Source organism: Hordeum vulgare, chromosome 6H (assembly GCF_904849725.1).
Source record: "Hordeum vulgare subsp. vulgare chromosome 6H, MorexV3_pseudomolecules_assembly, whole genome shotgun sequence".
Classification (NCBI taxonomy): Eukaryota; Viridiplantae; Streptophyta; class Magnoliopsida; order Poales; family Poaceae; genus Hordeum; species Hordeum vulgare.
Window position 1 is genome coordinate 481289649 of NC_058523.1, and position 72089 is coordinate 481361737.

Below are 72089 nucleotides of genomic sequence, written 5' to 3' on the forward strand. Positions count from 1 at the left end.
TGCGCTAGCCCCACGGTGGGCGCCAACTGTCGTGGTTTTGTCATGACAGATGTCCTCGTGAAAGGACATAGTGATGGAGCCATCGCACCCTAGTGGCGACTCAAAGGGGGTAAGCGAAAGCCAGACTCAGATTTACCTAGGTTCGGCCCCTCGTGTGGAGGTAAAAGCCTATGTCCTGCCTTGTGTAGATTGATGATGGTTTCGATTACAAGGAGGGCGTAACTCACCTGACCTAGCTCTTGATGATTTCTAACTTGTCCTATCTTCCCCAGGGACTCGCCTTTATATATAGGTCGAGGCCCTAGGGTTTACAAGAGTCTTAGCCACGCTACAAATCGTAGGTTTCCATATCTCTAAATCGCCGTGCTCCCCAAGACTGGAAACTTCCTTGACGGCCTATCCTCCATATAGTTTCTGAACTGCCATTCGGCTCCGGGGCCCCCTGGGCCAAGGCTTGTATGTCCAAAGGACTAGTCGCCCCTTCAGTGACCCAGCCCAGTTAGGGCGGGTTACACCGCAGGTAATATCCCCAATAGAACCAACAGAAACTGTCAATGAAGAACGAGAAGATGAAGCTTGCAGACATCAAAATCACATAATCTCCTCCTTAGTCAGGGGTGCAACTGAAGATGTTGGTGTAAATGCACGCGACAGCAAAGAGTCAGAGGCAATCAGCAGGGCGCGAAGTCGTGCAATCTCCTCCTCGGTGAAGTACACAGCGGAAGTAGGCAACGTAGTGGCACCGAGAGAGAACCGACCACCACCACCTGTGAAAGACGCTAAGTGTGGCGATGTAGCATGACCAATATCATCTGCAAAGGCCGGTGGAGAAGACGAGGTTGTATGCAGACAAGCACCAAGCGGCAAGGGAAAACGTGTGTGCGAAGCATAGTCTATGGAGTAGTATGCACCAGTACAACCGTTGAAGGTCGCGAGTGGTGTCGGTACAGAGGAACAATCATCATGCATGGAGCTCGCAGGAGGAGGAGCAGTAGAGCGACCAGCACAGCCTACGAAAGACGCCAAACGGGATGGTGGTACGGACGAACGGGCATCAAACACCGAGGAACGACCCAGATGTGAGACAGGAGTAGGAAGGAAAACACCGTCAGGCAAACCTCCAAGCAATGCTCTCGTGAAGTTGAACCCGAGGTCAGCTCGAGTCAACATGGTGAATGCGGCTGAGGCAGAAAACTCGTCATATGTGATCATGGGTAACCTCCTCGTTAATGATATTCCTGCTAAAGTGTTATTTGATACTGGTGCATCGCATTCGTTTATCTCAAGGCCATTCTCATTTAAGCATGGGTTCTCTAATCGTGATTTGCCTAAGCCTCTATTAATTGTGTCTCCTGGCAAGATCATGAATTCCCACATGGTGGTTCCGAATGTTTCTGTCAAGATGGGTAGCTATTCTTTTCTGGCATCTCCTATTGTCTTGCACTACAGGAATCACCTTCTTTGCCGTCTGCCATCACAAACGGCAAAGACAAATACCCGGACGGCAAAGACAGTACCACAGACGGCAAAGATTGTCACGGCCGGCAAATTTTCTGCGTCAGCCTACGACGGCATAGGACATTCTTTGCCGTCTGCCCCCCAAAGCGGACGGCAAAGCTCTTTGCCGTCAGCTTCCCTGAGGAGTAGTCGGAAAAGAGCTTGAGACGGCAGCCGAGAGGCGTTGCCTCCGTTAGGGGTTAACGGAGGCTCTTTGCCGTCTGCCTGCTGGTCAATCTTTGCCGTCTGCCCTATTGCATATCTTTGCCGTCTGCCGTGTCCTCCCCTCCCCCTCTCTCCACTCCTGCCCCTCCTCTGTGCCCTCTTCTTTGCCGTCTGCCCCCCCAGCAGGCAGACGGAAAAGAGCCTATATGGCCAGCTGCTACTGCCCAGGAAGCACACCTGGGTGCCATGTGGCACCTTTGCCGTCTGCTGGCTGATGGCAAAGGCCTTTGCCATCATCTGGCATACGGCAAAGAGCCCATATTGTCACTGTTTTTTTTATTTTATGTTATTTCACAGCAATAATATATATAATTCATAGCACATATATGATATATAGTTCACAACACATATATGATATACATATAAAGTTCACCAATGTCATTTGTTCATCAATGGACATCCATATATCGAAAGAAACCAACATATACAAAGTTTCATCCATATATATATACATATAGTTCCACATATATTGTTCATCAACACATACAAAGAACCAACACATTGTTCATCAACTCAAATAAAAAAGGAAACTAAAGCACTCCAACGCCAACTTCCATGCATGTAGTACATCCAATCTGCAAAATGGGAATAAGAAAGTAAGTAGAAGAAGAACAACAACATATATGACAAATAAGCTAAATTGAAGAAGAAATAGAAGAAGCAATAAGAGAACAAGGAGAAGAAAAACAAGAAGGAGGAGGAGAAGAAGAAAAAAGAAGAGAAGAAGGAGGAGAAGAAGGAGAGAAGAAGAAGGAGAAGAAGGAGGGCTCCTTCTCCTTCTCCTTCTTCTTCTCCTCCTTCCTTCTCCTCCTTCCTTCTCCTTCTTCTCTTCTTCTCCTCCTCCTTCTTCTTCTTCTCCTCCTCCTCCTTCTTCTTCTCCTTCTCCTTCTATTCTTCTTCTCTTCTTCCTCTTCTTCTTCCTTCTCCTTCTTTTTGAGCTAAATATTCCAATTATGTCATTTTAGAGGAAAAGAAGCTAAGTATATAATATTCATGAGATAACCAAGGTTCTTATGCCATTTTGAGCTTATTACGGTATTTTGGAGCCAAATGGGCTAACTATGTCATTGTTGGGTTAATTAAAGCAAGGATAATATGAAAGAGGAGAATAAAGAGGAGGAGGAGGAGAAGAAGAAGAAATCAAGAAGAAGGAGGAGGAGGAGGAGAAGGAGGAGGAGGAGAAGGATAGAAGGTCCTTGGCCTTCTCCTCCTCCTCCTCCTCCTCCTCCCTTCTCGTCCTCCTCCTCCTCCTCCTCCTCCTCCTCCTCCTTCTCCTTCTTCTCTTCTTCTTCATCTCTTCTTCTTCTTTCTTTTCATTTTGAGCTTATTATGGTAGAAGAAGAAGAAGAAAGAGGAGGAGAAGAAGAAGAAAGAGGAGGAAGAGGAGAAGAAGAAGAAATCAAGAAGGAGGAGGAGGAGGAGGAGGAGGAGGAGAAGGCCAGGGGCCTTCTCCTCCTCCTCCTCCTCCTCCTCCTCCTCCTTCTTCTCTTCTTCTTCATCTCTTCTTCTTCTTTCTTTTCATTTTGCCTATTTCTTCTCCTCTTCTACTCTTGTTGGAGCTAAATTACCTAATTATGTCTTTTTTGAGCTAAATATTCCAATTATGTCATTTTAGAGGAAAAGAAGCTAAGTATATAATATTCATGAGCTAACCAAGGTTCTTATGCCATTTTGAGCTTATTACGGTATTTTGGAGCTAAATGCGCTAACTATGTCATTGTTGGGTTAATTAAAGAAAGGATAATATGAAAGAGGAGAAGAAAGAGGAGGAGGAGGAGAAGAAGAAGAAATCAAGAAGAAGGAGGAGGAGGAGGAGAAGGAGGAGGAGGAGGAGAAGGATAGAAGGTCCTTGGCCTTCTCCTCCTCCTCCTCCTCCTCCTCCTCCCTTCTCCTCCTCCTCCTCCTCCTCCTCCTCCTTCTCCGTCTTCTCTTCTTCTTCATCTCTTCTTCTTCTTTCTTTTCATTTTGAGCTTATTATGGTAGAAGAAGAAGAAGAAAGAGGAGGAGAAGAAGAAGAAAGAGGAGGAAGAGGAGAAGAAGAAGAAATCAAGAAGAAGGAGGAGGAGGAGGAGGAGGAGGAGGAGAAGGCCAGGGGCCTTCTCCTCCTCCTCCTCCTCCTCCTCCTCCTTCTTCTTCTCTTCTTCTTCATCTCTTCTTCTTCTTTCTTTTCATTTTGCCTATTTCTTCTCCTCTTCTCCTCTTGTTGGAGCTAAATTACCTAATAATGTCTTTTTTGAGCTAAATATTCCAATTATGTCATTTTAGAGGAAAAGAAGCTAAGTATATAATATTCATGAGCTAACCAAGGTTCTTATGCCATTTTGAGCTTATCACGGTATTTTGGAGCTAAATGGGCTAACTATGTCACTGTTGGGTTAATTAAAGCAAGGATAATATGAAAGAGGAGAAGAAAGAGGAGGAGGAGGAGAAGAAGAAGAAATCAAGAAGAATGAGGAGGAGGAGGAGAAGGAGGAGGAGGAGAAGGATAGAAGGTCCTTGGCCTTCTCCTCCTCCTCCTCCTCCTCCTCCTCCTTCTCCTTCTTCTCTTCTTCTTCATCTCTTCTTCTTCTTTCTTTTCATTTTGAGCTTATTATGGTAGAAGAAGAAGAAGAAAGAGGAGGAGAAGAAGAAGAAAGAGGGGGAAGAGGAGAAGAAGAAGAAAGAGGAGGAAGAGGAGAAGAAGAAATAGGAGGAGGAGAAAGAGGAGGAGAAGAAGAAGAAAGAGGAGGAGGAGGAGAAAGAGGAGGAAGAGAAGAAGAAGAAAGAGGAGGAGAAGAAAGAGGAGGAAGAGAAGAAGAAGAAAGAGGAGGAGGAGGAGAAAGAGGAGGAGGAGAAGAAGAAGAAAGAGGAGGAAGAGGAGAAGAAGAAGAAATCAAGAAGAAGGAGGAGGAGGAGGAGGAGGAGGAGGAGAAGGATAGGCCTTCTCCTCCTCGTCCTTCTCCTCCTCCTCCTCCTCCTCCTTCTTCTCTTCTTCTTCATCTCTTCTTCTTCTTTCTTTTTATTTTGCCTATTTCTTCTCCTCTTGTTGGAGCTAAATTACCTAATTATGTCTTTTTTGAGCTAAATGGGCTAATTATGTGATTGTTGGGTTAATTAAAGCAAGGATAATATGAAAGAGGAGAAGAAAGAGGAGGAGGAGGAGAAGAAGAAGAAATCAAGAAGGAGGAGGAGGAGGAGGAGGAGGCCAAGGACCTTGGTCCTTGGCCTCCTCCTCCTCCTCCTCCTCCTTCTTCTCTTCTTCTTCTTCTTTCTTTTAATTTTTCCTATTTCTTCTCCTCTTGTTGGAGCTAAATTACCTAATTATGTCTTCTTGGAGCTAAATTGGCTAATTATCTCGTTTTAGAGGAAAACAAGCTAAGTTTGGAGGAGAAACTTACCGTAGTGGTCATCAAGGAGGAGAAACACCACGGTTGCTCGCGCCGGCTTCGTCTGGAGACGGTTGCCCTGGAGAAGGGTCGTGCGATGCCGCTCGGGAGTTATTCTGCAGAAAAGATATTTTGCAATGTCTCAGTTAGCATGATGACACTCAATTATTAATACTAGTTTATAATGAAACTCACCGTGCCAATCGAAGAGAAGACGGGCATCGGCGGAGGGACTTGACCGCTCTTCTCGCACAGACCCTAAAGAGTGGGTCGTATTAGTTAGTATTGAAACAGACATTACACACATGATGAACGCTAATGTGAAAAAAAACATACCACAAGAAGCTCGTACAGGGCCCGTTGACCCGCCTCATTCCGGGCCCTCTCCTCCTCAAGCAATCGTGCCGTGCTCTGGTCCCTCTCATCAAGAGCAGCCGGAAGAGCAGCCTGGCTTGCCAATCTCTCTTTCTCAAGAGCAGCCTGGTTTGCCGCTCTCTCTTTCTGAAGAGCAGCCTGAAAAACCATTCCTCGTTACCACAGTAATGATCTATGGTGACACACATAATGAAATGGATGAAAGTGTTCTTAGTCCGTACAACTAACCTCGATGGCAAGTTCGACTGGCCGTGGACGACGCGTTATCTCAGGACAGTTGCTCGACTGGCGCGCCTTGATCTCCAGAAGAGTGAGTGGACAACGTATTATCCCATCTCCAATGGCTATCGAGCCATGGGGCCTCCCGCCACCAGATATCATCACCAGCTGTGGATCCAAAGGTTCCTGGCTAGGGTTAAAGTCATCCCCTTTCGTAGCCTTCCCCGCGTCCCTGTATGCCACGAGCTTCTGGTGGGATGATATGTTGGTGAAGTTACTGGGATCATCCAGGTCAGACTCAGAGAATGCCTTCGCCTTCTTGTACGAGGCAGTATGGGCCATGCCATAAAGGTCGTACAAGTGTGGCATCTCAGTCTTATTGTGATGCGCCTAAAAGAGAGGAACAAAATATTAGCCTAAGAATGAATTGCATGAATCATGAAGCAAATCACATACCCAGTTTCGTCCAAACTGAAGTAAGTTGGCGCTGCCTTGATGGTGTGGCACACCAACCATTTGGCTACGCCGATCCTTCGCATTATCGTGGACGGCTCGCCAGGTGTCTGTGCACCACTCATCAACCAACGCCTCCCAACAATCCAGCTTATCCGCACACCATCTCGGGGGCACCTGTAAGTTATTAGAAAGAATTTTCAACGCTACGCCTATGAATGAAATCAAGAAAACTACGTAGAAGGACTTAAGAATAGGTAATTACCTTCATGTATTGCTCCTTCTTCAGAAACTTTCCGCGGCAATCCTTCTTCTGCTTCTTAATACCACGCGTGGCGTAGTAATCTCGAATACCCTGCGGCCGAGCCTCGTGGCACAAGTTCTGTAGTAACCGCCTACACTCGACCTCGAGAACCCTGGCCGCCGCCTCCTCATATCCATCCTCACACCTATAGAAGGTCTGCAATCAAACGTGAAAACACCGATTAGTACAATAATTAGGTATATTGTTAATTTTAGATTTTGTAAAAGGATAATTTACCCAAAAGCTGTTGATCACCATCTCAGCCCTCGTGTGGCACAAGACACCATCTATAATCTCCTCCGGCGGGGCCTGCGCAGCCTGGTAGTGCTCTCAGGTAAATCCTAGTGTAGGAACCTGACCCTCACCAGGCAACGTGACAAACCCCGGGAAATTTGTCCGGCAAAGCACACCAAGGACGGAGTTCGGCCTGCGGACTCCAAGAGGTTGTACCCATCCCCTGCAGTATGATAAGGTCAGCGCATTAGATATTTGAACAAACTTGAAGGCAAAAGCTAAAAAAAGGGTAAATGTACTTACCTATCTCCTTCAGGTTTAATCACCGGCCTCTGCTCGCGGGTAGCCGGGGCGACCGGGAGACGTGTACTACCACGCTTGTACACGGTAGCCGGGGCCCCGTCCACCTGCACATCGCCCTCGCTATCCGTAAGCTCATCCACGCCATCCCCGCCCCCTGAGCCACCCGGACCCTCGGTCCAATCCGGCAACTCGGTACGATCCGGCCAAGGCTCCCATCCGGACCTCTCCACATCGGGTGAAGCCTCCGGAACCGTAGTCTCCTCCGGTTGCTCCTGGGCCGAGTGCACCTCGACCCGAGGCTGCTCCTGGACCGGAGTCTCATGGGACGAATGCCCGTGAACACCAGGCTCCTGGACCTGAGTCCCCGTAGCCTCCTCCGCAAACGGGTCGACCATACTAGTCCTATGCTCGGGTGAATGAGCTGGTGGTGGTGGCGAGGACGGCTCAACAGTCCTCCTGGATCTTCCGCGGCCACCACCTCTCCCTGTACCCTTCCCCTTCTTCCCTACCCGACCAGCACCTCTACCAGCGGGCAATGCCGCCGACAAAGAAGAACCCCCGGCTGGTGTCGAAAGACTGTCTGCCAAGGATCTACGGAGAGATAGGGGTGGAAGGGAAGTACCACCCCTCGTGCGGGGCGCGTGGGAAGAACCCGTCGAGCGCTCTGGACCCGCGCCCACCATCTTTCAACACCTGCCATGATAAAGATTAAAAGAAATTAGTACAACATAAAAAAATTGAATGACTGACATGAATAATAATATGTACATGAATAATAAATATTAAAATATATATAATTTAAGTTGTGAATCTTACAAACTAATAATCATCATCAATAAATGCATCATCATCATCACTATCACGCATGTCTTCATGAATGACGTGCTCATCGGGTTCAACGGCGTGAAGTTGTGAAAGGCCTTCCTTTAATCGTTGAAGCATTGACAGGTCATCCGCATCAGTAACCTCTACGAGTTCCAGGTCTTCTGGTTCCGGCTCAGGGCTGGAGTCGGATTCATTGTCGCTGTCTACTTCCATGTTCTTGGATGAAGCACGGCGGTTCTTGAAACGTTTCTTGGAAAGACGTGCTTCTTGGAAGAATTCTCCATCATATGTGTCTGGGTTAATGTGAGGTTCATAATCCTGTTCATTTGGGAGAGGTGGTCTGACATGTGGCGGCACTTCATAAACAACATACCAACCTTCCAGATTCTTATCCGTTTGGCATGCCCACGGTAGGTAGAAAACTTGGGTCGCCTGTTGAGCCGTAATATAGACATCGGGAACATCTAAATGGGTGTTTGGATTGATTTCGACTAGTCCTATATGTTCATGAGTCCTTCTATTCTCCTTCGGCTGGAACCAATAACATTTGAAGACTACGACGTTCGGTGGGTTTTCACCATAGAATTGAAGTTCATAAATTGCTTCAACTCTTCCATAATACTCGATAACACCTTCTCCGATAGCAGAGACACCACAATTTGTAGATTTCCGGTCGGGCATAGATAGCTCTTTGCCAAAGGTACGAAAGAGATACCCGTTGATGTTGTATTTCTCAAATGAACGGACCTTATAGTCAAAACCATTAGCGACTTGTCTCAATTCGGCGTCCATAGACTCTGAATTAGCCTACAAGTTTAATACGAAACGGTTGTTGCATTAGCCGCAAGTTAGACCAAGAATGAAATGGTCCATTATTGATAATTACCGTTTGTTTGAACCAAGAGATGAAACCGGGATAGCCGCCTCCTGTCTTTGACAGAAGCTCATACTCTTCGACGGAATCATTTTCGATCACCGCTCCATCCGAGAATTTGACGATGTAACGGCCGTTTGAAATATCCGGGAATAAGAGCAGTTCAAATGAATTAGAAGTTACGGGAAAATGTGTTGAGAACTCACTCGATGTACGGCCGCACTTCTGTTAGGTTGTTGAAGATATACAAAGAAATGTTCCGCCATTCTTCGATATCCAACGTTATTGGTTTCGAAGCACCGGCTGGTGCGAGCTTCCCTTTGAATAGGATGAGGTTGGACCCACCTTTTTTAGGGTCTCCATCATTGTGCCGAGGCTTCGGATTATGCAAATGATGATTTTTGGCTTCATAGTGTGTTTTCACAAAGTTTGCCACCTCCTCAGTAATGAATGCCTCAGCCATCGATGCTTCAATTCTACGCTTATTTTTACATTTAGCTCGAAGGGTCTTCTGCATCCTCTCAGTTGCATAGCACCAACGATCTTGCACCGGCCCACCCAATCTTGCCTCGGTCGGTAGATGTAAAATCAAATGCTGCATTGGATTAAAGAAGCCCGGTGGAAAGATCTTCTCTAACTTGCACAACAACTCCGGTGCAAACTCCTCCATGTCTTCTACCACGCCAGGCGACAATTCTTTCGCACAAAGAACACGGAAGAAATAGCTCAGCTCCGCCAGTACTAGCCATTCATCCTCAGGAATAAAGCCACGTAACATCACCGGCATTACCCGCTCTAGCCATATGTGCCAATCATGACTCTTGAGACCAAAGATTTTTAATTTTTCAAGACTTGCTCCCCTCTTTAGATTCGCTGCATACCCATCGGGGAACATCAAGTGCATTTTGACCCACAAGATAATTTCCCTCATAGCTGGCCTTCCAAGATTGAACCAGGCCTTTGGCTTCGACCACTTCTGCTTTCCTTTGCCTTCTCGCATGTTTTGTAACGGTCTATGACATAGTGTCTCTTTATCGACTCTAGCCTTAATATTATCCTTTGTCTTCCCATCTATGTCGAACAACATACCAAAAATAGCCTCTCTGATATTCTTTTCAGTGTGCATCATGTCGATATTGTGCGGAAGAAGGAGGTCTTTGAAGTACGCCAGATCCCAGAAGCATGGCTTGTGAGTCCAGGCGTGTTTTGAATTATACCCCTTGAAATACCCTGGACGCTCTGGATCAGGCTCGAGGGCGTTTAACTGATCCAGGATCTGTTGGCCTGTGAACGCATGTGGTGCCAAGTTTTTGACAACTTTACCTTTGGTAAAGTTCTTCTTGTCTTTTCTGAACTGATGGTCAGGATCCAGGAACTATCTATGCAAGTCAAAGCAAGAATACTTCCGACCCTCCTTCAACCAATGAAACTGAAGAGCTGCCTTGCATTGGGGGCACGGGAACCTTCCATGCACACACCATCCAGAGAATAGTGCATACGCTGGCAAGTCATGCATAGAGTACATGTACCACACATGCATTTTGAAGTTTTCTTTTCTAGCGGCATCGTATGTCTTGACCCCATTTTCCCAAGCTTCTTCCAATTCATCCTTAAGCGGTTGCAGGTACACATTCATATTCTTCCCCGGATAATTGGGCCCTGGAATTATCAACGTCAGAAATATGTTCTTTCTTTGCATAATCTGCCCGGGGGGGGGAGATTTAGTGGAATGACAAATACAGGCCAACAACTGTATTGGGTTGCCGTCACGCCGAAGGGATTAAAACCATCCGTGGCGGCGCAGACTCAAGGATTCCTTGGATCTGCCGCTTTATCCTGATGCAATCCATCGAAATGTTTCCACGCTTCCCCATCCGATGTGTGTACCATCATCTTATTCCCATCCGCATCTAGTTCGGTTCTTTTGCCCAATTTGTGCCATGTCATCTGTCTGGCTGTCTCTTCGACCATGAAAAGACGTTGAAGTCTTGGTACGATTGGCATATACCAAAGAACACTAACTGCGATTTTGGTCTGCCTCTTCTCACCCATACCGTTGTCTACCACAAGATACCTGCAAGACTCGCAATTGGGACAATAGTCCAAGTGTGCATACTCCGTCCTAAATAAGACACATCCTTTCTCACATGCATCTATCTTCTCATAGGGCATCTTAAGTACACGAAGTATTTTGTCCGACTGGTACAGGTTTGCAGGCATGACAGGGCATCTTAAGTACACGAAGTACAGGAAACGTCCAAATAGTGTCATCATCGCGTCGTAGCATTCTCTTCCCAAGTTGAACTGAGCCTTCAGAGCCATTACTTGTGCAATTGCATCCAGGTGACAGAGCTCGGTGTGCTCATGGAGAGGACGTTTTGAAGATTCCAACATTTCATAACAGGCCTTTGCAGATTCCTCCATCTCATCTTCCGAATCCCGAGCATCATCAAAGTCTTGCACCATGTCTTCGATCCCAGTACCATGCTCGTCCGTGCGATGACGGACTACCTCAGCTCTTGTGCGTTGTATAGACTCACCATGAAATGTCCACACCGTATAATTAGGCTTAAAACCCCTCCTCTGCAGGTGTTTAATCATTACAGCCTCTGTCGTCTTTTTATAGTTGTCGCATCCAGGACAGGGGCAATAGTTTCTTTCCTCGCCATTTGCGAATGCGGCTTTCACAAATTCCTTTGTTTTTAAAAACCATTCTTTCGTCATCTCTTTCTGACTAGGGTGACCGGTATACATCCACGCACGATCACTCATCTTGCGTAGCTACTAAAGACAGAAGAAATATATTTATATATAATTCATCATCTATATTCATCGGTTAATCAGGTTCGCCATTTTTATTACGTCCAGGCAACCTACACGCTAATAGGTAAAGATAGGTCCTAATCCCACCCGAGTATGTGTAGACTGGGTTCATTTTCCCATGCTTTGCTCCGGATCCAACGCAAAATTTCGGCAGCACCTCCCCGCTGTTCTCTTGATACACGTCTCCGCAATAAACAGAGAGGATGTGCATCCGGAGAACAACAGGGAGGCACTGGCGAAATTCCGCATCGGATCCAGAGCACAACATACGGGAAAACGAACCCAGTCTACACATACTCGGGCTGTCCATGGATAATGTTGGACAATTCGAAAGGATGGCGGTTATAAATATTCAAAGACATGCATATTTATAGATGTCGCCCTTTCGAATGGGAGACGCATACTGGTCACGCATACTCATGATTGAAGAAACCTATAGCTAGCAAGTTTCATCGGCACGAAGACCGGGACAGAGCAAATTAAGGGGGTAGGAGGAGAAGTCATTTGTGCTCACCAACAAACGCAAGGGCGGAGCTCGTCCAACGCACGTGGAGGTCGTCGAACAACTGCACATTGAAATTCAGCCGATCAACACAAATATGATGTTTTTATAATTAACATAACTATATGACCTAACTCATAACTATGTGGGTCAGTGTCATCGGGGGTCGAATGTCACTGGCGTCGGGGATTGGGGTCTTTTCGGTCAACAAGAGGCCGAAGAGGTGTCGGGGCTCGGGGGTTGGGGGTCAGTGGCGTCGGGGGTCGGGGTAGGGGTCGGGGGTCGAGGGTGAGTGTTGTCGGGGGTCGGGGGTCGGGGGTCGAGGGTCAGTGGCGTCGGGCGTCGGGGGTCGGGGGTCAGTGGCGTCGGGGGTCGGGGTAGGGGTCGGGGGTCGGGGGTCGGGGGTCGGGTGTCGTCGAGATGTCGTGTCGGGGCGTCGTGTCGGGGTTTCGGGGCATCGTGTCGGGTGTCAGGGGTGTCGTCGAGATGTCGTGTCGAGGCGTCGTGTCGGGGTTTCGGGGCATCGTGATGGGTGTCAGGGGTGTCGTCGAGATGTCGTGTCGGTGCGACAACTACTATTGCGAGCTGTTGTAATATCCTCGGTGTTGAAGTGGAATATTACCGGTGCCTGAAGGGGGTGGTCCCAACAGTAATGTTTCTGCACCGACCTGCATGGGGGTGGTTGCAGCAGCATCGTTGTTGCAGCACGTGAGCTCGATGGCATCGTAGCCATGGCAGGTGCGTGACAAGCTCACCGACGTTCCCCAACGTTGTGGCTAGTGCAAGCATAGGCGGCGACCGGAGGGCTCTACACGGGCAACTACTAACCTAACAACTAACCTAACACACAGTAGGTAATTAACAACTAACCTAACACACAGTAGGTAATTAACAACTAACCTAGCTCGAGGGGTAATACCACTAACAACTAACCTAATTACCACTAACAACTAACAAGTAACCTAACTAACCTAATTACCAGTACGTAACCACTAACAACTAACCTAACTAACCTAACTAACAATAGGTAATTAACAACTAACCTAACTAACCTAATTAATGAATTAAACGGAAAAAGGAAAAAAGGACTCACCGAGCTCCGGCGGTGGAGGAGAGGGCGGTGGAGGAGAGGGCGGTGGTGGCGGAGGGGCGGTGGTGGAGAAGGGGCGAGCTCCGGCGGCGGTGGTGGAGGAGGAGGTCCCGGGGAGGAGGAGGGGGCGTGGTGGAGGAGGGGGCGCAGGGAGGAGGAGGGTGCGGTGGTGGCGCCGGGAGGAGGAGGGCGCGGCAGCGCAGGGAGGAGGAGGGCGTGGCGGCGGCGCAGGGTGCGGTGGTGGCGTGGCGGCGCGGCGGCGGTGCTGGTTTCGGGAGGGGGCGGGGGCAGGGAGGAGGAGGGTGCGGTGGTGGCGCCGGGAGGAGGAGGGCGCGGCAGCGGCGCAGGGAGGAGGAGGGCGTGGCGGCGGCGCAGGGTGCGGTGGTGGCGTGGCGGCGCGGCGGCGGTGCTGGTTTCGGGAGGGGGCGGGGGCAGGGAGGAGGAGGGTGCGGTGGTGGCGCCGGGAGGAGGAGGGCGCGTCAGCGCAGGGAGGAGGAGCGCGTGGCGGCGGCGCAGGGTGCGGTGGTGGCGTGGCGGCGGTGCTGGTCCCGGGTGAGAGAGAGAGGGGTGGGCGCGACCGTTAGCGGAGACGAGAGGCGCCTGGGGGTGGGGGTGACGGCCGTTAGGGCGCACCCTCTTTGCCGTTTGCCGCCCGACGGCACAGATGAGAAAAGCAGACGGCAAAGAGGGAGGCCGTTAGGGGGGAGAGAGGGGTTGCAGGGTGGGCCACCCGAACTCTTTGCCGTCTGCCTGAATGAGATTTGCCGTCAGCCAGCTGACGGCAAAGAGCTGGCTGATGGCAAAGGTACTATTTGCCATCAGCCAGCTCTTTGCCGTGTGGCTTCTGGTAGCTGATGGCAAAGAGTGTCTTTGCCATCAGCCAGCAGACGGCAAAGAAGCAGCAGACGGCAAAATCTCTGATTCCAGTAGTGTTGGGTAATTCCGACATTGACTTGATCCTTGGTATGGACTGGCTGGCCATGAAGAAGGCATCGATTGACTGTGAAGCTACAGAAGTGAAGCTTACCCACTCTTAGGAGGACGTGATTATATTCGCGGCGCGCGATAATACAATCCTTCTGTTCTCTTTGAATGGAAAGGGTGAGATTAATCCTATTTTGCAAGTCCCAGTGGTCTGCGAATATGAAGATGTGTTTCCAGAAGAGCTGCCAGGCATGCCTCCGCACCGAGAAGTTGAATTTGTGATTGAGCTTGAACCTGGTACTGAGCCTGTGTGCAAACGGCCGTACAAACTGGGTCCAGAAGAGTTGGAGGAACTTAAGTGGCAACTCGATGAGCAGGAGTGTTTGGGTCTGATCAGACCGAGCTCGTCTCCGTGGGGCTCTGGAGTTCTGTTTGTCAAGAAGAAGGATGGCACGGACCGGTTGTGTGTCGATTACCGTCCATTGAACAAGAAGACAATCAGGAACAAGTATCCACTTCCGAACATAACTGAGTTGTTCGAACAGTTGAAAGGGGCTAAGATCTTCTCCAAGCTCGATCTCAGAATGGGCTATCATCAAATTCGCATTCGCGAAGAAGATATTCCGAAGACTGCTTTCAGGACTAGTTTTGGCTCGTATGAGTATACGGTCATGTCTTTTGGTCTGGCAAATGCTGCTCCGACATTTTGTCGATTGATGAACTACATATTCTTTCCGTTGAAGAATGACTTCATCTTGCTCTATCTCGACGACATTCTGGTCTTTTCTGAAACTGAGGAAGAACATGAAGAACATCTCAGATTGGTGCTTGATAAGCTGAGAGAGTACAAATTGTATGCCAAGTTTTCTAAGTGTGAGTTCTGGTTGAAAGAAGTCGTCTATCTTGGTCACATTATCTCTACCGAGGGCATCAAAGTTGATCCGTCGAAGGTGCATGCCATTGTTGAATGGGAGCCTCCGCAGAATGTGAAGGATCTTCGAAGCTTTCTCGGGCTCGCAAGCTATTGCAGAAGGTTCGTTGAGAACTTCTCCAAGATTGCTAAGCCGCTCTCAAGTCTTCTTCAAAAAGGTGTGAAATATGCTTGGTCTCCAGAGTGTTAGTTGTCCTTCGACACACTCAAAGAGAAGCTCACCTCTACTCCAGTCTTGGTTCCTCCGGATGATTCCAAGCCTTACCAGGTTTTCTGCGACGCTTCTCTCCAGGGTCTTGGTGCAGTTCTAATGCAAGAGAAGAAAGTGGTTGCTTATACCTCCAGGCAGTTGAAGCCAGCGGAGAAGAATTATCCTGTGCATGATCTTGACCTAGCAGCTCTGGTACATGCTCTGATCACTTGGAGACACCTCTTCTTGGAACGAAAGGTTGAAGTGTTCACCGATCACAAGAGTCTCAAGTACATCTTCACTCAGCCTAACCTGAATCTCCGGCAAACTCGTTGGGTGGAAATGCTCCAAGATTTTAATCCGAGTGTTGAGTACACGCCAGGCAAAGCTATTGTCGTGGCAGATGCCTTGAGCAGGAAGGCGTAGTGCAACAGTCTCATTCTGAAACCTCTCCAGCCTGACCTTTGTGAGTCTTTCAGGAATCTCAACCTTCGGTTAGTACCTCAGGGATTTCTTGGAAACCTTCAGATCTCTCCTACCTTGGAAGATCAGGTCCGAGCAGCACAACTTCTTGATGCAATGGTGAAGAAAGTCAAGATTGGCGTGGCAAAGGGTCTTCCCAAATACAAGTGCTTCAGTGTTGATGCCAGAGACACGTTGTTCTATGAGGATCGTCTTGTCGTTCCGAAAGGTGATCTCAGAAAGGTAATCATGGAAGAAGCTCATAACTCCTTGCTCTCAATACATCCAGGAAGCTCCAAGATGTATCAGGACTTGAAACAGACCTTCTGGTGGACATGTATGAAGCGTCAGATTGCTCAGTTCATAAATGAATGTGATGTATGTCGAATGGTGAAAGCAGAGCATCAATGTCCCGCAGGTCTGTTGCATCCTTTGCCCATTCCCGAGTGGAAGTTCGATCATATTGAGATGGATTTCGTCACCAGGTTTCCGAAGTCCAAGAAGGGTAATGATGCCATCTTCGTCGTCATCGAAAAGTTGAGTAAAGTGGCTCATTTTCTTCCAGTCAAGGAATCCATTTCGGCAGCTCAGTTTGCAGAGTTGTACACTTCCAGGATTGTGTCTTTGCACGGCATGCCTATGATGATCTCTTCGGATCGCGGAAGTTTCTTCACTTCCAAGTTCTGGGACTCTTTTCAGTCAGCGATGGGCACGAAGATACGCTTCAGCACAACTTTTCATACTCAGACTAGTGGTCACGTGGAGCGAGTCAATCAAGTTCTTGAGGACATGCTGAGAGCCTGTGTTATCTCTTTTGGCATGAAGTGGGAGGATTGCCTGCCTTTTGCAAAGTTCTCGTATAACAACAGTTATCAAGCTAGTTCTCGCAAGGCTCCGTTTGAAATTCTCTATGGCAGGAAGTGTCGTACCCGGCTCAACTGGTCCGAGACCGGCGAGCGTCAGATTCTTGGGAATGACTTGACAGAAGAAGCTGAGGAGATGTGTCCGGTCACTCGCGATAACCTCAGAGCAGCTCAGTCCCGTCAAAAGATCTATTATGATAGCAAGCATCATGACATGTCTTATGAGCTTGATGACTTCGTCTATCTCAAGGTGTCCCCTATGAAGGGTACGCATCGCTTTGGCATCAAAGGCAAGCTTGCGCCTCGTTTCATTGGTCCGTTCAGAGTGGTTGGGAAGAGAGGCGACCTTGCGTATCAGCTTGAGCTCAAGTCAAACTTTGCAAATGTGCATGATGTGTTCCATGTCTCTCAGTTCCGGAGGTGCTTCAAGACCCCCGAGCGCACTGTTCATCTTCAAGACATCGACCTTCAACCTGACCTATCTTATCGTGAGCATCCAGTTGCAATTCTCGAGGCGACTGAGCGCAAGACCCGCAACAAGACTGTCAAATTTCTCAAAGTGCAGTGGTCACACCATTCCGATAAAGAGGCTACTTGGGAACGTGAGGATCACCTCTGTTTTGAATTTCTGGAGTTCTTTCAGGCTTAGATCTTGGGGCGAGATCTTTTTGTAGTGTGGGAGAGTTTGTAATGCCCCAAGAGTGTACCTTTCCCTTTTTGTAACCTTCTCTATGTGGGTCCACCTTGTCATTGATATGAGATTTCAATATATATGATTTCATGTGTGTCACCTTGTATTGTTTTCCCTTTGCATGCATGCATCCCATCCATCCCATGTTGTGTTTGTTGCCTTGTGATCTTATGTGTTGGTGTGCATGTGATGTGGTGGTGTGATGTTGGAGGTGTGATATGAAGTGGGTGTTGCTTGTAGTAGTAAGTATCTAAGTTGGATTGCCTAGGGTTTCAAAACCATCTCCCTCTCTTTTATCTCAAACCCAAATATTCTATTGCTCCTTCCCTGTTTTAAAAATGTCCAGGATTTAGCATATTTTGTGGTACTTGTGAGCAAGTGAAGTTGCTATTTTGAACCAAGTTTTAAAGGTGCAAAATATTCACAAAACAGCCCAACATATTCTGTTTTGTAAATATTTAGAGGCTCCTAAAATTCTTTTTCTATTTTTCTTAAATAGGTTACATTTTCTTATGACCAGGGGTGCGCTAGTTTTATTTTTAGCATCTATAGTTTAGCCTGTGCTTTATTTGCTTTCTCTGGTCATTTGAAATTGGATAAAACTCCAGGAGTTTTATTTCTCTTATCTGGCGCTACTAGTGGGCTCCCTCCCACTACCAGGCTCATCTCCGTCTATATCTGTCGCAGCAGCCCACCTTGCGCGTCCCTCCTCCTACGTGACGCCGTTCCTCCCCAGTGCGTGCTTTCTGTTTGAGCTTCACAGAGAACGAGTCACCGTGAGGGCTCACGGACATCGAGGCTCCCTCATATAGCCTCGGCGTGCGTGCCCCCTTCCCTTAGGGTTCCTCCTTTCCCCTCCTTGTGGCGTGCGTGAGGTTGCGGAAGCGGCTAAGTATATATTTGGTGGCTAAACTTACGAGTACAAGAAATAAGAGGGGGAAGATCTACGCATAACGGACGTGAACTACTGATGATCAAATGGATGATTCTGAACACCTACCTACGTCAGACATAACCCCACCGTGTCCTCGGTCGGAGAAGGAACTCACGAAAGAGACAGTCACGGTTACGCACACAGTTGGCATGTTTTAATTAAGTTAACTTCAAGTTATCTAGAACCAGTGTTAAACAAAGTTTCCACGTTGCCACATAACCGCGGGCATGGCTTTCCAAAAGATTTAACCCTACAGGGGTGATCCAACTAGTCCATCACAAATTACCACAAGCCGCATAGAAATCCTCAATCACGAAGCTCGCGATCTCGTCAGATTCCCTAGTGGAAAACCTCAACTCTCAGATTACCCAAAGCATCACCGGAATCCCGATGCACAAGATATCTCGTCAAAGGTAAAACTAATCCAACAAGGCCGCCCGACGTGTCGACGAACCCGATAGGAGCCGCGTATCTCGTTCTCAGGACACGACGGATGGAAAAGCCTACAGGTGCCAAACCTCGAGTTGCCACGTGGTGGCCCCGCAGTCTGTCCTTTTGGGACCAACACCATCAGCACTAGCCCCCCTGTTTATGTAAAATTACTCCTCAGGTAGCGCTAACTCCCTATGCATTTCAATTTATCAAAATTATTATGTTGGGCAAAAGTAGAACGAAAGTTGGGCCTTGCCAGACCAGCTTGAATCTAAAATGAATTATCAAGGGGATCCCCATAACAACCCCGATCGTGTTAGGAGCGCTCAATTATGGAACATAACACCAGTAGCCAAAACTAAGGGGGCAAAGGTGGAACAAAACACCAGGCTGGAAAGACCGAGCCTTCCACCTTTTACCAAGTATATAGGTGCATTAAATAAATAACATTAATATGGTGCTATATCAAGGACCCCCATGTTATCACATGGAAGCAACTGCACCTGCAACTAGCAACGCTAACACAGGTTAAGAAAGCGGTAACATAGCCAAACAGTGGTTTGCTAGGTCGTACAGGTTGAAGGTGATCATGGCATTGTTGAGAGGCTGATGTTTAACATGTGGTAGGCAACGAGACATAATCGATAGAGGCGATGAAATAGCATGGCAATGATAGTAATGGTATCTCGGGAAATGATCATCTTGCCTGAGATCCCGCTTGGAAGAAGAATGTCTCCGTGAAGCAGACGAACCGACGTAGTCGAACGGGTCCTCACAATCCGGCACGCTGCGGAACTCTATCGAGACGAAGCAAACCGGGAACACAAATCATCACACGGAATTCACCACACAATGCACAACACAAATGATGCATGAGCAGCTGAATACATGCAAATCACGGCATGACAATTTCACACAATCAAAACTACACATTAAGTGAAGTTCAATATGCAACGAGTTTGCATATTGACGAAACTCCACGTTTAATTATTTAGTTCACTTCCGGTTATTTACACGGCAACATTAATGTTGTCAAACATGCAAGAGGTGAAGCGGAAATTAAACTACCTATCTAGACATTTTAAATGAGGTCGGAAATGTCATATAGCACCTCTGAGGCGACCTCACATGTTAATTTACAATTCTGTCCAGATCTGAACTATCACATATAATTGGTTGTTAAACAGCAAAAAAAAAATAGGTTCACGTGATTCTACGCGTCATTTCAAGCAATCTATACATAAAGAACATCTCCAACGGAGCTACGGTTCAAAAGATACAAGCACCGCAAGATATGATGGCATAAATGCAATATGTGTGCAACGGCGGTCACAAGCACTTATAATCATACAAACAGCAATAGAAAATGAAACTACACGAGATTCTAAGCAAGTTTCATATAGGACACAATCAAATCGGAGCTACGGTTCAACAACTACGAGCAAAACAAGAAATGACTACAATCTGCCAAATTCAGCCACATAGCATTTTCTACGCCCCACAACTACGAGCTACACAACTCCGATATGCTCAAGCAAGGCATGGCATGGAAGAGGGCAAGAAGCACTACTACAAACAACTCACATCATCTAGCATGGCAGCAAGGAACACTAGGAAAAGTAGTCACAAAATGGCATCCCACACACTATTTCAGACTTAGTGAAAATTTCACCTCATGAAAGTGCAGTTTTCGATCTAAAGCCATATTGGCAGCAGCAAAACCATAAGCTACAGGACTCCAAATGGAATGAAAATTTACAGCATGCTAGAGAAACACAAGGAGTATAACTAACTCCATTGGACCAACCTCAAAAGAGTTACAGATCAAAAGATACGAGCAAGACAAGGCAGCAACAGAATATAACAGATTCCAGAAATATAAATATTTCAGCTCCTCTAAAACAACACTATTTCTAGCAACTTTAGAGCAAGAAAAACACACCTAAACATGTATTTCCATTGCAACTAAAAACACCAGAGGCTAGACAAAACATCCAAGATCAAATCTCTAGTTGACAACTTAATCAAACGGAGCACGGAATAAATCCTACGAATTAAACAAAAGGGCATCACAGCAAAATATCGCGCGAACTAACTTACTCAAAAGCTAAAACTAATTGCACATAAAAATCCCATGGATTTTTCTACACCGGAAACATATAAAATATTTGCGGTTGCACAACAATATAATGCCACACGAAAAATGCAGGAAAATAACCTATACACGGGAAAATAAACTACCGGCAATCCCTACGTGCAAAAATACCAATGACCGCTCTAAATTACATGGAGAAATGGTCCCTAAAACATGGACATTTAATCTACGGCATCCGAGCAATTCGAACTCGCGTGGAAAATAAATACGGGCACTATTCTAATGGGACAGCACGTTCCTCTAGGCAAACAGTGGGACAATCCTCATCAAACATTTATGCAAGTTGCAAAAACGGATACTACGTGAAATTCTATACCAAATCCATATATTACACGTCTCGATCCGACTTACGAATAATAATCTACGGGCGTTTGAAATATAGTATTTATCTGAAAATAGTAATTCCCAGAAAAATCCTAAAATGCTACGAGCCAAAACTGGGCATGCACAACTTAAAATCAGCCGCCTAGGGCGGGGAATAGTGGGCTCGGGGGCCGCTTACCTCGCGGGCTAAATCTGGCCCAGGAGCTGGGCCGGCCTAGAGCAGTGGAGCTCGGGGTGGGGCTGGCCGAGGAGCTGGGCCGGTCGGGGCCTCGGCCTGGCGCTGGGGAGGCCGAGCTGGGCGTCGGCGCTCGGCCCAGGCGCGCTGGGAGGGGCGAGGCCTGCGCCCACACCGCGGTTGGTGCGAGCGGCTCGTCGTCCTCCTCGTGCACAGGCTGCACGCGGCCATGGAGGCGGCGGCCGGAGGCGAGGGCGGCAGCCAAGGCACGGAGGCGGCAGATCCGGGCGGATCCGGGTCCTCCGGTCCCATTCCGGCCGGTGGCGGCTCGAACCGGTGCCGGGGCAAGGAGATCGCCGGCGTCTCCCATGGCGGTTTCCTGCGAACAGAGAGAGGGAGAGAAGAAACGTGAGAGGGAGACCGAGATGAGAGGAGGGGATGGGGAGGAAGAGGGCAGAGCTCCGGCCTGGTCACGGCTGCTCCGGCGGTGCTTCCGGCGAGCGGTGGCTGGAGGCGGGGCCGACGGGGAGGGCGGCAGCGCGGGATGGAGGTGCTGGCTCACTGGGGCAGCGCGATCCGGGCCCGGGCGGGCCTCGGATGGGCTCGGTGGGCCCACGGTGGCTGGGGAGAGAGAGGCTGCGGGAGACAGCATGGGGATTAGGGTTTGAGGGGCGCAGATCCCGAGGTGGAAGGAGGGGTTGTCTAAAAATAATACCCGGGGTCTATTTATAGACAAATGGGGGACTAGGTTAACCAGAATCCCGTTCCGGATCCAACCGCGGGGTCGAATTCGAACGATTCCGCACGCGGGAACGGGTACGCGGCTGTGTAGAGGGGATATCCGAAGACGAGAGCGAGAACGGGCGGCGCGGCAACGAGTTTTTAAAACACTCACAAACGTCCGACGGTAGGCCGAATACGGTGCCGCTACGGTCGACCGTTCGGGTACCAGACGGTCTCCGATCGCGACGAAATTCGACAGGCGGCCTGGCTATAACTAATTACGACCACATGCCAAGTTTCACCCTGATCAGAGAAAGTTTTAAACACACTTTTGAAAACAAGATTTAAACGTTGCCGCGGGCGCGTGCGAGTGCGGTCGGGCTCAGAACGGACAACGACGAACGCGAAGAGAAGCGGCAACTAATAACGGATGCAAGTTTTGAAAACTGGCGGCAACGGAGATGCCGATGCAATGCAGATGATGCGAATGATGCGATGACGACGCAACAAAAGAAAAATAGACACACGACGAAAACGGAAAGAAGGGGGAATCTTCTGGAACGCCGGCATCGGGCTGTCACAACTCTCCTACACTACAAGAAGATCTCGCCCTGAGATCCAAGAATGAAAGGGGGAGAGGATGAGAAAGCAAGAGGTAAAAATTTAGTCGCTTCCTTGACAAACGAGTGAATCAATGATCCCTGAAGGTTGCAAAGCGATGAGGAGTGATATGAGAAAGAAGCAAGAATTCACGGAAAATTTCGGCAGCACTTCGGTAGGAAAATGGGACAAAAAATTCGAAAAGGTAGGAGAATTAGACAATGTTCATAACAAACAACTAAATAGAGCAAGGGAACACCAAAATCTTGATAGAACAACAAGATTGACCCAAAAGAGCAATATCACAAAGCCTCCAGAACAATAGAATAGGAACTAGCTCATACGGAAGAAGAGAATGAAGAAAGAAATGACAACTATCATCACGATAGAATTGAAGAGCCTCCGGATAGAGAATAGACACAGTAGTTGGAAAACCAACGACGAAAAGAACAAGATAGTAGTGGGCTTATGAAAATCATCTCAACAAATATGAGGTGACAACCAATCACTAAAAGAAACAAGGATAGTTGAAAGCAAAGATAAGAAAACTTCATACACCAAGAGGGTACATTGAGAACTAGGATTAATGGGAAGGACCATGATAACAACATCCATAGGAAAAGCTTTAGGTGAATCCAAACCAAAAATAGCTCAATGAAGAAATCATGGGTTGAAATACCTCATGATCAAAGAATTGATGGATTTAATTGTATCATTCTTGAAACAAAAACTCTTCGAGGCTCCTACACTAACAAGAATGCTATAATACCACCTCAAAGGATGAAGGAAGAACAACTGCACATATAAATACAAGAGAAAGGATAGTTGAGGTTCTCCAACAAGAATCTTGAAGAACACTTGAGAATGGATAGAAACCTTGATGAACCACCATGAAGGACCTCCGTATACAAATGAATGGTGCAACGATATGAAGGTAGAAAGAATAAGATTATGACCTTACCAAGATTTAGATGAAGCAACACGAAGAGATAATTGACAAAACTTGGAACTCCGGAAAAGAAAAGATAAGAACACTTGAGAAAAGAATTGATATCATGAGCCCTCCGGAATAGGAATACAAAATACTACGAACAAGAATAAGAATTATGTTATGCTTATCCTTCATCAAGTTAAATTGATGACAAGCAACAGATCTAGCATACCACTTATTATTCTTGAAAGAAACTTGAAGAGAGAGATAGGTAAGCACCACTTGAGGCATAATTGAAGGAAGCACCGGTAAGAATTGAAATGAACGAGGCAACCATGAATGAATGGAGATACATGAGAATAAAGAGATCATGATCCACGTGAAATAAAACTAGAACAAGGCACAGGATAAACGGGAGACGAACGAAGAGACAACAATTGAGAAGAATTGAGGATGAAAGCTGAAAGCTGAGAACGAAGAATCTTCTGAAATGATGGCCTTCGGAGGATCGGGAAAGAAAACAACTCAGAAATGCACCGGATAGCAAGAAATGAATCACTCATGAAAGAAACAATTGAGAGGATAACACGAAGCTGAGATGACAATCTTTACAAGAATGGAACAAGACTGAGGGAACACTCCTTCGAATAGCAAGCTGAGAATGATGACGAGGAACACAACAAGAATAACCGAGACACTCCGGAATAATGAGGAATGAAAGGTTGAGCCAAAGACGGGAATAAATTCCAATAGATCTTGGAGAAGGGATATGACTGATGAAATTCATACTTACGTCATAGTTGAAATAATTAGAGAACTCCGGGAAAAGATTAAAAGAGCCAGGAAAGATCCTGGGAAGAACCTGTGGGTTATGGGCCCACTCAAAGAAACCACCGTTGACAAGATTGCTAGAAAGAGGGATATTGCACCAGTATGAATAGAACTAGATGAGGTTGAGAACCTCAAAATAATCGAAAATGGAACTACTGAGATACTTCAGCACTCCGAATGGAAAAGAGAGGAATGAATAACAAGATAGGCTCATAAGAATTCCCCACATAGGAAAGAATTGCAAGGATGAATGGATTAGATGACACGGACAACTAAATTGAATTCACCGAAAAAATAACAAGACTGAATAAGGATGAACATGAAGCTCCTGAGAATCTTCACAATGAATCACCGGGTACAAAAAGGGAGAAGAGATAGCGGAAGCATCACTGAATATGAAGGCACTAGAATGATGACTGAAACATTGAAGAAAAGGGCGGGAGGGCGGGAAAACAAAGACAAATTGGGACAGATGAGATGAACTCCGGAATAAATGAGAGAAAGATCTGCAAGAATTGGAGAGGATTGAATCCACTTGGAGAGAAACACACCGGTTAAAAAGGAATTAACATGACGACTCCGGTCGACAAGAATTGATAAGACAATTGATTAAGCAAAAGGATTAGCACTCTCATATGAATATGAGAACACTGCTCAGAAAAGATCTAAAATCACCACTTGACATCGAAGCAACTGAATTACCATATTCAGCAAAACAAAGGGATGAGGCTTATGAAACAAGCCAGATAAACTCATGAGAAAGATTTCGTCCGATATTTTCATGGACAGGATCGCACGGGCTCGATTTTACAGTAGCCATCAAGTGCAAGGCAGTGCACCCGACATACGAAGCGTCCCCGAGTCGTAGCCAGCTACAAGGACTCTTTAAGACACAACGTGTACCGCTGTAAGTCGACCGTGAACAAACGAATCCACTAGATGTCGAACCCCAACCTAACATCATGCGTTTGTTGGAAGATTGTCCTATAAGTAACTACTTGAATTCCCACCTATGAATTCCCGAAATATATGATCATGCAATGTGGTACACGGATACAAGGACTAATATCACACAACTCCTATACTAACCCGTCACCTGTATCACATCCGTCAACACACGGCCACAATCTCGGACCTTCATCTACAATAGACCCTCGTGATCACAACGATACAAAGTATGGCAGTACTCCCGAACAATCTGCACCAGTACTGGGGACATCGGGGTTATCTCGCCACTACTAGTATTGAAGCAATTATGAACATCCTTCGTTCTGAGATACTAAGAAATCTGAATGATAACGATGTGCTCAAGAATCCCCTGGAGTTCAACTGCCCTGAAATTTAAAGCAGATAGGAGGCACCAAGACAGAACTCCGTCACATCGGCATCATATAGATTCCAAAAATATCCGCGTGATCCTCAAAAAATTTTGAGTGGGAAGAGGAGTAGAGTAAATTATTACGTCAAGATTCCTCACCAGAGCATAGAAGAGGAGAAAAAAGAATCCTACTCTCCGATATATAACTAGACTCAAAGCAGTTTTTCACTAGACTCGACTCGGCCAAGTTCGATCAATCAAGGGGGCTCCTAAGTCGGTACTGCTCTGATACCAACTTGTCATGCCCAAGATGCGACCCTATCCTCAATTTAGCACGAGGGCCTCTTCAGGGATAGAAGCGCATCTCGTCGTGTCGCAAGAATGGATATCTTTACAAGTACATGTACTGAAAAGAAGAGATATATAAAGAGTTGGCTTACACTCGCCACAAGCTACATCAGAGTCACATCAGAACATTACATAATCATCAAGAGTAAGAGCACGGTCCGACTACGGACGAAAATAAACGACAAAAGAAGAACGACGTCCATCCTTGCTATCCCAGGCTGCCGGCCTGGAACCCATCCTAGATCGATGAAGAAGAAGAAGAAGAAGCAACTCCAAATGAACAATCAACGCGCTCATGTCAAGTGACCTTTACCTATACCTGCAACTGGTGTTGTACTAATCTGTGAGCCATAGGGGACTCAGCAATCTCATTTCCAAAGGTATCAAGACTAGCAAAGCTTAATGGGTGAGGTAAGGTTAAGTGGTGAGGTTGCGGCAGCGGCTAAGTATATATTTGGTGGCTAAACTTACGAGTACAAGAAATAAGAGGGGGAAGATCTACGCATAACGGACGTGAACTACTGATGATCAAATGGATGATCCTGAACACCTACCTACGTCAGACATAACCCCACCGTGTCCTCGATCGGAGAAGGAACTCACGAAAGAGACAGTCACGGTTACGCACACAATTGGCATGTTTTAATTAAGTTAACTTCAAGTTATCTAGAACCAGTGTTAAACAAAGTTTCCACGTTGCCACATAACCGCGGGCATGGCTTTCCGAAAGATTTAACCATGCAGGGGTGCTCCAACTAGTCCATCACAAATTACCACAAGCCGCATAGAAATCCTCAATCACGAAGCTCGCGATCTCGTCAGATTCCCTAGTGGAAAACCTCAACTCTGAGATTACCCAAAGCATCACCGGAATCCCGATGCACAAGATATCTCGTCAAAGGTAAAACTAATCCAGCAAGGCCGCCCGACGTGTCGACGAACCCGATAGGAGCCGCGCATCTCGTTCTCAGGACACGACGGATGGAAAAGCCTACAGGTGCCAAACCTCGAGTTGCCCCGTGGTGGCCCCGCAGTCTGTCCTTTTGGGACCAACACCATCAGCACTGCCCCCCTGTTTATGTAAAATTACTCCTGGGGTAGCGCTAACTCCCTATGCATTTCAATTTATCAAAATTATTATGTTGGGCAAAAGTAGAACCAAAGTTGGGCCTTGCCAAACCAGCTTTAATCTAAAACGAATTATCAAGGGGGTCCCCATAACAACCCCGATCGTGTTAGGAGCGCTCAATTATGGAACATAACACCAGTAGCCGAAACTAAGGGGGCAAAGGTGGAACAAAACACCAGGCTAGAAAGGCCGAGCCTTCCACCTTTTACCAAGTATATAGGTGCATTAAATAAATAATATTAATATGGTGATATATCAAGGACCCCATGTTATCACATGGAAGCAACTGCACCTGCAACTAGCAACGCTAACACAGGGTTAAGCAAGCGGTAACATAGCCAAACAGTGGTTTGCTAGGTCGTACAGGTTGAAGGTGATCATGGCATTGTTGAGAGGCTGATGTTTAACATGTGGTAGGCAACGAGACATAATCAATAGAGGCGATGAAACTAGCGTGGCAATGATAGTAATGGTATCTGGGGAAATGATCATCTTGCTTTAGATCCCGCTTGGAAGAAGAATGTATCCGTGAAGCAGACGAACCGACGTAGTCGAACGGGTCCTCACAATCCGGCACGCTGCGGAACTCTATCGAGACGAAGCAAACCGGGAACAAAAATCATCACACGGAATTCACCACACAATGCACAACACAAATGATGCATGAGCAGCTGAATACGTGCAAGTCACGGCATGACAATTTCACACAATCAAAACTACACATTAAGTGAAGTTCAATATGCAACGAGTTTGCATATTGACGAAACTCCACGTTTAATTATTTAGTTCACTCCCAGTTATTTACACGACAACATTAATGTTGTCAAACATGCAAGAGGTGAAGCAGAAATTAAACTACCTATCTAGACATTTTAAATGAGGTCGGAAATGTCATATAGCACCTCCGAGATGACCTCACATGTTAATTTACAATTCTGTCCAGATCTGAACTATCACATATAATTGGTTGTTAAACAGCAAAACAAATAGGTTCACGTGATTCTATGCGTCATTTCAAGCAATCTTTAAATAAAGAACATCTCCAACGGAGCTACGGTTCAAAAGATACAACCACCGCAAGATATGATGGCATGAATGCAATATGTGTGCAACGGCGGTCAGGAGCACTTCTAATCATACAAACAGCAAGAGAAAATGAAACTAGACGAGATTCTAAGCAAGTTTCATATAGGACACGATCAAATCGGAGCTATGGTTCAACAACTACGAGCAAAACAAGAAATGACTACAATCTGCCAAATTCAGCCACATAGCATTTTCTACGCCCCACAACTACGAGCTACACAACTCCGATATGCTCAAGCAAGGCATGGAACGGAAGAGGGCAAGAAGCACTACTACAAACAACTAACATCATCTAGCATGGCAGCAAGGAACACTAGGAAAATAAGTCACAAAATGGCATCCCACACACTATTTCAGACTTAGTGAAAATTACACCTCATGAAAGTGCAGTTTTCGATCTGAAGCCATATTGACAACAGCCAAACCATAAGCTACAGGACTCCAAATGGAATGAAAATCTACGGCATGCTTGAGAAACACAAGGGGTACAACTAACTCCATTGGACCAACCTCAAAAGAGTTACAGATCAAAAGATACAAGCAAGACAAGGCAGCAACAAAATATAACAGATTCCAGACTTAGAAATATTTCAGCTCCTCTAAAACAGCACTATTTCTAGCAACTTGAGAGCAAGAAAAACACACCTAAACATGCATTTCTATTGCGACTAAAAATACCAGAGGCTAGACAAAACATCCAAGATCAAATCTCTAGTTGACAACTTAGTCAAACGGAGCACAGAATAAATCCTAAGAATTAAACAAAAGGGCATCACGGCAAAATATCGCGCGAACTAACTTACTCAAAAGCTAAAACTAATTGCACAGAAAAATCCCATGGATTTTTGTACCCCGGAAACATATAAAATATTTGGGGTTGCACAACAATATAATGCCACACGAAAAATGCGGGAAAATAACCTATACACGGGAAAATAAACTACCGGCAATCCCTACGCGCAAAAATACCAATGACCGCTCTAAATTACATGGAGAAATGGTCCCTAAAACATGGACATTTAATCTACGGCATCCGAGCAATTCGAACTCGCGCGGAAAATAAATACGGGCACTATTCTAATGGGACAACACGTTCCTCTAGGCAAACAGTGGGACAAACCTCATCAAACATTTATGCAAGTTGCAAAAACGGATACTATGCGAAATTCTACACCAAATCTATATATTACACGTCTCGATCCGACTTACGGATAATAATCTACGGGCGTTTGAAATATAGTATTTATCTGAAAATAGTAATTCCCAGAAAAATCCTAAAATGCTACGGGCCAAAACTGGGCATGCACAACTTAAAATCAGCCGCCTAGGGCGGGGAATAGTGGGCTCGGGGGCGCTTACCTCGCGGGCTAAATCTGGCCCAGGAGCTGGGCCGGCCTGGAGCAGTGGAACTCGGGGTGGGGCTGGCCGAGGAGCTGGGCCGGTCGGGGCCTCGGCCTGGCGCTGGGGAGGCCGAGCTGGGCGTCGGCGCTCGGCCCAGGCGCGCTGGGAGGGGCGAGGCCTGCGCCCACACGGCGGTTGGTGCGAGCAGCTCGTCGTCCTCCTCGTGCACAGGCTGCACGCGGCCATGGAGGCGGCGGCCGGAGGCGAGGGCGGCAGCCAAGGCACGGAGGCGGCCGGGAGGCGGCAGATCCGGGTTGATCCGGGGCCTCCGGTCCCATTCCGACCGGTGGCGGCTCGAACCGGTGCCGGGGCGAGGAGATCGCCGGCGTCTCCCATGGCGGCTTCTTGGGAACAGAGAGAGGGAGAGAAGAAGCATGAGAGGGAGACCAAGATGAGAGGAGGGGATGGGGAGGAAGAGGGCGGAGCTCCGGCCTGGTAACGGCTGCTCCGGCGGTGCTTCCGGCGAGCGGCGGCTGGAGGCGGGGCCGACGGGGAGGGCGGCAGCGCGGTATGGAGGTGCTGGCTCGCTGGGGGCGGCGCGATCCGGGCCCGGGCGGGCCTCGGATGGGCTCGGCGGGCCCACGGTGGCTAGGGAGAGAGAGGCTGCGGGAGAGAGCGTGGGGATTAGGGTTTGAGGGGCGTAGATCCCGAGGTGGAAGGAGGGGTTGTCTAAAAATAATACCCGGGGGGTCTATTTATAGACAAATGGGGGACTAGGTTAACCGGAATCGCGTTCCGGATCCTACCGCGGGGTCGGATTCGAACGATTCCGCACGCGGGAACGGGTACGCGGCTGTGTAGAGGGGATATCCGGAGACGAGAGGGAGAATGGGCGGCGCGGCAACGATTTTTTAAAACACCGACAGACGTCCGACGGTAGACCGAATACGGTGCCGCTACGGTCGACCGTTCGGGTACCAAACGGTCTCCGATCGCGATGAAATTCGACAGGCGGCCTGGCTATAAGTAACTACGATCGCATGCCAAGTTTCACCCTGATCAGAGAAAGTTTTAAACACACTTTTGAAAACAAGATTTAAACGTTGCTGCGGGCGCGTGCGAGTGCGGTTGGGCTCAGAACGGACAATGACGAACGCGAAGAGAAGCGGCAACTAATAACGGATGCAAGTTTTGAAAACTGGCGGCAACGGAGATGCCGATGCAATGCAGATGATGCGAATGATGGAATGACGACGCGACAAAAGAAAAATAGACACACGACGAAAACGGAAAGAAGGGGGAATCTTCTGGAACGTCGGCATCGGGCTGTCATAGTGAGTGTGTGAGCGCTTTGTGTGTGTGTTTAACACATGCCAAGGCATGCTTGTGACTTCGTAGCACATGTGCAAGATTATACTTGTGGGTGTAGAGGTGCTTATGTGAGTGCAAGATTAGTAGTGAATTCTATATAACATGTGTAGATGACTTTTATGCTTGTGCTTGTTGTATGTGTGTGGGAATGGTGATGTGCTAAAGGCACATGAACATGAGGTCAACCCCTCATGTCACCATTGGGCTTGTGAGAGTGTGCAAGTGCTTGTGTAGGTGTTGTTCTAGTGAATAGCACATGTGATGATGCACTATTCACTATATGTCATTCCATGTAGATTTTCTTTTCTATTTGTGCCCATTTGTTCTATGCAAGCACATAGGTTTTATATATTTTTTGGGGTAGAATCATCCCAGGAATCCATTGGTGAAGTTAGTTTTGCCTTTGGAACACTTTCTGGAGATGACATATTTTCAGATTGTTCTATGTTTGGAGCTTGGTACCATGAGATGTGGTGAGCCCAAGAGGTTGATTCCTTGTCGTGGCATTAGAGGGTGACCCCCTCTATGGCATGTTGGCTTTGTTTCATGCTTAGTAGATCATATGTGCAAGTGGTGCTTAGTCAAAGTAGGAATGTGGCTGAAATTCCAGTTTACTGAAAATCTCAAGTCTAAGAATGTGCTTATATTTTCTTCTCCTGTTGTTGTGCTTGTAGAGGTCCATGTGTTGTGAATCAACCTTAGCTATCAACTGGGAAATTGTAGCTTTTGTGTTTGTATAGCTCTCTATAAATTTCCATTCCCTTTGAAGTCTTGTGGAAATTGTTTTGGGTGCTGTCAAAATGCTTCAGAGCACAAACAACTAGTGAGAATCTGGAATTTTCACTAAGTCCCTGAAAACTGTTGTTTTGTCCAAGTTAGCAGCTGTGTAACTCTGTGTGTGAAAATCCTTTGCATTAGCTTGTTGCTCATGCTTGTAGTACTTTTGAATAGCTTCTGCCACATATCTTATTTGGCATGTTTGGGAGGCTGTAGGTGCTTTGCATGTAGCTCTCAAAAGACTATGGTGCTATTTATGGCAGATTGTATAGTTTTGAAGTTTTGATGCTTGTGAGTGCATAGATGATGGTGTGGTGATATTCTTTGCACCACCCCATCCATGTTGGTTTGTTTTATGCCTTGGCAACCTAGAAATACCAGAAGTATGCCATTGGTGTGTGTTGTGATGATTTCGATACGTAGGACGTCATTTCTTGTTTCGTTGTTTCCCGTTGATCCGTAGCTCCATTTGTAACGTTCTTTGTATGGTTTTGCATCGTTTTCACGTGACGCATCGGTTCATGTCATCCTCATGCATGTCAAGATAGCTTAGAGTGCAGTTATGTCCAGGAACTTATATTTACTTCTCATGCTTGTGCCAGTGATAGAAATAGAGATGCATGTTCATTTTCATGTCATGCATCATGTGCTTCTTGCATCTTGAGGTGCTGTTGTTCATTAGATGCTACTTTTATGTTGGGTAGTACCGGGATCGGAGAACGAGTATGTGGATCCGGGAGAGTATGGGCAGGACGAACAAGAGCAGTTCCAAGCTGAGGACATCACAGGCAAGATGATATGACGTTGATTCCATCTCTAGACTTGTTATGCTAGATTACGTTTCTTCCGTCATATGCTTGTTGCCTACCACTGAAATAATTGTCTCCTGATATTGCCATGAAACCCAAACACTTATCCCTTCCTAGCAACCTTGAATGGCTAAGTAGGCTTTGCTGAGCTAGTAATGTTAGCGTTTCTAGTTGCAGGTGCTTTGTCTCATGTGATAACATGAGTTTGATATCATTATGTTAAATTTGTTATTTATTTAACGCACCTATATACTTGGTAAATAACGGAAGGCCTAGCCTTTTGCCGGGTGTTTTGTTCCTTTATTGCCGCCATAGTTACCGGCTACCGATGTTTGATTCCATAACTAATCGCTCCTAACACGTTCGGGGTTGTTATGGGGACCCCCTTGATAAATCGTGTAGCGTTAAGACTTGTCCGACAGGACCCAACATTGGTTTTAATCTTCTAATCACTTAATAATAATCTGCATAGGGAATAGCTACCCCGAGGAATTTAATCAACAACCCGGACCAGTGCTCCTCATGAGTGTTCGTCCACCCACCTAGCAGTCGGCAATACCACCTCGGGGAAACTTGAGGTTTGGTCATTGTCTACTATGCATAGACGGTGTTGTCCTGAGACTGAGATACGCGGCTCTTATCAGGGTCGTCGACACACCGGGAGGTCCTGCTAGTCTTGTTTTACCTTAGCGATATATCTTGCGTATAGGAATCCCGGTGAAGCTTTGGTTCTCCCAGAGTTGAGGTTTTCCTCTAAGGAATCCGACGAGATCACGAGATTCGTGATAGAGGATTACTTTGCGGCCCCTGACCGTTTGTGATGGAGTAGTTGGAGCACCTCTGCAGGGTTTAATCTTTCGGAAAGCCGTGCCCGCGGTTATGTGGCAACTTGTAATATTTGTTAACATCCGGTTATAGATAACTTAAACATAACGCTAATAAAATTGCCAACTGTGTGCGTAACCGTGACTGTCCCCTTCGAACCTCTCTTCGAACGGGAACACGGTGGGGTTATGACTGACGTAAGTAGGTGTTCAGGATCACTTAGTGATCAGCTAATCATCGACCGCTAGTATAGACCACCTTCATACATGTTCTACGTAAGTTAGCCACTAAAAAGCTTAGGATGCTGCAACCTAAATGCCCCACCTTACTTACCTAATAACTTGACTAGTTCTGGCACCAAGGTCATAGATTGTTGAGTCCCCGTGGCTCACAGATTCCTTCAAAACCCCAACAGGTGCACGTACCCCCGAGACAGGTGATCCCGACGTCATGCAGCTGGCGTGGCAGTACGATTAGGAGAACGACCGCATGTACGTGAACTATCCAGAAGACTTAGGCGTGGTCGTGATCTTGCGCAAGCATGCAGGGTAGCATAGTCATTTCTCATGTTTCGTAGTCCGTAGCGGAACTACCTTGTTTGGATGCGTGATCTAACTCTGATATATTTATGAGATGATAGTTGAAACCCTTATTGTCATTCTACTATTATTATGTATGTGCTATGTTACCGTGCTTGCGAAACGCTTAGATGCGCTTCTTTCCAATTCGGGGCCTCGTTCCCTAAATCGGAAAGGATCGTATCTTAGTCGTTACACATACTCACTATGGATGAGCCACTCTTCAACATATCTTCACAAGTCTATTGCCACCACAATGGACGGCAAGCTTCAAGCATGATATATTCGTGTTGATCCACTTGAACTTGCACACCGCAGTCTTGATGATGATCACCACTTGACGTCATCCTTCATGGGTTGTATGAGATCTTCCTTTTGACGCAAGCCCATGGAAACACACCTAACCCCCACATAGAACTCTCACAAAGACCATGAGTTAGTACACAAATATGTAATGGACAATGCTTACCATACCATGGGATCACTTGATCCCTCTCGGTACACCTTGTACGCTTTGTGTGTTGATCATCTTGATTTACTCTTTTTCTAAGATCTTGATCATCCTTGTGTCTCTATGACCATTCTTTGGATAATACCTTGAATACCATCTTGGTCATCATATAAACTCCTTGAACCCAACAGATGGACTTCAAGAAGTGCCTATGGACAAATCCTATAAATATAACTTAAGGCAACCATTAGTCCATAGGAATTGTCATCAATTACCAAAACCACATATGGAGATATATGCTCTAACAACACGCAAGAGGGTTGTCAATCCCCTTGGACTCGTTATTTGCAAGGCTTGTAAATAGTGTGGTTGGTAGTAGATAATTGTAAATTTAAAAATAAAATAAAAAGTAAATAAGAATAGTGAGGTATTGTAGCATTTGTAAACATATAAGTGAATAGACCCGGGGCCATAGTTTTCCCTAGTGGCATATCTCATGAAAGTAAGCATATGGTGGGTAAACAAATTACTATTGGGTAATTGATAGAAAAACACATAGTTATGTGATATTCACGACAATGATCATGTGTATATAGGCATCACATCCATAAGCAAATAGGTCGATTCCTGCGTGCACCTATTAATGTTACTCCACCCATCGACCGCTATCCAACATGCACCTAGAGTACTAAGTAAAACAGAGTAATGCTTGGAGAACGATGACATGGTGTAGACAAAGAGAATTCAATTAATATGAACTAACTCCATCGTTTAATCCTTAGTGGCAAAAATACAAAGACGTATCTTTTCCCTTTCTGTCACTGGGATATAGAAATTCATCATACTGAACCCACTACAACGCACCCCTCCCACTAAAGAAATATCAATCTACTTGGCCAAAGCAAATAAATAGATCAAAGATATTTACAAAGATATAATGATCATGCATATGAGAATCATATTAGAATTCAGAGAAGACTCAAATATTTATCATGAATAACCTAAACTTAAACCCATAATTCATCGGATCCCAGCAAATGCACCACACAAAATAATTACATCGGATAGATCAAAGCATAGATGCGATGTTCATTGTATTGAAGATGAAGATCAAGAGAGAGATAGCCATATAGGTACTAACTACAGACCCGTAGGTCAGTAGTGAACTAGTCACACATCACCATGGGAGTAGCAAGGATGATGTACAAACCCTCCATGATCGACCCCCTTCGGCAAGGCACCGAAACAGGACTCCAAACAGGCACACGGCGGAACAGAGACTTGTAGTGGCAGAAAAAGTGTTTCAGGTGGCTCTCTAGGGTTTTTGCAATATATGTGAATTTATAGGCCAGAGAGTGGCACCAGGAGGCAGCCGAGGGGAGCACAAGGCAACAGGGCGCGGCCTACCCCCTGGTCGCACCCTGTTGGCTCGTGCCTCCCTTGTGAGGCCTCTTATCTCCTCCTAAAGCTTCCACATCTTCTTTTGATCCAGAAAAATCACCAGAGCAATTGGACTTCATTTGGTACTGTAAATCTGAAAAGCCAAAATCATGCACAAAACAACAATTGGTACCGGGCACTGGGTTAATAGGTTAGTGCTAAAAACTAATATTAATTGGTAAATAAACTCCCAAAACTATCCTAGAATGATAATATAATAGCATGGAACAATAATACATTATAGATATGTTGGAGACGTATCACCATCCCCAAGCTTAATTCCGGCTCGTCCCCGAGTAGGTAAATGATAAAAGCAGTATTTTTGATGTGACATGCTACCCAACATGTATCTATTGCAGGTTTGATCATTGAGAAGTGATGAATTAATAAACATTAACATAGTAATGCTTATAAATATATTCAACATAATCATTAAGTTTCAAAGCATACGATCCTTAAAGAATGTTCACCCCCTATTCATTTTGTCATATAAATATATTATGGCTCCATCCTCACCACGTAAATACAAATGTAAGCACCACGGTGTCAATTCAAGCAATTGGATCGTACTTTTTAACATGCTTCATCTTTTTAATACTTGCACAATATATGAGCGTGAACCATGGATATAGCATAAATTTGAAATAGAATATGGAGGTAGGTTTCAAAGGGGTGAAAGTGGAGAATAAAGCCTTGCATCAACTAGGCGAATCAATGGGCTATGGAGATGTCCATCAATAGATATCAATGCGAGGAGTAGGGATTGGCATGCAATCGATGGACTAGAGCTATAAGTGTATGAAAGCTCAAGTGAAGTTAAGTGGGTGTGCATCCAACTTGCTTGCTTATGAAGACCTCAGACATTTGAGGAAGCCCATCAACGGAATATACAAGCCAAGTTCTATAATAAAAAATACCCACTAGCATATGGAAGTGACAAAACAAGAGACTTTGTATATGAAGAACCTCGTGCCACTTTGAGGCACAAGTTTGGAATAAGAGGTAGTAGCACTGTCTCTTCTCTCTTTTCTCTCATTTATTTATTTTCCTTTTTTTGTTTTCTTTCTTTTCCCCTTTATTTTTATTTTTTCCGTCCGGAGTCTCATCCGAACTTGTGGGGGAATCATTATCTCCATCATCCTTTCCTCACTGAGATAGTGCCTAATAATGATGATCATCACATTTTTATTTACTTTCAACTCAATATGAAAGACTAATAGGATATAGCTCTATATGAATGCCTTTGATAGTGTACGAGGATGTGCAATGATCAAGTGTAACATGTATAAAAAATGTTGAACGCTGGCTTTGCCACAAATACTATGTCAGCTTATATGATCATGCAAAGCAATATGACAATGGAAGTACAAGTCATATGCATTGACAGTGAAAGTTGCATGACAATATATCTCGTAATGGCTATGGAAATGCCATGATAGGTATGTATGGTGGCTCTTTTGAACAAGACTAGTTGATGCTCCGTGCGTTGGTGCGGAAATTTGTTATGGATTTTTAAATAACATACTCATAGCGACGAGGTTAACAATTGAAATGGATGTCTTCTTGCAGTACTATGACATGGATGTATGGTCTCTCACTTTATACTCAACAATATATCTCACAGATGAGAAGGATGCTCGCAGAATGGGGGGATGTGTTGCTTCGACTAATAGATAGTAGAGAAAAGTAATACAATGCAAGCAACTTATATAATTTATTCACTTGGATAGATATTTGGTTCTGTATCGTTGAAAGCGCATAGAAATATGAGAACATTTCTTAGTTACAATATATGGCGATGAATGATGTGATTACTGATGGAGGCAATACGACATATGTAATTGGCATGGAAGGCATTGGATCTTGTATCTTCTTTGTAGTATAATTTGATGTTGCCATATTTACCGTACATGCTGTAAAATGTTGATAGATGGTGAGTTTGGTTAATCCATAAGAGTTGGTTCGATTTGTTCGATCCATGTGATCCATGATACCTCTATATATAATTCTTCCTAGTGACAGTACTCCGCTTTTTCATGATACCAGCTCAATAACCCTCGCGTCGCCTCCTCCCTGGCGACTCGCGGGAAACCCTAGCACCGCCGCCGCCGTATTTCCCCCCTCTCTCCCTCTCCTCCGCCGCTGCCAGAGGGAGCCACGGCACTGGCTTGTGGCCTTGATGAAGGTGGCTGCGGGGACCCTGCGTCTGGGCGACGACGGTTCCCGGGGCGGCGGGGATCTTGCGCCTGACGGCGGCGGTTCCCGGGGCGGCGGTTCCCAGAGCGACAACTTTGTTCCAGGGGCGGCGGCTACCGGTGGCGGCGGGGATCTTAGGCCTGTACGACGGCCCACGGGACGACGGTGGCTTCGGCTGGCGGCTCCTGGTGGCGGCGGGGTTCCAGAGCCTGGATGGCGGCGCCCGGGGTGGCGGCGGCTTCGGCTCCCGGGGCCGGGTCGCCTGGTAATCCAGCCTGATCCACCGCGCCAGCCTGGTTTCGGGTGCCTTCTCCTGGTGCTTGCTGGCCGGATCTAATCCGGTCTTGGCGGTGCCGACGGCGACGGCTTACCTGGGACCATGGTGGTGGCGGCGTCCCCTCCGCCGGGGATGACGGGTCTGATGGTGGGGAGACATGGTTGCGAGTGAAAACCGTGCCGACGGCGAACGATGACGGCATTCTGATCCGTTACCTTGATGAAGGCTTCGTTCTGTAACTACTGTTGATCCACTCGTCCTGCTCCGGGGGAAACCCTAGGATCTGGTTTTCCAGATCGAACGATGGCGGCATTGCGGTGTCGTTCCTCTCTAGGGAGCATCGTTTGTGGAGCAGTGCTGGAAGACGGTGGCAGGAGGTGGAGCGTCTTCGTCCTGCACGAAGCTTCAGTGGTGATGTCAGGTCATGCCTGGCCGACAGGTGCTACGCTTTGTCATGCCTGGTCGGCAGGTGCTACGCACGACAGATCTTACTGAGCCTTCGCGTTTGGATGGACGAGCGCGGGGAGGTGGTACCGTTGGGCGCCGTGGTGGCGTCGACGGATGGCTGGACTGACAAGGATTATGCGGATCTCTCTCCTGAAGATGGTTCAACGGTTCGAGGATGATGGCGGCTTCTAAAACGTGTGCATGTGGTGTACGCTTTAGGTCTGCTGCACCGGGTGCGCGTTCCGATACGTTATGTGGATGGATCGGAGACGACATCGGATTTAGATATGGGGAGTGAGAGCACTCCACATTATCACGGTATACCCCTAAAGTTTGCATAAATTATCCACCATGCCACCGGTAAGTAATAAAAAACGTTTCACAAAGCAAAAAATCTTGGACTTGGCCGGCCCATGTAAAAACCTCCTATATTACGCTCTGCACGCTGGGAGAATATCCAGCACACCGTATGGGCCGGCCCATGCACAGGCGCCTGCTTTTAGTTCCGTTTATTTATTTATTTTCAGTTCTGTTTTCTTTTTTTATTTTAAATAATTTAGAACTTCAAATAATCTTTAAAATTTGAATAAACTGAAAATTATAAATCAACATATTTAAAAAAAAAATGTTTGTGACTTCAAAAACTGCTCGGAGTTTTGTATAAAATGCTCGCATATACAATAAAATGTTGCAATTTTAGAAAAATATTTTTACAATAAGAAAAGTCCATGATTTCAAATACAACTCCATGTATTCAAAATTATTAAAGGCATTTAACAAAATGCTTTCTAATTGGAAATATGTTAGTGCATTTAAGAAATGTCCTAAAATTTTAAAAATAGCTAATGCCTGTTTTGATAGTTTCTTTTTTTTATTTAAAATTTTCCATTCCATTTTTGTTTATTTCTAATTTAAATAATTTAGAATTACATAAACTTTTGCATATTAAAAAATAGGAATTTTGAAATAAAATGCTGACGAAAACATAATGTCCATGAATTTAATAAATATATTACTGATTTATAACAATGTCCATGAATTTACTAAATATGTTAATGATTTATAAAAATGTTTGTTTATTTAGAAAAACTTCATGCGTTTCAAAAAATGTTTGTGAATTTAAAATCAAATCCTCCAACATAAAAAATTATGTTCGCCTTTTCTTGAATTGGTCGCCAATTCAAAAGAAGTTACTTAAACCCGTTTGAAATATAAAAAATATTCACGATTTTTAGTAAATGTTTGTAAATTGTAAAAAATGTTCTCGATTTTAAAATTGTTCCCATATTTGTAAAATTGTTCACGAAAGATGTAATGTATGTAGTTAAACATTAATGTTTCTAAGTCTTTGTGACAATATAACTGTGTGAATTTTGTATAATTAACTGTTGGATGGATCGAATTATTATTGTATTTTTTCTATATTTTTTTATTGAAATTCAGAATAAATATTTGACTTACCAAGATTTTTGACAGCCATGATATATATTTTTTGAAAATGTAAAGATTGCTTCAACTTGTGAATAAATTTTAAAAAAGAAACATTTTCTTGCATTTGTGCATAAAATTTTAAAATCAAGCGATGATATGTGAACATAATGTGGTAACCATCATGTTTTTTTCTGTGGCAACGCACGGGCCATTTTGCTAGTTTAGATATAGTAGATATAATGAGGCTTACGTGAAACAGACCATATCATGTCACGGGGTTTGGATGCACCGGCAAAAGTTGCACCGATCCTCAAGGTGAGAATGGCAATGCACGGTACCGAAAAGGCTAGGAAATACGTGGAGGTGATAGTTCGTATATCTATGGATTCACATTGGTCATAAAGAACTCACATACCTATTGCAAGATTTTATTTGCTCTCTCAAAGCAAAGCTCTATTCGCATGTCCCGAGGGAGGAGGTTGGTAGTAGTTAACAATCGCGTGCCCCCAATTTAAACAACACTAGGATTTCAACGAGGAATAAGTATGGTCACACGTCATTCCCATGCCATAAAAAATATTTGTATGAACAACAAGTTAACACCTTGAATTCACGATACCTATATTAACCAATGATCATGCACTCATGCCTTTTCACATTACCATATAAATATCATTAACCATGATTTATCGTTTATGTGCTACATGTGGTTTTGATTATGCACTCATTGAATACCTATTATTTTTGAACCAGTCTTATAACCCATGCAGATTACCATCCTTGTTTATTAACTCTCTAACAAATATAAGTGAAGAATGATAGTGCAATAATTTCTATAAATCTAAACGCCACCGTGCTCTAAAATATATAAGTGAAGTACCACAACATCTGCTAAGCTCAAATGATATAAGTGAAGCACAAAAAGTATACTAATAAATCATAATGATAGTGTGTCTCTCTCAAGTGGGTGTATTCAGAGAACGATTATTGCGGAAAACTAAAAGAAAAAAAAGCAAACTAAAGCAAACGACGCTCCAAGCAAAACTCGTATTATGTGATGAATAAAAATATAGTTCCAAGTGACATACTGATAGATTGAGACGAAAGAGGGATGCCTTCTGGAGCATCCCCAAGCTTAGCCGCTTGAGTCTTCCTAGATTATTACCTTGGGGTGCCTTGGGCATCCCCAAGCTTAGGCTCTTGCCACTCCTTATTCCTTTGTCCTTCACCATAACACCCAAAACTTGAAAACTTCACCACGCAAAACTCAACAAAAACTTCGTGAGATCCGTTAGTATAATAAACACATCAAATCCGAAGTGCACAGAGAGGGCACCACGTGTGGCCCGCTGTGGGCCGTGGCCTGACACACCACGCGGGTGACAAGACTGACCGTGAGGTGGGGCCCACTTGACCGTAGCCTCATCCCACATGCGCGGATCTTTTGCGGGTCAAGGCTGTCGGTTGGCATTCTCGACGTGCAATAACGCCGCCCGTGTGGTGTGGGGATAGTGGGGGATCGTGTGCATCAGATCCCCTCCCCCACTACCCCACGCGGGGTTTTAAATGGGCAGGAGGAGGGGCAGAGAAAGCCATTGCCTTCGCTGCCCCATCCCTTGTCTTCCCCATCGCCCCTCCCGCACAGAGAGAGAGAGAGAAAGAGAGAGAGATAAATAGAGAGAGACGCCATCCACATGCCCGCCCCGCCTCCGTACACCGCCAACCCCCGTCGAGATCTATCGGCCTCTCCTGCTTTCGGCCCTGTGTGCCGAGCCGCCACCGAGCCCGATGACAACCAAAGGCGCCTGGGATGGCAGCGACGTGGACGAGGCGTACATCGAGTGCCTCCGCCACCGTCGCAAGCTTCCACCGGCAGGGCTCGTGGCAGCACGAATCATGGGGGCAGAATACGCCCCGACCTCGCTGGTGGTCTTTGCAGAGCACTTCGCGGGGGGTTCGAGCTGTCGGTGAGCAACTTCTTCCGCCGGTTCCTCACGCACTTTGGCCTGCAACCCCACCACTTCGCCGCCAATGTCATTTTGCAGGTGGCCGCCTTTGTGTCCTTGTGCGAGGTCTACTTGGGGATCGAGCCGCACCTGGACCTTTGCCACTGGCTCTTCTTCTTCAAGCAGATGACGATGGTGAATAAAACCACCAAGCTGAAGGAGATGACCTCCTATGGGGCACACTCGTCTACCACCGCATGGGAGCCGGCTTCCTGAAGCGTCCTCTATAGGACTAGGTGAAGATCTGGCAGAAGGGGTTCTTCTACGTGAAGAACGTCGATCTGGCCCTCGGCCTCATCAACCCACCCAACTTCATCAACACACCCCCAGTCGCCATGCAGAACTTGAAGTCATCCCTGCCGCATCCGATCGAGGAGGTGGACCAGCTTTGCACCTGGCTGGCTCAGCTGACCGACTCAGAGGGCCTGAACGGTGTGGACCTCCTCACCACTGATGACGAGTTGATGGATAATACTTCTCGCCCCTTGTTGGTTACCCCAAGTGGAAAGTTGAGACGTAGTCAGCAACAGATTTCCCTTACAGGGGACTGTAAGGTTTATCGAACCAGGAGGACTCCAAGGATCAACAAGTAGGTGTCCACTGCTCTGGCGCTAGCAGAAGACGTGGACCTGCACACACAACAAATAACTTTGCTCCCAACAAGTTCAGAGAGGTTGTCAATCTCTCCGGCCTTGTAGTTTGAAAAGGATCGAACACAAGCGGGAATAGTGATGGTGATTGCAACTGAAAAGTAAATAAAAACAGTAAATGGTGGAGGTTTAAACAATGGTGGAAATATGGACCAGAGTCTCATGATGTTCACTAGTGATGTCTCTCTCCCAAAAGACGATAAACAACTATGCTGGGTAAACAAATTACAGCTCGGCAATTGACAGAATTATAAACGCACCGCAATGCTAATCATGCTACAAGAAAGTTAGAGGCTCAAAAGTAATGGGTAGTACACCAAGACAAGTAGACCGTTTATCCATCACCATGTACTCACTAATGATGATGATGATGATGATGATGCTGAGCGTGAGCATCACACTATGTATCTGCCATGAAGGATCCAGAGGCCATGGAGGATGATGCCAGCGTGCCGGAGGCAAGGCGGACGCAAGAGGGCGAGGGAAGCACTCGACGAGCTCCCGCCCGGCTCCCAAGCGAGTAACTGGCGCGCATCCGACTGGTGGCTGCGGAGGCGGCGGGAAGAAAGAACGGGTCGTGTCGGTGGGATCCACCAAGCGAGCAGTCCCTGTCAGCACCAGGTAAGTCCTTCGACTGATCTTTTCCCCTTATTCTTGTTTTCTTTGTTGTAGTTTATGTCCATAAAAAAGCGACGACCAGGGCCTCGGGCACCCTGGGGAAGATAACCCCGATGGCAGCGACGGAGGCCGGTGGGAGCGTCGAGAAGGAGCGCACCATGTGGGCCGAGCTGGAGTTGGTGAAGAAGGCGCTGGTCTAGCGGAGCATCGCCCGTCGGATGAGGTTGCCCAAAAGATGGTGGCCGAAGAGGCCCGCATAGAGTCGGCGGATTGGGTGCTAGTCTGACGGTTCGGTTCCAGATCCACCGACCAAGGAGAAACGTTCCAAGGGGACAAATGACCATGCGCAGCGGGCGAAGGTGGACGCGCGGGCCAATAAGGAGGCACGCACAGATGCGAGCGCGACGGATGCCGCCAAGGGGCCAGAGCACGGCCCAACGACGCGCTAGAAGGACCCGACGTCGCTCTGCTTGAGGCCATGGCCCCGACGCCGGGGATGAAGGCTCTAGACGGCAAAGGAGACGCCGCCAGCAACCAGGCCACAAAGGGGGATACGGAGCGCCGGAGGTCGAAGCCCCTATATTGAAGGACCCTACGGGGCAGACTCGTTGAAGGAGCTGGCTGGGGGCGCACCTTCAGGAACCGGGGCCATCATCATGTCGGCGTGTGGCCCGGGCATAGCCGAAGCCGGCACCGGCGCGAGGACACGGCTGCTAGAGAGCTGGGTCATAGCCGGTGGGAATTCGGGGGAGGGGTTCCTGACTTACCAGGAGGCAGGGGTCCCCATGCTCATTGTGGACTTTGCCGAGTGCCGCGACGAGGTGCAACGAGCAGCCCACGTGACTCGGAGCGGTGCTCCATCTTGAGCAATCTATTGGGGTAAGTGTTCTGCCCCTTCATTCTTTTTCTTCTGTATTTTTTCAATGGGGGCGCGCCAGCGCACCCACTGGGTGTCGCCCCTAAGAGTCGGGCCAGCTGGGAGGCAGCCGGGTCGAGTCTTACCTGTGGCAACCTTTTCCTTTGTCCTTTTCAGGCCCACCACAATGGCCAGGTGATTGCCTACAACACAATGTTGGGTTGGTACCGAGAGACCGAAAACCAGTCCACTGATCTCCAGGGTCGGCTGAACCTAGCTGGCTAGCAGCGGGATCTCCTGCATGAGGAATGCGTCGACTGCGACAAGAGGCAGACCTCCTTCAGGCAGAGAAGAAGGAGCACGAGGTGTCCCATCGTGTGGTGCTGGAGCAACGGGATGCGAGCCATCACGTGGACCTAGAGCAGCGGGGGCAGCCCATTGCGAGGCCTTCAAGGGCAAGGACGACTGGCTGGTGAAGGCAGTCGAGACGGCACGGGCGGTGCAGGAGGAGCACACCCGCTGGATCCAGGCCTGGTCGGTGAGAGAGAAGGAGCTACAGGAGGAGGCACACGATGTGGACCGGCTTCTAAGCGGTAAGTTTTCTTCATCCTCATTTTTCCTTCTTGTGCCTCATTGGGCTTAGCTTTTTCTTGCCTTATGCCACGTGTTCATTGACCTTCCACAGAATTCTTCCCGGATACATCTGAGGAGGCGGAGGTGGCTGTGGAGGCCCACGGTGAGGAGCAACGGGCGTTGGACATCAATTTTGGGGCGTATTCCATCTGGATGGTGGACGAGGTGGGGATCGCCGCTAAGGTTCGCCTAACCGAGGTGGTCCGTGCCATGGGGCGGCTCCAGAAGGCCGGGTTGGCCCTGGTTCGCACCCTGTGGCCGGATGTGGTGGAGCCGGCTGTTGCGATGGCTGGAGGCTAGGAGTGGGTGGGTGTTGGAATTATGCCCTAGAGGCAATAACAAATATAGTTATTATTATGATTCCTGTATCAAGATAATCGTTTATTATCCAGGCTATAATTGTATTGAATAAAGACTTATATACATGTGTGGATACATAGACAAAACACTGTCCCTAGCAAGCCTCTAGTTGGCTAGCCAGTTGATCAAAGATAGTCAGTGTCTTCTGATTATGAACAAGGTGTTGTTGCTTGATACCTGGATCACATCATTCGGAGAATCACGTGATGGACTAGACCCAAACTAATAGACGTAGCATGTTGATCGTGTCATTTTATTGCTACTGTTTTCTGCGTGTCAAGTATTTGTTCCTATGACCATGAGATCATATAACTTACTAACACCGGAGGAATACTTTGTGTGTATCAAACGTCGCAACGTAACTAGGTGACTATAAAGATGCTCTACAGGTATCTCCGAAGGTGTTCTTTAAGTTAGTATGGATCGAGACTGGGATTTGTCACTCCGTGTGACGGAGAGGTATCTCGGGGCCCACTCGGTAATACAACATCACACACAAGCCCTGCAAGCAATGTGACTTAGTGTAAGTTGCGGGATCTTGTATTACGGAACGAGTAAAGATACTTTCCGGTAAACGAGATTGAAATAGGTATACGGATACTAAAGATCGAATCTCGGGCAAGTAACATACCGAAGGACAAAGGGAATGACATACGGGACTATATGAATCCTTGGCACTGAGGTTCAAACGATAAGATCTTCGTAGAATATGTAGGATCCAATATGGGCATCTAGGTCCCGCTATTGGATATTGACCGAGGAGTCTCTCGGGTCATGTCTACATAGTTCTCGAACCCGCAGGGTCTGCACACTTAAGGTTCGACGTTTTTTTATGCGTATTTGAGTTATATGGTTGGTTACCGAATGTTGTTCGGAGTCCCAGATGAGATCACGGACGTCACGAGGGTTTCTGAAATGGTTCGGAAACGAAGATTGATATATAGGTTGACCTCATTTGATTACCGGAAGGTTTTCGGAGTTACCGGGAATGACGAATGGGTTCCGGGAGTTCACCGGGGGGGGGGGGGGCAACCCACCCCGGGGAAGCCCATAGGCATTGGGGTTGGTGCACAAGCCCTTAGTGGGATGGTGGGACAGCCCAAAAGAGCCCTATGCGCCATAGGAAGAAAAACCAAAGAGAAAAAAAAGAGGAGGTGGGAAAAGGGGGAAGGACTCCTCCTTCCAAACCTAGTTGGACTCGGTTTGGAAGGGGAGATCTCCCCCCCTTGGCTCGGCCGAAGTCCTTAGGGGTCCTTGGACCCCAAGGCAAGGCTCCCTCTCTTCCCCCTATATATACGGAGGTTTTAGGGCTGATTTGACACAACTTTGCCACGGCAGCCCGACCACATATCTCCTTGGTTTTACCTCTAGATCGCGTTTCTGCGGAGCTCGGGCGGAGCCCTGCCGAGACAAGATCATCACCAACCTCCGGAGCGCCGTCACGCTGCCGAAGAACTCTTCTACCTCTCCGTCTCTCTTGCTGGATCAAGAAGGCCGAGATCATCGTCGAGCTGTACGTGTGCTGAACGCTGAGGTGCCGTCCGTTCGGCACTAGATCGTGGGACTAATCGCGGGACGGTTCGCGGGGTAGATCGAGGGACGTGAGGACGTTCCACTACATCAACCGCGTTCACTAACGCTTCTGCTGTACGGTCTACAAGGGTACGTAGATCCCACATCCCCTCTCGTAGATGGACATCACCATGATAGGTCTTCGTGCGCGTAGGAAAATTTTTGTTTCCCATGCGACGTTCCCCAACAGTGGCATCATGAGCTAGGTTCATGCGTAGATGTCTTCTCGAGTAGAACACAAAAGTTTTTGTGGGCGGTGATGTGCGTGTTGCTGCCCTCCTTAGTCTTTTCTTGATTCCGCGGTATTGTTGGATCGAAGCGGCTCGGACCGACATTACTCGTACGTTTACGAGAGACTGGTTTCATCGCTACGAGTAACTCCGTTGCTCAAAGATGACTGGCGGGTGTCAGTTTCTCCAACTTTAGTTGAATCGGATTTGACCGAGGAGGTCCTTGGATGAGGTTAAATAGCAACTCATATATCTCCGGTGTGGTGTTTGCGTAAGTAAGATGCGATCCTACTAGATACCCATGGTCACCACGTAAAACATGCAACAACAAAATTAGAGGACGTCTAACTTGTTTTTGCAGGGTATGCTTGTGATGTGATATGGCCAATGATGTGATGTGATATATTGGATCTATGAGATGATCATGTTGTAATAGATAATATCGACTTGCACGTCGATGGTACGGCAACCGGCAGGAGCCATAGGGTTGTCTTTATAACTAACGTGTGTGCTTGCAGATGCGTTTACTATTTTGCTAGGATGTAGCTTTAGTAGTAATAGCATGAGTAGCACGACAACACCGATGGCGACATGTTGATGGAGATCATGTTGTGGCGCCGGTGACAAGAAGATCGTGCCGGTGCTTTGGTGATGGAGATCAAGGAGCACGTGATGATGGCCATATCATGTCACTTATGAATTGCATGTGATCTTAATCCTTTTATGCACCTTATTTTGCTTAGAACGACGGTAGCATTATGAGGTGATCTCTCACTAAAATTTCAAGACGAAATTGTGTTCTCCCCGACTATGCACCGTTGCTACAGTTCGTCGTTTCGAGACACCACGTGATGATCGGGTGTGATAGACTCAACGTTCACTTACAACGGGTGCAAAACAGTTGCGCACGCGGAACACTCGGGTTAAGCTTGACGAGCCTAGCATGTGCAGACATGGCCTCGGAACACATGAGACCGAAAGGTCGATCATGAATCGTATAGATGATATGATTAGCATGGGGATGCTTACCACTGAAACTATGCTCAACTCACGTGATGATCGGACTTGAGCTAGTGTAAGTGGATCATGAACCACTCAAATGACTAGAGAGATGTACTTTTTGAGTGGGAGTTTAGCGAGTAATTTGATTAAGTTAAACTCTAATTATCTTGAACATAGTCTAAGTCCACTTTGAATATATTTGTGTTGTAGATCATGGCTAACGCGACAGTCACCCTGAATTTTAATGCGTTCCTAGAGAAAGCTAAGTTGAAAGATGATGGAAGCAACTTTGTAGACTGGGCTCGTAATCTTAAGCTAATCTTACAAGCTGGGAAGAAGGATTATGTCCTTAATGCTGCGCTAGGAGATGAACCACCCGCTACGGCTGATCAGGATTTGAAGAACGCTTGGTTAGCACGTAAGGAGGACTACTCAGTAGTTCAATGTGCAGTCTTGTATGGCTTAGAACCGGGACTTCAACGTCACTTTGAGCATCATGGAGCATTTGAGATGTTCCAGGAGTTGAAGTTTATCTTTCAGAAGAACGCCCGGATCGAGAGGTATGAGACCTCCGATAAATTCTATGCTTGCAAGATGGAGGAGAACTCGTCTGTCAGTGAACATGTGCTCAAAATGTCTGGGTACTCAAACCGTCTAGCTGAGCTAGGGATTGAACTCCCGCAAGAAGCTATCACTGACAGAATCCTTCAATCACCGCCGCCAAGCTATAAAGGCTTTGTGTTGAACTACAACATGCAAGGGATGAACAAGTCTCCCGGCGAGTTGTTTGCGATGCTGAAAGTCGCAGAGTCTGAACTCCGTAAAGAGCATCAAGTGTTGATGGTGAATAATACCACTAGTTTCAAGAGAAATGGCAAAGGCAAGAAGGGTAATTCAAAGAAGAGCGGCAAGCATGTTGCCATTCCGACGAAGAAAACCAAAGCTGGACCTAAGCCTGAAACAGAGTGTTACTATTGCAAGGGTATGGGTCACTGGAAGCGCAATTGCCCCAAGTGTCTGGCTGATAAGAAGGCGGCCAAAGAAAAATCAGGTATATTTGATATACATGTTATTGATTTGTACTTAACCAGCTCTCGTAGTAGTGCTTGGGTATTCGATACCGGTTCTGTTGCTCATATTTGCAACTCGAAATAGGAACTGCGGAATAGACGAAGGCTGGCGAAAGATGAAGTGACGATGCGCGTAGGAAATGGTTCCAAGGTTGATGCAATCGCCATCGGCACAGTTTCACTTCAGTTACCATCAGGATTAGTTATGAACTTGAATCATTGTTATTTAGTGCCTGCGTTGAGCATGAACATTATATCTGGATCTTGTTTATTGCGAGACGGTTACTCTTTTAAGTCAGAGAATAATGGTTGTTCTATTTCTATGAGTAACATCTTTTATGGTCATGCACCCAATGTGAGAGGAGTGTTCATATTGAATCTTGATAGTGATACACACATACATAATATTGAGACCAAAAGAGTTAGAGTTAACAATGATAGCGCCATATTTTTGTGGCACTGCCGCTTAGGTCATATTGGTGTAAAGCGAATGAAGAAACTCCATGCCGATGGACTTTTGGAGTCACTTGACTTTGATTCACTTGACACGTGCGAACCATGCCTCATGGGCAAGATGACTAAAACTCCATTCTCCGGAACAATGGAGCGTGCAAGTGACTTGTTGGAAATCGTACATACCGATGTGTGTGGTCCGATGAGCGTTGAGGCACGCGGCGGATATCGTTATTTTCTCACCTTCACTGACGATTTGAATAGATATGGTTATGTCTACTTAATGAAGCATAAGTCTGAAACATTTGAAAAGTTCAAGCAATTTTAGAGTGAAGTTGAAAATCATCGTAACAAGAAGATCAAGTTCCTACGGTCTGATCATGGGGTGAATATCTGAGTTTCGAGTTTGGTGCTCACTTAAGACAATGTGGAATTGTTTCACAGTTGACACCGCCTGGAACACCACAGCGTAATGGTGTGTCCGAACGTCGTAATCGTACTTTATTAGAGATGGTGTGATCTATGATGTCTCTTACCGATTTGCCATTATCATTTTGGGGTTATGCATTAGAAACAGCTGCATTCACTTTAAATAGGGCACCATCAAAATCCGTTGAGACGACACCATACGAACTGTGGTATGGCAAAAGGCCAAAGTTGTCGTTTCTTGAAGTTTGGGGATGTGATGCTTATGTCAAAAAGCTTCAGCCTAAAAAGCTGGAACCCAAAGCAGAAAAGTGCATCTTCATAGGTTACCCAAAAGAGACAGTTGGGTACACCTTCTATCTCAAATCCGAGGGCAAAGTGTTTGTTGCTAAAAACGGAGCTTTTCTCGTGAAGGAGTTTCTCTCGAGAGAATTGAGTGGGAGGAAGATAGAACTTGACGAGGTTGTCGAACCTCTCATCCCTCTGGATGGTGGCGCAGGGCAAGGGGAAACCTCTGTCGTTGCGACGCCGGTTGAGGAGGAAGTTAATGATGATGATCATGAAACTCCGGTTCAAGTTTCTATCGAACCACGCAGGTCGACGAGACCACGTGCTGCTCCAGAGTGGTACGGTAATCTCGTCTTATCAATCATGTTGTTAGACAACAATGAACCTGCAAATTATGAAGAAGCAATGGTGGGCCCAGATTCCAACAAATGGCTAGAAGCCATGAAGTCCGAGATAGGATCCATGTACGAGAACAAAGTGTGGACTTTGGAAGTACTGCATGAGGGCCGCAAAGGCTATTCAGAACAAATGGATCTTTAAGAGGAAGACGGACGCTGACGGCAATGTGACCGTTTATAAAGCTCGACTTGTGGCAAAGGGTTTTTCACAAGTTCAAGGAGTTGACTACAATGAGACCTTCTCACCCGTAGCGATGCTTAAGTCCGTCAGAATCATGTTAGCAATAGCTGCATTTTTCGATTATGAAATCTGGCAGATGGATGTCAAAACGGCGTTCCTTAACGGTTTCCTTAAGGAAGAGTTGTATATGATGCAACCCGAAGGTTTTGTCGATCCTAAGAATGTTAACAAGGTGTGCAAGCTCCAGCGATCCATTTATGGACTGGTGCAAGCATCTCGGAGTTGGAACAAACGCTTTGATGAGGTGATCAAAGCATTTGGGTTTATACAAGTGGTTGGAGAATCTTGTATTTACAAGAAAGTGAGTGGGAGCTCTGTGCCGTTTCAAATATTATATGTGGATGACATATTGCTGATTGGAAACAACGTAGAGTTTTTGGAGAGCATAAAGGATTACTTGAATAAAAGTTTCTCTATGAAGGACCTAGGAGAAGCTGCTTACATTCTAGGCATTAAGATCTACAGGGATAGATCAAAACGCCTGATAGGACTTTCACAAAGCACATACCTTGATAAAGTTTTGAAGAGGTTCAAAATGGAACAGTCCAAGAAAGGGTTCTTGCCAGTTTTACAAGGTACGAGATTGAGTAAGACTCAGTGCCCAGCAACTGATGAGGATAGAGAGCATATGCGCACCGTCCCCTATGCTTCAGCCATAGGTTCTATCATGTATGCAATGTTGTGCACTAGACCGGACGTTAGCCTGGCCATAAGTATGGCAGGTAGGTTCCAGAGTAATCCAGGAGTGGATCACTGGACGACGGTCAAGAATATCCTGAAGTACCTGAAAAGGACTAAGGAGATGTTTCTCATGTATGGAGGTGACGAAGAGCTCGCAGTAAAAGGTTACGTCGATGCAAGCTTTGACACAGATCGGACGACTCTAAGTCGCAAACCGGATACGTATTTATTCTTAATGGGGGTGCGGTAAGGTGGTGCAGTTCCAAGCAGAGCGTCGTAGCAGATTCTACATGTGAAGCGGAGTACATGGCTGCCTCGGAGGCGGCTAAGGAGGATGTCTGGATGAAGCAGTTCATGACGGATCTTGGAGTGGTCCCAAGCGCACTGAATCCAATAACCTTGTTTTGTGACAACACGGGTGCCATTGCCCTAGCAAAGGAACCACGGTTTCACAAGAAGTCCAGACACATCAAACGACGCTTCAATCTCATCCGCGACTACGTCGAAGGGGAGGACGTAAATATATGCAAAGTGCACACGGATTTGAATGTAGCAGACCCGCTGACTAAACCTCTTCCACGGGCAAAGCATGATCAACACCAGAACTGTATGGGTGTTAGATATATTACAATGTAATTCGCATGATGATGTGAGGGCTAGATTATTGACTCTAGTGCAAGTGGGAGACTGTTGGAATTATGCCTAGAGACAATAATAAATATAGTTATTATTATAATTCCTGTATCAAGATAATCATTTATTATCCATGCTATAATTGTATTGAATAAAGACTTATATACATGTGTGGATACATAGACAAAACACTGTCCCTAGCAAGCCTCTAGTTGGCTAGCCAGTTGATCAAAGATAGTCAGTGTCTTCTGATTATGAACAAGGTGTTGTTGCTTGATAACTGGATCACGTCATTAGGAGAATCACGTGATGGACTAGACCCAAACTAATAGACGTAGCATGTTGATCGTGTCATTTTATTGCTACTGTTTTCTGCGTGTCAAGTATTTGTTCCTATGACCATGAGATCATATAACTTACTAAGACCGGAGGAATACTTTGTGTGTATCAAACGTCGCAGCGTAACTGGGTGACTATAAAGATGCTCTACAGGTATCTCCGAAGGTGTTCGTTAAGTCAGTATGGATCGAGACTGGGATTTGTCACTCCGTGTGACGGAGAGGTATCTCGGGGCCCACTCGGTAATACAACATCACACACAAGCCTTGCAAGCAATGTGACTTAGTGTAAGTTGCGGGATCTTGTATTACGGAACGAGTAAAGAGACTTGCCAGTAAACGAGATTGAAATAGGTATACGGATACTAACGATCGAATCTCGGGCAAGTAACATACCGAAGGACAAAGGGAATGACATACGGGATTATATGAATCCTTGGCACTGAGGTTCAAACGATAAGATCTTCGTAGAATATGTAGGATCCAATATGGGCATCTAGGTCCCGCTATTGGATATTGACCGAGGAGTCTCTCGGGTCATGTCTACATAGTTCTCGAACCCGCAGGGTCTGCACACTTAGGGTTCGACGTTGTTTTATGCGTATTTGAGTTATATGGTTGGTTACCGAATGTTGTTCGGAGTCCTTGATGAGATCACGGACGTCACGAGGGTTTCCGGAATGGTCCAGAAACGAAGATTGATATATAGGATGACCTCATTTGATTACCGAAAGGTTTTCGGAGTTACCGGGAATGTACCGGGAATGACGAATGGGTTCCGGGAGTTCACCGGGGGGGCAACCCACCCCGGGGAAGCCCATATGCATTGGGGGTGGCGCACCAGCCCTTAGTGGGCTGGTGGGACAGCCCAAAAGACCCCTATGCGCCATAGGAAGAAAAATCAAAGAGAAAAGAAAAAAAAAAGAGGAGGTGGGAAAAGGGGGAAGGACTCCTCCTTCCAAACCTAGTTGGACTCGGTTTGGAAGGGGAGATCTCCCCCCTTGGCTCGGCCGAAGTCCATAGGGGTCCTTGGACCCCAAGGCAAAGCTCCCCCTCTTCCCCCTATATATACGGAGGTTTTAGGGCTGATTTGACACAACTTTGCCACGGCAGCCCGACCACATATCTCCATGGTTTTACCTCTAGATCGCGTTTCTGCGGAGCTCGGGCGGAGCCCTGCCGAGAAAAGATCATCACCAACCTCCGGAGCGCCGTCATGCTGCCGGAGAACTCTTCTACCTCTCCGTCTCTCTTGCTGGATCAAGAAGGCCGAGATCATCGTCGAGTTGTACGTGTGCTGAACGCGGAGGTGCCGTCCGTTCGGCACTAGATCGTGGGACTGATCGCAGGACGGTTCGCGGGGCGGATCGAGGGACGTGAGGACGTTCCACTACATCAACCACATTCACTAACGCTTCTGCTGTACGGTCTACAAGGGTACGTAGATCACACATCCCCTCTCGTAGATGGACATCACCATGATAGGTCTTCGTGCGCGTAGGAAATTTTTTTGTTTCCCATGCGATGTTCCCCAACAGTGGGTGAGCGTCTGGTGCCTCGGCGGCACAATCCGGCGCCCACATGGCGATTCGAGTCGCTAAGTCATGGAACTCGGACCTAGACCTGGGTCTACTTGCGTCCTAGCACATTGGTCGAATGTGGAGCCGGAGGCGGTCGCCGACAAGCTAGCCATGCGGCTGAGCGAACTTGTGCCGTTTGCCACATGGGATGAGTTCGTCCCCGAGTGGGAAGCCGACGACGCGGAGATCTTGGAGGTCTAGTACAAGCTGGCCCGGGGCGATCTAGATGACAGCGTTGGCGAGACGGATGCCAAGGGCACCGACTCCCGCGATGATGGTTGTGGCGCTCCGCCTGATTAGCATTGTAGTCAGACGGTCGCCGCGCATACCTGTCTAGGAAATCACTCTGGCATGCACGTTTACAACAAGTATCATGAACATATGCATTTCCATTAATGAATATAAGAGTTTTACGTGGGGAACTACAAGGGCGATGGCAGCGGAAAAGCTCTATCTAAGGCAGCAAGGTCCTGGTGCAGCTCCAATCCATAGGGATCTGACTCGGTTACGCTCCTAGCCTGCGAACACTCGAGTTCCTCACGTACGACGGATCCTTATGTGAACCTGGCCATGTTAAAAGCCGATGAGTACTTTTGAATGTATTCGCAAGCAAACCAAACTAACATATACACTAAGCAATGTAATCTAGAGCATTCAAGCATGTATATGTTAGTAGAGCAATATTAATCATTATGACATAGCTTACCTATCTAGCAGTATTAATTATCAAGGTGTAACCGAATTATCCAGGAAGATAACTTCTAAAGCAAATGCGATAAAGTAAAGCATACCAGAAGGTTGATACTTAGAGTATTCTCATGATCCAGTCAGAATCTGATCTGAATCCAATTCAACTCATGTGGTCATCCGACCACTCATCTCATAGCCATCCCATGGCTAACATGTCATATACCGGAGATCTTCCGATGTCTGCACAAGACGAGTTCTTCCATCATTATATTCACCAATACGGTTGACCACCTATTGAGGTCTGATCGGGTTGTCCAATACCGTGGACTCGACTATTCGAATTGGTTTCACACTCTGTAGAGGTTGCACACTTTACCCACACTATGGACCACTGATCTCGTGATCCCATTCGGGTGGACCAACATTGCTCCAACGGAACTTGCCTGACCCGTGACTCTCTCATCATACCACCGGCAATTACTCTTCCTCGGAGTCTTGCCCTGGGTGGCCCTGTGTCCTCATGACACCTGCCATCGTCATGGCCAAACTAAACTGTCACAAACGGGGACGGGTACCCCAAACAACTCAACTGGCTCACAGTGTTAGCACCGCCTACCGGGCCAAGGTAGCACCGGTGCATAACCCTCCTCTTTGGAGGTACCGGTGAAAGAGCACCCAATCAGACCAAGTCAAGGCCGTCCCATATCGGCAAATGTGGTTGCACGGATAAGCCTGGACAGGTGACTTGAGATCAACCCACTAGGTTGGTTTTAATAACATCGTTATCGAGCTTGGTTGTTTAACAACAATAACTTATCATGATGATAACTTTGTACGAAATAGCAATGGTAGCAATACCTCAACCTATGATATCATGAGTCATTAATACGACGGGATGTAAATGGCGAATTATTACTTTACCAGTTCTAACTATAAATTCGACCTTCGGTACCCTTGCATAAAACCGGCGAATAAATCAGCAGCCACCAGAACGGTCATTACAACACAGATCTGGGACATTACCGGAATAACTCAACCCCAGCTCAAGACAGCTGGAAAGCAGCTCAGAGCATGAGGCGGTGTTGATAAGAAGAATGTAGCAGTTCCCTAAGACGTCCAAAGATCAACTCAGAGCATAGGGTCACTGTCACGGAAAGAAATTCAACCGCTACCCGCGACGGTCGAAAAGCAGCTCACAACACGGGTCAGCGGTTGACAAGAGAAATATAAAGTCGGCATCCACCCCTGACGGCCGGAAGTAGCTCAGTCTCAGGCGTGGCGCCGTCATTGAGGAAAACGCGAGCAAGGGTTCGTCATAGTCACGTACAACCCACTACTACGCATACAATCACAAGCATATTGATTTAATCATGTAGGAACAACACATAACAATGCTTTAAGACATATATCAGATGGTCGACTTGCCTGGGGTCGAAGAATACTCCTGGAGGAGGTTCCGAGAGTCCGCGGAAAGGATCGCCGGAACGGTTCTCTCTCGAAGGGGGCTGATTGGAGACAAGGGGAAAAGGGTCATTTTCATAGTGTCACCACCTTGTGAAAATGTTACCAACATGACGGGCTCGATGAGACGAAGACGTGAGCGTTGGTTTCACCTCGATCGGAGTCATGGTTAAAAAGATATGACCCGACGAAGTTTAGGGGCCTATCTGTAAAAATAAATTCCTATGAACAGGTCCCTGACTGGAAACAGAACGCGCCTCCGGGCCGAGTACGCTTTTCAGAAGCGAAAGCGCATTCCGGAGAATAAGCTTTCACTTAAACGCGCGGGCCCAGGGTTGGTCAACGCGTGAGAGGCTGACGAACGGGGCCCACGACATCTCCTTCCTCTCTCTCTCTCCTCCCTTCCCTGGCTCGTCTTCTTCCTCCCGATGTGGAGCAAGGGAGGTCGGGCCGCGGGAGGGCCGGCTGGCGAGCCGAGGAGGTCGGGCACCCCTCGCCGCACTCGGGGGTGGCCGCGGGGCCAGCAGGGACCACCCACAGCGACGGCTCCACGAGAGGCTGTGGTGACTGAATGCATCAGAGAGGATGGCCGCGCCGGCGAGGTCTCCCCGTCGGAGAGGAGGTCGGCGGCGATGGCGCGGGATCCAGAGGGGTCTCAGGCAGGGGCTAGGCAGGGAGGAAGGGGCCGAGATGCTCCAATTTGAGCCGGACCGACGGCGGCAATGGCGGCGAGATCTGCCAAATTGGGCATGGGCGGTTGCTCCACTTAGCTTGGGAGGGGCTCGGCTTGCTCAAGAGGGAGAGGGACACAGGAGGCGCCTTAAATAGGCTCGGGAGGAAGGCTCTAGGCAACTCTCGCCGGCGACCGAAGCTCCAGGAATATTGGCATCATTCCAGAGGTCGATAGAAGCATCCATGGCGAGGAACATAGGGGGGGGGGAATGACCGCACAATCATGGGCTAGCTACTGGAAATGGATGGGACGCGAGAGGAAGAGGAAGCAAACGAGGTCGAGGGCCCAAATGAACATAGCATGCATTTGGAGCGCTCTGCCTGTGCTCACCATGAACAAAACACGCTCTGGCCCGCCTCCTCTTGTCACACCATGTCCAACAGGTCTTTCACTGCTCCAATGGATGAGGTCTGGGTCTGGAATGAGCTGGGAGGCTCTCGGGTGAGGAAAACTTGTTGAAGAAGATGTTGGCAGCAAGGTTTTTTTGGTTGTTTCTGGAGATATGGATGAATGAGAGGAGCTCAAACTTTGTCACAATGAAATAGGATAGGAATGACCATATGCTTGCAAAATTCGAAGTCATCTAGACCCTGTTTGCATACACTTCCTTCACAAACCACAAATGGGTCCAGAAACTAGAATTTGAAGCTGGGCTCAATTGGCTAAATGGATTTGGCTCAAACTTAGTGGAAGATGACGATTTGATCATAGGAAGCTACTGTAAAAATTTCAGCTCATTTGGGAATGCCTACATGGTACTTCCTTCACAAAGCATCCAAATCGGCAGAAACTTAGGAAAAATGCTGGGAAAAGAGGGATAGAGGTATTGAGCTGATTTTTGGTATTCAACTTCCCTCTTTACTGTCATTTATTGCCTTGTAATGGAGCTCGGCCTATCGTGGCAGCCACTATATAAGCCACTCCGGGCACCAGATCAAGGGTTTAGCACTTGTAATCTTTTACAACCACCATAAGAAAACACCAGCATCATGGCTAGACATGTAGGGCTATTACCACTTCCAAGTGGGGCCTGAACTCGTAAATCTGAGTGCATCCACTGCGCCTAGCTAGACTTTGCCCCTTAGTTCGTACCCCTCGTACTATTGTTAGGATCATTCCCACGATAGTTGGCGCCCATCGTGGGGCTGCGCTTCTAGCAAATCCAGCGCAATTGGAGATTTTTCACACTTCCGTTAACATGATAACACTCGAATGAGAGACCCTCATCGGCTCCCTCAGCTTCATCGTTGACGATTCGACGTGGCTGCACGATGCGCCACTGGACACTGATGCCATCCCAATGCGAGGTGCGTCACATTTCAGCGTAGTAGCGCACAGAGTCCTGATCAAGCAGCCATCGGTGTCGTATCATTCGTCAACGCCACGACTCATTGCCGTCTGTTGCAAGCGCTCTGGGCGCTCGCGGATGCAGCGATGAATCAAGCACGCTGTGGCCAAGCAGGCCATCTCTAGACAGGTGGCCATGCTCGACTCGGATGAGCCCATCTTCAGCCTCTTCCCTTCATTGAGCGAGGGGTCATTCGGTGACTCTGACTTTGACAGAAGCAGGGGTGCAGCCGAGATCCTGATGGCCGACACCAAATGGGGAGGCAACCCCGATAACGTTGCAGAGAACTTTGTCAATCGTGACGGCAGGGAGCATCGCCACGACGACGACAACCACCACATTTCGCAGCCGCTCACTAGAAGAAATATGTCAACTTCTGACCATCAATGTTGGTCACTGAATGGTTGTTGATTTCCATTTGTGACCTTTTTATGACCAAAATGGGTTGGTCAAAAGCTGATCATCTCTAATGAACTATAACGACCAAAACAAAAGGTCGGTAGTTCTGCGACCAATTCTTTTGGTCACGAGGAGCCTACCCACGCCACGTCGGATCCAACATGGCAAGCTGACGTGGCAAAATTGCGACCAATTGAATTGATCATTGATAAGAATCAGCCTGGTCCAATTAAGTTTCTATATGGGCCAATCCCAACAATTCAGCCCATTTAATATATGATTTTCTATTAGTTTTGGTCAGCTCCATGGGCCTAGCCCATTAATTCGGCCTTTTTCTTATAAAGCCTTTTTACATTCTATATAATTTCTATTTTCAGATTTTCTTTGTTTTTTACATTCAATTTTAATATTATTGTAGGCGTTGGGTCCCAATCGTCACGTTATAATTTTTCACAGCTTGTGACTTAGTGACATACCAATCAAAGAACACATTTAAAATATATTCAAATAACAGCCAAACTTTTATATTACAAGATTCAACACAATCACAATATAACCATACAATATTCCACCAGTCACAATATATCACTCTACAAATAAAACCCTCAACAAGTACAGAAACACCCCCAACACCTTATAGCGCCTTCAACCTGCAAACATCACATCCATCCACATATTAACGATTGAGTTTAGATCAATTCACCCCTTGACGGCTATAAGAAAATGTGCTCATGTATGAACGAAAATAAAATAAACAAAACTTTGAGGCCATAGCATGTGCTACAAAAATCTTAACAAAAATCTTGATAATTTTTGGTAGCTTGCTGTTCAAATTGTACTGCAAGGATTTCAGATATGTATGTGCACTCACAGTTTGAGAGATGTTTGATTAGGATTGCCATTATCATGTCAGTAAACGAAAGTGATAAAGTAGGTAAAACTGAAAAGGTAAGCTGATTGATTAGGATTGCCATTATCATGCCTAAAGTAAGATTAACTAAACAAGCACTACTATAGTACCATCTCATGATGTTTTTATCAAATGGATAAACAAAGACATCTGCAGTTCAAATGAACCATGCAGATGCAAGAGGTGAAGCGCTAGACAAGTAAGAGTCTTCTTCATTTTACCATTCAATGTGTGAATGTGTCAATGTGTAAAGATGAACAACATTTGAAATGAAAGCTCTTCATTATTTTTCTGTTTCTGCACATAACACAATGAAGACTTGTGATATCAAATTACTTCCTCATTTTATTCCTTCAACAAGCTATAATCTACCCTTCCCCTTTTAATTTGTCAGGTTGAATCGGAATAAAATACTGTATTCAAACTGTCAAAATCCTATTCTAAATACTGTTATTGCAATTCACAAGACAACCAAGTCCCGGTTTGGTAGCTCAACACTTTTAAAGTATTCTAATAATACTGTAGTTTTTTAGATTACCATAGTTTTAATTACAAGGAGGTGTTTGGTTGATTCTAACAATGATGATTTTAATATTGTAGTATTAGCTAAAATGTAAAAAATTTTGTGCATAAAAAAGAAGAAGTCGAGACCTCTTTTTCAAAAACACAAGGCAGATACCATGACTTACGGCTTCGCTGCTCTCGGCATTTTGTGCATTTTCTTGATTTTCCGAACTCCGTCCCTTTTCCTGCTTTCTTATGCGAACCAATGATCTAATCCACTTGGCTGAAATACCCATTATAACCCACTATTTCCCTTCATCTAATCATAGAGCCTGAGACCTGCATTCAGAATAGTGCAATGTTACGGTGCTAAACAACCAACGCTGCTTCTGCTTGGAAGTTAATTAAAAGAACAAAGATGACTCACAACTTAAAAGAAAGAAAACTAGTACACAACAATTGATAGAATCTAGCGCAGTGCATCCTACAATAAGAGTTCGCACATGCAAGTTGCTTTCAATGATTAGTGGCAGTCCAGTAAAGAACCTAGGTTGTATGATAAAGTCAGTTGGAAGAAATCAAAATATTCCGCCATTCCATCGCTGATGGTTTGCCATAAAAGTACAGGATCCTAGTCAAGATTACGAAAACAAACTAGCACAGATGCTGATAGGTAATCCTACTTCGCCACCTACACACAAGGATTTTTTGCATGCTAAGACAAAATTGAAGAATAGTTCAGCAAACTAGTATCAAACCCGGAAGGGAGAGAAAGACAGTTCAACAAAGCCTATTCAGCCTCACGCTTTGTGTTAATTTTGCTTGTCAACAACAAGGCGAGATCAAGTAAACTATATAAGAAAAAGGAAGTACAAACTAAAGTTACAAAGAGAATAAAGAACAAACAAGAATGTCTCTCGTATGTTCTTTATATAAAAATACTTTCTTATTTATTTTAGTACATACAATATTTTTATTCACATTCATGTTTATTTGCAGAAACTTTGACATATAACAACGAGGTATTACTGGAATTCAGAAATTTGCCATCTGCTGACGCATGGCAAAAAGCTTCCTTGCCGTCGACTGGCACAAAGTAGACGGCAAACGTAACACCTAAGGCAAAAGTTTTCTTTGCCGTCAGCCTTGCCTTTGCCGTCTACTGACGCATGGCAAAGGAAACATAGGCGGACGGCAAAGGGGAGGCAGACGGCAAAGGGAGTGCAACCCTAATGGCCGGAGCCCACCCCACCCCACCCACCCCTTTGCCGTATGCCACCCAGCCTTTGCATACGGCAAAGAGGGCTCCCTCTCTAACGGCGCACAACCCCCTCCCCTAACGGATGTCGCACCCACCCCACCTGCCCGCTCTCTCTCTCTCGCCTGCCCACTCGCCGCTGCCGCCGTCAGAGCCGCTCCGGCCCACCACCCCGCCCGGCCGCCACAGCCGCCCCCGGTCACCCCAGCCTACTCCGGCCCTGTCGTCGCCCACGCCGCCCCCAGCCGCGCGCTCTCCTACCGTCATCCACCGCCACCGACGCCGCCCCCTGCCGTCGTCCACTGCCGCCAACGCCGGCCCCTGCCGTTGTCCACCGCCGCCCACGCCACCCCTCCACCCTCCGCCCACCGAGGTTAGTTTTCTTTTTTATTAAGTTATTTAGTTTAGTTAGTTTATTAGGTTAGTTTCTTATTATAGATTAATTAGTTAGTTTATTAGGTTAGATTATTATATTAATTAGGTTAGTTAGTTAGGTTAGAAGAAAATATAAGGAAAAAAATGAAAAAAAAAAGGAAAAGAAGAAAATAATTACAAGAAGAAGGAAAATAAGAAGGAGAAGAAGAAGAAGAAGAAGAAGAAGAAGAGTAGGAGGAGGAGGAGGAGAAAATAGAAGAAGAAGAAGAAGAAGAAGAAGAAGAAGAAGATGAAGAAGAAGAAAAGAGGAGGAGGAGGAGGAGAAAAAAGAAGAAAAAGAAGAAGAAGAAGAAGAAGAAGAAGAAGAAGAAGAAGAAGAAGAGGAGAGAGGAGAAGAAGAAAGAAGAGGCAAAAAGAACCCCGGCACCCCGACACTGACCTTCGACCCCGACCCATGACGCCCGACGCCACTAACCCCCGACCCCCGACGCCACTCATCCCCGACCCCCGATGCCACTGACCCCGACTCCTGACCCTCGACCCCCGACGCCACTGACCCTCGACCCCCAACGCCACTGACCCTCGACCCCTGATGCCACTGACCCTCGACCCCCGACGACACTGACCCCCAACCACCGACGCCACTGACACCTGACACCATCGACCCTCAATGGCACTAACTCCCGACGCCCCTAAGCGCCGACCCTCGACACCTCTTCTGCCTCCTGTTGAATGATAAGATGCTTTTAGGCCTTCCAGAGGCCTACGGGGTCATAGTTTTGTAAATTATAAGCTAGGTCACATATTTTCCGATAATGTCAATTATGAAAACATCATATTTGTGTTGATCGGGTGAATTTCAATGTGTAGTTGTTCGACGACCTCCACGTGCGTTGGACGAACTCTGCCCCTGCGTTTGTTCGTGAGCACAAATGACTTTTCCTCATGCCCCCTTAATTTGGTCTGTTCTGGTCTTCGTGCCGATGAAACTTGCTAGCTATAGGTTTCTTCAATCATGAGTATGTGTGACGAGAATGCGTCTCTTGTTCGGAAGGGCGACATCTATAAATATGCATGTCTTTGCATATTTATAACCACCATTCTTTCGAATTGTCCAACGTTATCCATGGATAACACGAGTATGTGTAGATTGGGTTCGTTTTCCCGTATGCTGTGCTCCGGATCCGATGCGGAATTTCATCAATGCCTCCCTGTTGTTCTCCGGGTACACATCATCTCTGCTTATTGCCGAGACATGTATCAGGAGAACAACAGGGAGGTGCTGCCGTAATTCTGCGCCGTATCTGGAGCAGAGCATGGGAAAACGAACCCAATCTACACATACTCGGGTGGGAATAGGACCTATCTTTACCTATTAGCGTGTAGGTTGCATGGACGTAATAAAACTCACAAACTTGATTAGCGGATGAATATAGATGATGAATTATATATTTATTTCTTGTGTGCCCATAGGTATCTAGGCAAGATGAGTGATCGTGCCTGGATGTACACTGGTCACCCTAGTCAGAAAGACATGACCCATGAATGGTTAACAAAAACCAGGGGTTTGTGAGAGCCACATTTGCAAATGGCCAGCAAAAAAGATGGTGCCCCTGTCCCAACTGCGACAATGGGTATCACTTTCATACCTTTGGCGAAGAGCTATCTATGCCCGACCTAAAGTCTACAAATTGTTCTGTCTCTGCTATCGGCGAAGGAGGCACCGAGTATTATGGAAGATTTGAAGCAATTTATGAACTTCTATTCTATGGTGAAAACCCACCGACCGTCGTAGTCTTCAAATGTTATTGGTTTGAGCCGAGGGAGACTAGAAGGACTGATGAACATATAGGACTAGTCGAAATAACCCAAAACAACTACTTAGATGTTCCCGATGTCTATATTATGGCTCAACAGGCGACACAAGTTTTCTATCTACCGTGGGCCTGCCAATCTGATCCAAATATGAAAGGTTGGGATGTCGTTTATGAAGTACCACCACATTTTAGACCACCTACCCTCAAGGAAGAGGATTACGAACCTCACATTAACCTAGACACATATGAAGGAGAATCCTTCCAAGAAATACGTATGTCCAAGAAACATTTCAAGAACCGCTCTACTTCACCCCAAAACATTGAAGTAGACAGCGACAGTGAATCTCTCTTAACCCCTGAGCCCGAATAGGAAGAGCCGGAAGAAGAAGAGGTTACTACTGCGGATGGCCTATTGCTACGGCAATAAAAGACCTTCCCTGGCAATGGTGCCAGAAATCCTTCTGTCGTCTCTTCATGTTGCGTTGGTTTTCCCTTGAAGAGGAAAGGGTGGTGCAGCACATGAGCACTAAGTATTTCCCTCAGTTTGAGAACCAAGGTATCAATCCAGTAGGAGAATCTCGTCAAGTCCAGAGTACCTGCACAAACACAAAGAGCTTGCACCCAACGCTATAAAGGGGTTGTCAATCCCTTCAAGATTGATTGCAAAGTGAGATCTGAAGGCGGAAAGTGCGATGAAAAAAGTGTAAGGCTGAAAATATGGCGTGGAGTAGACCTCGGGGCCATAGTATTCACTAGAGGCTTCTCTCAAAAGAGCAAATAAGACGGTGGGTGAACAAATTACTGTCGAGCAATTGATAGAACTGCGCAAAGTCATGACGATATCTAAGGCAATAATCATACATATAGGCATCACGTCCGAGACAAGTAGACCGATACTTTCTACATCTACTACTATTACTCCACACATCGACCGCTATCCAGCATGCAACTAGTGTATTGAGTTCATGACGAACATAGTAACGCCTTAAGCAAGATGACATGATGTAGAGGGATAATCTCAAACCAATGATGAAAACCCCATCTTTTTACCCTTGATGGCAACAACACGATGCGTGCCTCGCTACCCCTTCTGTCACTGGGTGAGGTCACAGCACGGTATGAACCAAAAACCAAGCACTTCTCCCATTGCAAGAATCATAGATCTAGTTGGACAAACAAAACCCACAACATGAAGAGAATTACAAGGATATGAAATCATGCATAAGAGAGATCAGAAGAAACTAAAATAAGATTCACGGATAATCTGATCATAAATCCACAATTCATTGGATCTCGAAAAACACACCGCAAAAGAAGATTACATCGGATAGATCTCCATGAAGATCATGGAGAACTTTGTATTGAAGATCCAAGAGAGAGAAGAAGCCATCTAGCTACTAGCTATGGACCCGTAGGTCTATGGTGAACTACTCACGCATCATCGGAGAGGTCATGGTGTTGATGAAGGAGCCCTCCATATCCGAATCCCCCTCCGGCAGGGCACCAGAATGTCACCCAGATGGGATCTTGCGGAGAGAGAAGCTTGCGGTGGCGGAAAAGTACTTTCGATGATCTCCTGATTTTTTCTGGGATTTTAGGGAATTTTTAGGCGAAAGTCCTAGGGCATAGTTGGCCCAGGGAGTCCACAAGCCAGGGAGGCGCGGGCCCCGTGGCCGCGGCTAGGGGGCTTGTGGGGTCCCTGCAGGCCCCCTGCCCTCATTCTCAGGCTTGCCGATCTTTTTCTGTTTTGGAAAAATTCTTTTTGGAAGTTTTGTTCCGTTCAAAATCCTCCTCTGAAAGGGGTCAAAAACATGGAAAAAACAGGAACTGGCACTTGGCACTGAGTTAATAAGTTAGTCCCAAAAAATATATAAAAGGCATACAAAACATACAAAGTTTGACAAGATAATAGCATGAAACCATAAAAAATTATAGATACGTTGGAGACGTATAACCTGTCACTTCTTGACCGATTACATAATGGTGGCCTTCCACATGTTCTTCCTGATAGTGATGATGATGATGCATTTATTGATGATAGTGTTGATCATGATGCATTTATTGACCCCGAAGCATATATAGACGAGCACGATTGTTATTAGTTCATGTCACGTATTCAATTATTACTATAGATAAATTTTGAGTTCATGTTAGGTATTCTATTTTTATTAGCCATGCTGGTATTTATGATGATGATACACTTAAATTATATACATTTTATTATTCATGTTGGTATTTATGTTGTACTAACTTCATTTACTCTTTGTCATGACAACTATTGAAAGATGGTGGGAAAGGGTCGAAAGCACTCCGCGGCTCCTTCTTCGTCGACAGGTGGTGGGATGGGTACTTCCATTCCTGCCTCGCCTCTTCGGAGTGTTGCTCTCTACTCTGCATGGAGTGGCCACTTCTTCAACTCTCGCAGCACCAGTGAGAGGAGGTCGACCCCCCGCGAAGCCGAGAGGTACTAAAGGTATTACTCATGTTGGTATTTATGTTGTACTCATGTTGGTATTTATATACATTTTATTACTCGTGTTGGTATTTATGTTGTACTAAAGGTACACGTGGCCACTGGAGAGGTAGTGCGGTGGCTGCCACGCCTTCCTCACCGCCACCCCAAGCTGATTCACCTGAGCACAGGACTTCTAGGGTGGATTCGTCTGAGGTGGACGCTAGATGGTCTCCGGTTCACGAGCCTCAGGTCGATGAGCCTCAGGTCGACGAGCCTTCGACCCACGAGACTCGTGTCCCAGAGGCTTCATTCCAGGCAACTCCGGAGCAAAGAAGGGATGAGGGTATGTCCCCAGAGACCCAGTGGGATACCTGGGCTGATTTGGGACAGCCTGAGCTAAGTGGCCATGCTGATAGCGACGAGGAGCTCGGTGAGGGGGCCACCGTCTACCAGCATGGTAGTTCGGGGCTCCCTCTCATGCCGGCGACCCGCGAGCAGAGGTGGTCGGTTAAGCCAAATGGGGACAAGTAAGTTAATTTACTCTTATTTAACCTTTTGCCTTCATGTTTTCTCAAATATCTAATGTTTTGCCTTTAATTTGTCATACTGCAGGGGTTAAATTGTTGCCTAGGACGTTCGCAAGCCCAACAACGTCCTTGGTGTGCTTTGCCGTCAAAACTTCCCGGGATTAGTTACGTTGCCCGGTCGGGAGCGAGAGGTAGGAATGACATGGGAGCACTACTTGGGTGCCCCGGACCCGTTGGAGGTGGAGATCGACGGTATTTTGTGCCACACGAGGGCCGACATGGTGATCCGACAGTTCTGGGTAATTTCTCCTTTACACAATTATAAATCAACCATATCTAGTTATTGTACTAATCGGTGTTGTCTCGTTTGCAGACCTACTACAGGTGTGAGGAGGGATATGAGGAGGACGCGGCAAAGGTTATCGAAACCGAGTGTTGCCGACTACTTCAAAACTTTTGGCACGAGGCTCGGGTGCAAGCTGTTCGAGGCTACTATGCCTCGTGGCGTATTTGGGAGGACAAGGCGAAGTGCCGCGATTCTAAGATGGAGAAGGAGCATTACATGAAGGTAATTACATATTATTAAGGCCTTGTAGTTATTTTCCTTGATTTGACTCTTACGCGTTGTGCTCAAATTTCTCTTTATTAACTTAGGTGCCCCCGAGATAGTGTGTGGATAAGATGGATTGTCGGGAGGCCTTGGTGGATCTGTGGTGCTCCGAAACATGGGAGGCTAGCCACAAGAACGCCAAGGAGAGGGTGGAAAAATGGTTGGTGTGCCACACCATCAAGGGAGCATCAACTTAATCCAATTTGGCGAGAACAGGTATGAGGTTTTCTTCATGCCTCATGCAATTCATTATTAATGCTATCTTGATACCTTTACTAATACATGTTTCCTCTCTCTCTCTTTTAGGCGCGTCACAATAAGACGGAGGTGCCACAGATGTACGACGTGTATGCGATGTCTCATACTGCCTCGTACAAGAAGGTCACAACATTCTCTGAGTCTGACCTCGAGCATCCTATAAACTTCACCAACATCTCCTCCCACCACAAGCTCGTGAAGTACAAAGATCACGGAAGGCGGGGAAAGGGGAGGACTTTAACCCGAGCGAGGGGCCTATTGAACCATAGGTGGTGATGATAGCTGGCAATGGGAGGCCCCATGGCTAGATCGCCATTGGAGACGGCCTTATACGTTGTCCTAGCACTCTCCGGTAGATAAAGGCACGCCAAATGAGCTCCTGTCCTGAGATAACACCTCGTCCACGGCCAGTCGAGCTCGCCATTGAGGTTAGTTTAATGGACTCAACTATCTTCCCGCATTACGTTGTGTGTGGGAACCAATATGATTACAATGCTAACAATGTGTTGTGTTGCAGGATGCTATTCTGAAAGGGAGAGAGGCAATGCAGTCACTTTTGGCGAAGAAGGATAAGGAGATGAAGGAGCTCGAGGAGAGGACGGCTGCATTGGTGGAGGCTGAGAGGGCACAGAATGATGCGTCTAACATGGCCATGTACGAGCTCTTCGTGGTAAGTTTCTTCTTCATATTATTTCAGATCTTTTATTTTAATGTCCGTTTCATTAATAACTAAAAGTTTGACTTGTCGAAACCAAATGTACAGTCTATGTGCGAGAAGACCGGCCACGTCCCTCCGGCGATGCTAGTCATTAACATGGCGCGGACGGTGAGTTTCATTTCAATGCAGTGATCTCAAGAGTGTCATCATGCTAATGACACATTGCAAATGATATTTGGTGCAGAATATCTCCCGAAACGCATCGCACGACCCTTCTACAGTGGACCCTTCTCCAGAGGAGCCTTCTCCAGGTGAAACAAGCCAGAGCTACCGTTCTTCACCGTCGTGATGACGATAATGGTCCAATATGGCTTAATAAGCATAGTTAGCTCCAAAATGACATATTTAACCCAAGTTAGCTCCAAAATGACATATTTAACCCAAGTTAGCTCCAAAACGACTTATAGTTAGCTTGGCTTCCACCTAAATGACATAATTAGCTTAGTTAGCTCCAAGATAACCTATTTAATAAAAAATTACCTATACTTAGCTAAGTTCTCTCCTAAATGACATAATAAGGCTTACGTAGCTCCAAGATGACCTATTCCCCTAACTTAGCTATTAAATGGCCTATAATTAGCTTAGCTAGCTCCAAAATGGCTTAATAAGCATAGTTAGCTCCGAAATGACCTATTTTACCCAAGTTAGCTCCGAAATGACCTATAATTAGCTAGGCTTCCACCAAAATGACATAATTAGCTTAGTTAGCTCCAGAATGGTCTATTTAATGAAAAATGACATATACTTAGCTAATTGTCCTCCAAAATGGCATAATTAGCTCCAAAAAGGCATACTTAGCTAATTTAGCTCGAAGAAGAGGACAAGAGGAGAAGAAAGAGGAAAAATGAAAAGAAGGAAGAAGAAGAAGAAGAAGAGAAGAAGAAGAGAAGAAGAAGGAGAAGGAGAAGGCAGAGAAGGAGCCCTCCTTCTCCTCCTCCTTTTCTCCTTCTTCTTCTATCGTCCTCCTTGTCCTTCTTCTTCTCTTCTTCTTTTCTTCTTCTTCTCCTCCTCCTTATCCTTCTCCTCCTCCTCCTCCCCCTCCTCCTTCTTTTTCTTCTCCTTCTTCATCTCTTCTTGCTTCTTCTCTTTCTTCTTCTACGTAGCTTATTTTCCCCAGCAAAGACATACTTAGCTAATTATCCCCCAAAATGACATAATTAGCTTAGTTAGCTCCAAAATGGTCTATTTAATAAAAAAAATGACCTATACTTAGCTAATTATGCTCCAAAATGACATACTTAGCTCCTCCTTCTTCTTCTCCTTCTTATTCTCTCCTCCTTCTTCTCCTTCTTCTTCTCCTTCTTCTTCTCTTATTCTTTTCTTATTCTTCTCCTCCTCCTTCTCCTCCTCCTCGTACTTCTTCTTATTCTTCTTCTTTTTATTCTCCTTCTTCTCTTCTTGCTTCTTCTCTTTCTTATTCTACGTAACTTATTTTCCCCAACAAAGACATACTTAGCTAATTATCCTCCAAAATGACATAATTATCTTAGTTAGGTAAAAACATCATAATAACCTTGGTTAGCTCATTAAAATGACTAATTTAGCTCCAAAATGACATAATAAGCTCAAAATGGCATAAGAACCTTGGTTAGGTCATGAATATTATGTACTTAGCTTGTTTTCCTATAAAATGAAAATAAGGAAGAAGAAGAAGAAGAGAAGGAGACGGAGAAGGAGAAGGAGGAGACTTCTTCTCCTTCTTCTTCTCCTTCTTCTCTTCTTCTTCTTCTTCCTTCTTTTCATTTCTCTTCTTCTCCTCTTCTTGGAGATAAATTAGTTAAGTATGTCTTTTTGGAGCTAAATGGATATGAAACTTACATATTTCTTCTCCTCTTCATCTAGTATTCTTCTTCTAACTTACTTATTTCCCGTTTTGCAGATTACATTCACTTCACAGAAGCTTGGATTATATTTAGGGAGTGTTTCAATATGGTTTCTTCTAAAATGGCTTCACGGAAGCTTGGATTGAAACTATTGTAGTTAATGGATATGAAACTTTGTATCTAGGGATGAAACTAGTGTAATATATGGTTTGGTACGGATGAAACTTGCATAATATGTATGTATTATGGATGAAACTTATTTTACTATGGTTATGAGTATGGGGCAGTTTGTGTGAAATATATTATGTATTATGTTTTATGGATGAAACTGTCAAATATATATATATATATATATATATATATATATATTCTTGATTTGTGTGGAAGTTGTTGGATATTTTTAAAAACAAAATAAACAGTGGCAGTTTGGACCATTTGCCGTCTGCCCACTGACGGCAAAGGAGCTACAGCAGACGGCAAAGGGCTCAAACTGTCCTTTTGAATCAAACTGGGTGCCCCCTTTGCCGTCAGCCATGTTTGTCTGTGGACGACGAAGGGCCAAGGGCAGACGGCAAAGGGGCAAACGAGAGGGGCTTCGGTGGCACTTTTGCTGTCAGTCAACCAGCATGGCCGACGGCAAAGGGGTCAACGGCAGACGGCAAAGGGGTCTATGGGCCCAGCAGGCTGCCGTTAGCACTTGGCGGAGGGGCCCGTAGAGGTGCTGTCACTTTATTCTTTGCCGTCTGCCCCCTCACGACAAAGATGCTTTGCCGTCAGTCGTCCCAATGCAGACGACAAAGAGGCCCTTCGACGGATTTTTGTTTGCAGCCGTGTTTGCCGTAAGCTGACGGACGGCAAAGGCCTTTGTCGTTCGGGGTGTCCCCCTTTGCCGTCTGCCATGGCGGATGAGAAAGTATATGATCCCTGTAGTGAGAGCAGCACGTCACCACTAGGTTCAATAGAATGGTGAGATTATGGGAGCATTCCAAATGGTTCAAAAGGTTACGGATTATACTAATATGTTGGTGGTACAATTCATTTGCAATTTAGATATTTTGTGATTTTATATGATCTTTACTCTGTAGAATACTACTATCAAAGGCTAGAGGCACAAAATGACCTCTTGATCACCGGAATATTTGAACAGGATGATGCATGAGCAGCAGTCTAGAAATTTCAAAACATAGGTTTTCCCAGAATATAAAGAAGAACAATTCTAGAATATTTTTTTAATAAAAAAACCCAAAATCTACAAGTTTTAGAAGTTTAGTTGGTAGTACATTAATACATACTATCTTTAGTAAAGCATGGACCTAAATGTTTGAAGCAAATGGCAAGATGCAGAACTTTGTTTATTCAGTTTGCTGATTTCAGAACCATTTCCAAGATGCACGACCTAAATGGTAAGTAGCACATCCATCCATACATACATACATCTACCTGACTGCGCATGCATATGAACTGAACCAAACAAAAAGAAGAAAATCAGAAGAAGAAGAAGAAGAGGGGACATACGTACTTTAAATTCCAAAAAACCTATCCTGCACTGTTCTTGGGAAGTTTGTGAAGAAGGAATCATCAATCCCCTCCCCCAATGCATCAATCTCGCCCATCCCAAACAGCACACGCACGCACGCACATGTTTGAATTGTCAGATACTCGTGTTTGAATTAGAAAGAAAGGTAATAGAAAAAACTGAATCGGCTCTTCCTCCCTACCGGAGAGAGATCAGCAGGTGAGAGAGGTGGAGGGGGAGGGTACCTTCCACTTCCATAGGTAGGCAAGCAGGGTCGGAGCAAAGACATGTCGCAGTGGTGGAGAAGAAGCAACGAGCTTCCATCACGTCGGCGCCGATCCTCTCTACCATCGATGGAGAAGAAGAAGCACAAGGCCCTTCCTTTGGAGTTGTTCTGCTGTGCCTGCTACCTACCTACCTACCTACAGAGACAGACGAGACAAGGGTCAGAGTGTAGAGGGAGGGAGACAAAGCAGAGGAAGAGGGAGGTAGGAGGGATTCATACCGCCATCGTAGATGCAGATCCCACGTCGAGGCCTATGTCTGTGGGTGGTTCAGCATGGCTAGGGCTTC